General features: G+C 35.6%; 3 protein-coding genes across 5 annotated transcripts; 1 reads left to right on the plus strand and 2 right to left on the minus strand.

Annotated features, from left to right (window-relative positions):
* Positions 1-1,024: 1,024 nt before the first annotated feature.
* On the plus strand, positions 1,025-43,608 carry LOC107838906 (endoribonuclease YBEY, chloroplastic). 3 transcript variants are annotated; one of them, XM_016682163.2, is made up of 12 exons: positions 1,025-1,618; positions 2,652-2,903; positions 2,974-3,069; positions 3,503-3,677; positions 4,062-4,130; positions 4,223-4,323; positions 4,471-4,563; positions 5,985-6,056; positions 32,087-32,206; positions 32,300-32,350; positions 34,077-34,265; positions 43,069-43,608. In XM_016682163.2, exons 1-12 carry the CDS (start codon positions 1,226-1,228, stop codon positions 43,234-43,236), a joined length of 1,779 nt encoding a protein of 592 aa, XP_016537649.1. In that variant the 5' UTR covers positions 1,025-1,225; the 3' UTR covers positions 43,237-43,608. The 3 variants fall into 3 exon arrangements, with proteins under 3 accessions (XP_016537649.1, XP_047251702.1, XP_016537650.1); XM_047395746.1 differs by lacking the exon at positions 34,077-34,265; XM_016682164.2 differs by lacking the exons at positions 32,087-32,206; positions 32,300-32,350.
* Positions 43,609-46,556: 2,948 nt separating this feature from the next.
* LOC107879638 (early nodulin-93-like) lies at positions 46,557-52,533 on the minus strand. The gene is made up of 4 exons (XM_016726635.2): positions 52,193-52,533; positions 52,002-52,063; positions 46,984-47,059; positions 46,557-46,858 (listed from the first exon to the last, which is right to left on the minus strand). Exons 1-4 carry the CDS (start codon positions 52,233-52,235, stop codon positions 46,782-46,784), a joined length of 258 nt encoding a protein of 85 aa, XP_016582121.1. The 5' UTR covers positions 52,236-52,533; the 3' UTR covers positions 46,557-46,781.
* Positions 52,534-60,984: 8,451 nt separating this feature from the next.
* Positions 60,985-61,609, minus strand: LOC107879073. Its single transcript, XM_016726197.1, has 2 exons — positions 61,319-61,609; positions 60,985-61,137 (listed from the first exon to the last, which is right to left on the minus strand). Exons 1-2 carry the CDS (start codon positions 61,607-61,609, stop codon positions 60,985-60,987), a joined length of 444 nt encoding a protein of 147 aa, XP_016581683.1.
* Positions 61,610-72,089: the final 10,480 nt, after the last annotated feature.

A 72,089-nucleotide genomic window follows, 5' to 3' on the forward strand; every position in this document is an offset into this window, starting at 1 on the left:
ACAAGAGATATAAATACCCTTATCAATATGAAACAAAAACAAATTAATTTTTTACAATTGGAACTAATGAGTATTAATATTTTTGATACTTTAAAATCAGTAAAAGTCCAAGAAAAAATAAAAATGATTTCTAATCAATTGATTCTTGATATCTGTGCAGATCATCCAAATGCTTTCTGGAACCGAAAGAAGCATATTATTTCTCTTCCTTATGAAAATGACTTTAGTGAAGAAAAGATTCCTACAAAATCTCGACCCTGTCAAATGAATATAGAGTTAGTGGAATTCTGTAAGACAGAAATTGATAATCTTTTACAAAAGGGTCTTATAAAACCCTCAAAATCTCCTTGGTCTTGTACCGCTTTTTATGTCAATAATGCTGCTGAAAAGGAACGAGGAATACCTCAACTAGTTATAAACTATAAACCTCTGAATAAAGTTTTAAAATGGATTCGATACCCTATACCGAATAAAAAGGACTTACTTTCCAGATTATATGATGCTAATATATTTTCTAAATTTGATTTAAAATCTGGATATTGACAAATTCAAATTGATAAAAATCATACTTATAGAACTGCTTTTAATGTCCCTTTTGGACAGTATGAATGGAATGTCATGTTTAATTATATATAATTTAATTATATTTAACATAATATATAACGTAATATATTCTCACATACACATAAATTATGTTTAATTAACGTATAATATATTCATAAATAAATAAATTTTAAACTTTTTACCGTTCAAAATGGTTGTAAAATATATAAATTATGTTTATTTATATATCTTAATTTCTCTAGAAAATAATAAAAAAATTTAAGAATGAATATTTAAAGTTTAAAAAGAAATATATATATATAAAAAGTTAAATAAGATGGAGGGTATTTTGATAATCAATTAATTTATTTTTAGAAATTATATAATATATGTTACTTTAAATATAACAAACCAAACACCCAATAAAAAATAATTTCAATATAAATAATACCATTATAACTAATTCAGTATAACTTGTTTTCAAATCGAACTGCCTTAGGAATAAGCTTGCAAAGTACACTAGTTGATTATAAAAGTCCAAGCTCATTATCGCGCCGCCGTCTAACCCTCAGTCCATCGCCAACAGATCACTCTCAATCCAATAACAACCACTCAATCTAGCGTTACGCTTAAAGAAAAAAATACATAAATAAATACGAGCACTAACAAATTTCCCACCTGAATGCTTTCTCGTCTTAGCCGGACTCCTCCTAACCCACTCGCCATGGCGGCGCGTGCTCTTCCACGCGCGTTCCATTCCACCGTCGCGTCCGGCGCCATGACTGTCTCCACGAACTCGCGTTTCATTCTTCCTCCGTCACCGTCACCGTCACCTACGGTGTCTCATATTTCCTCTTCGTTAATTATTGGTAGGAAGCTCCATTACGGATTGAATTGCAAAGAGGACAGGAAATGGAGTGTTGCTGGCGGATGGTGTGGCAAAGCGTTTGCTTCTCAGAGAGAGTACAGGAAGTCTCGGAAACTGCAGTTGAAGAAGAGACACAAAGCGAAAGAGTTGGAACTTAGTGTAAAGATTTGCATTGAAGAGCAAATGCCTGATGATCCTGAAATTGTGGTAATATACCTTAGTTTACTTTCAGAAATACGTAAGTTTTGACTTGTGTAACATATCCTTTGCAATGTGTAAAGTTTAAATCTATAGCTGGTTAGAATTATACATGTATTAGTAATAATACTGCAAGTATTAGTTATGCGGGTATTAGTTATGTAGGTATTAGTTATTCCATCTTCTACTTGGCATAAGACAATACACCAATTTCCTTGTGTCTTATACATGTATTACTATACATGAGTAACTTACTAAATAGCTTCCAAACATTCTATAACTTGTTCAAAAATTAATACACGAATAACTTGTTTCCTTACTAGCTACGAAACGACCCCTGTTCAAGTGCAAATGGCAACATGAAGAGCATATGCACCCCAGATGTATGCACAACTATGGGCACTTATTGACCATTTTATGTTCCTCATGCTTATGAACTAGGCATTTCTATGGATAAGTAATTATCACAAAGTTAGTGAAATGAAGGTCGCATTCTAAAACAAAGTGTTGCCACAGAAATGAACTGAATATTATGTCCGTGTGCAGTATTTGAATTTCTTCGGTCTGAAGTCTGAACAATGATGTCTCAGTTATTTTTCTCTGGGAAGAATTTCTTCTTATTGTTTAGAATGTTAGGACTCAAATGGAAAATAATAAGGCTTTGCAAACTGAATTATATAATTCCCATGATTTCATTTGAAAACTAGGATTTTTAAGAGAAGAAAAATAAAAATATAGAGAAGAAAATGCAATGTGAATATGGTCAAAACGAGTTTCACGAGCCAGGGAACAGATATGACCAACAAATAAGTCCTTAGAGGATACTAGCTATTTATTTTACAAAATCTTCAGTATCAAAAATGCCAAAAATCAGTATAATAGGCATATATGCATTTTAAGTACACTAAACCACCTCCTTTTGTGCTAGCTGAAATTTCCAAATAAATATTTCTATCAAGACAAGAAAGTTTTACTTTGCAGCAACTCTGATTTGTAAATTCATTTCGTTCTATTTTATTCATTCCCACTTCTGGCACGGCAGGATATTGCTGAAATGCTTCGTCTTAATGTTCCAATGGCTATGAAGTTTGCATTTGATACTTTGAAAGATTCAGACTATCACACGAGGGATAGAGCAATTAATGACGTTGGGTGCTTTGAAAGTATTGAATTATCAGTATTGCTTTGCAATGATGAGTTCATCCGTGAACTTAATAAGGATTGGAGAGATGAGGATAGCCCTACTGATGTCCTTTCAATGTCTCAACATATACCTGAACTTGAGCTTCCAATTGTAAGAAAATGCTTCCATATGTGCATGTCACTCCTCATGTAACATAGCTGACTAGGTCCTTGTTCAACAGTTAATGTTGGGAGACATTGTGATTTCGGTGGAGACAGCATCAAGACAAGCTGAGGAAAGGGGTCATAGTTTACTGGATGAGATACGCATCTTACTGGTAGGTTTCACATACTTCTGAACAATCTCTGTATGCTGCCTTAAATCCAAGTTGTCTTAGAGTTGATGACCCATTCTTGTGCCTAATTTATGGTGCAATCTGCGGTCATGTCTGAATATCGTCTCCCTGAAAGAAAGGCTGATCCTCACTCTTGGATGTCAATATATCTTCCACGACAAGTACCCTTGATTTTATACTAAGTAATCCATCCATTGGTGTTCATTAAATATGGACATGCGTGGTTTCTTTCACTCTTTTATTTGGTTGTTTGTTTGATATGGAGTTGCTTTCAGGTGGTCATGTGGTTATAGATTTAAAGCCTTTTGGGTTGTCACTGTCCCGAAGTAGGAAGGACGCCAGTAGTTTGAACCAACTGCACTAAAATTTGATGTTATCTTACAAATGAGACAGTTGTTGTTCGTCTCCCCTGCAGGTTCATGGTTTGCTACATCTTTTGGGGTTCGATCATGAGATTAGTGATGAAGCTGAAGCTGAAATGGAGAAAGAAGAGGAGCTCCTTCTAAAAAGTCTTGGGTGGAAGGGAAAAGGATTAATTCAGAGCACATATGATACTGAGGCTGCAGGAAGTCCTCCTTTGGAGAACATTGGTAATGTACCTATTAAGAACTAAAAGATTGTGGCCTTCTATATTTTTTTTTTTGAGAATTGGTAATTTGTATTCTTCGGCATTAAGGAAATGCTGGCCTCCTTCAAAAAGGAATTACAGTCATATGAAAACAGACTACAAGCTTCCTGTTAGCTCTATAATTTGATCTACATCTTCTATACAAAGTTGTTTACACCAGTAAAGATACTAAGCAATTCTATTTTACTTTATGAGTGGAATTGGTTCTATCTTCATAACACCTCCCATTTCTTTCTCTCCATACAGGCCACTAGATACTTGAGGGTATCTATACTAAATTACTCTCTTCTAGTTATGTTATTATTTTTTAATGGGATTGAAGAGTTAATCTTATAACTGTGTAAAGACAGGAAGAAAGAAGGGAGTCTTCGATTTTATAAACCAAAGTTTAGCTACATCTTCTGTGATATGGATGGTAAGGAAACAAGTTTGATGCTTATAATTGGTTCATTTATTCTGTTTCATCTGTTTATTATCTTGTTGTTTTCTTTCCATTGTTGATGTAAGGTACCCTACTGAACAGCAAAAGTCAGATTAGTTCAACAACTGCTGATGCTCTAAGAGAGGCCACTTCGAGGGGTGTAAAAGTGGTCATAGCTACTGGAAAAGTGAGGACAAGCTATTTTCTTTTCCCATATCCTGCAGAGTTTCTCTGATTTCCTTTAGATATATGGTATCCCTTGATGCAATATACTATGTATTTCTCCTGTTTCTTTTCAACTATTATAAGCTTTGTATTATGACTTGGCGAACAGACTCGTCCTGCTGTCATTACTCTGTTCAAGAGTGTAGGTTTAGCTGGAAAAGACGGTATTGTTTCAGAGGTTTCTCCAGGAGTATTTGTGCAGGTTTAACTTATTCCATTTCTATCCCTAGTTAATAGCATTTTTTGTATAATCTTTTGAGCCATTCAGTCTTTACAATTGGATATGGATAATCGTGATCACTTACCAAAGTACATAGAGATTCATTTAAGATCTTCACAACGTCTTGTCTTCCTCCCAAAATTAGGGATTTTTGTTGATTGCAGTTATCCTTCCTTCTCGTATCCTTGTCACATTTGATTTTGACACAATTTAAGTGAAATAGAAGGTTTTTACATGTTATCCAAATTAATAACTATGGGAAGTAAAGTTTTTCTTATCTCTCTCCCCCCCTCCCCCCAAAAAAACCAAAACCAGAAGTGAAAAATCTTCATGTGTTGTAAATAAGCTTGTATGTTGAAGGATAGTTCGGAACAAATGTAACCATTTTGGGACTACAGAAAGGGAAAGTGAAGCAATAAAGGATAGAGGAGTAGCCCATTTGTGAACCATATCTGATGATGTTATTTAGGACAACATAAGTTTAGGAAACAACTGCTTGACAAATTCTTTTCTACAACCCGATATATTCAGTTTATTTCAGCAGCTGTATCACCACACGTTGACATCAAATGGTTTGATGTTAGTGTTGTGAGTAAAATTGGGGAGAGTTGAATGATAATTGATGATTTGGTGATTTCCTTTATAAGAAGTTTATGAAGTTGATTTACATAATCTTATAATCTTTTTCATCTTTCTTCAGAAGACTCTGAAATTTCTTACAACAACATACCCAGTGTATTCCCACATAGTGGGGAAGACTCTGAAATTTCTTAAACAATGTAAATGATTTTTTTAGACGTGTGTGTGTGTGTGATGAACGCCCGAAAGGAATGGAGTGGGAAACACATGGAGGGCGAAATGAGATTTGGTAAACATATTCTCTTTAGCAAAGCTTATTGGAGTTTGGACAGCTCTATGTTATTGAATATCCTTAGGAGATTCTTATGTTTGGTTGTTTTCTTTTAGACAAAAGTGAAATAAACAAGTGTGAAGTAAACAAATACTCCTATCTTGATTAGTTAACTGTATTAATTAGACCTTTGGACTTTATTATATTTAAACATATGGTGGTTTAGAATGGAGATGAAATTCAATTTTTTGAAGAATGTTTGCATTTTAAGTTAAAAGTTGTCCCCATTTAGAATTTTTCGGTTATAAGATATTGAGTTAGTACTGATAAATGAGGAGAAAAGGTACCCTTTTCGGGAAAAAAAATCAGAGAAAAAAAGGAAGGTTCTCAGGAAAAAGAACACATTTTGGAACATCCCAAAATATAAAGTTGGTCATTAGTTTGGGCTAAAAGGAATAATAATTTCATTTGATATAAAATTTAATAGCTTTCAGTTTTCTAATCCCCCCGGGCTATAACTTTCTTATGTTTTCTAAATTATACACAATTTCAGGGCTTGCTCGTTTATGGCACACAAGGCCGGGAAATTTCTCGTAGAAACTTGGATCCAGTTGTGTGTAGAGAGGTATTTTCTTTTGCTTGTGGCCACCTTAGTTCCCTTTCATTGGTTTACAATTTTGTTATTCTTGTTTTTTTGGATCAGGTTTGTATGTAATGCTATTTCAGGGGAAGCAACATCTTATACAACATCTCTTTTTGTCCATTACTCACGTATCATTATTCAATCTCCTTGGTTAAAAAAATAATTGCACTACAAAATATTTTGACCTACTAGGAGTAGCGCTATCAAAATTGGTTTGACCCGTGAGGCCGACCTCACTTGGCCATCAGCCTCAGAGGCCTAACCTGCAAGCCTCATAAGCCAGCCCGCGAATTTAAAGATAATTAATTAATATATTTATTTACCAAATTAAAAATCCAAAATATTTAAACAAGGTAAAATAAAAACTAAAAGATGTGTGAAGTACATTACTAGTAGACAATAGTAATTACTCATTTACTCAATAGTCATTAATTAGTGATATAATACATGACATTAATATATTATAATTATATGATATATCATATTCGTATATACATATTCTTTGCCCTTTGATCTTTCGACTTCTCTTTGCTCATAGGTAGCCAGAAAAACTAGGGCTTTTAAAAGTCATTTCTCTTTCTTTTGTGCACAATTTTCTTAATTCCTCTGTCCAGATCGTTGTTTTAGTCAAAATCTCCCTTCGATTGAATCTCCGACCAGTTGAAGAGAAGTTGTTAAGCTCTAATTGACGCGTTAGGTAATTTTTAGCACTTTAGAATTTTAGTTTTGTAGTTTTGTAACTGGGCAAAACTTTGGTGCAGATAAGATTTGTAATTTTTTTGAATTATTATAATTCAGTCGTATAGAAGTTTGTTGGCCATCTTTTTGACTAGCTAGTTGTTTATTATTCTTTATTTTGTTGATATTAACTATTATTGTAACTCGGTCACCCGTCAATCGCCTCTGAGCGTCAATAGTGCCTTATCCTTATCCAAATGGCTAAATTCAACTCTTTACTGCAAGAGAGATTTTCAAATCTCTTGAAAGCTGCAAATACATTTTGAAATCAGCGAAGGAAGCTCAGTCATGCCTTCAAATCTCAATACTAACTTGCCTTTGGCTGAGTTTAGATGTTAAAATCAAATCCGAGGGTTATGTTTTTTGACTTGCTCCATATTCATCTTATCTTCTATCTATTCAGATAAGTGACCTCTTATTTTTTTTAAGTTCGAGAACTTAATTTTTCAAGTCGGCATAGGGAGGAATGAGAAGTTAAGAATGAAGTTGTTCATTCGAAACTCGTCAGGCGAAACTTTGACTTGGTACACTCTCCATTACCCCGTAAATGGCTTGATTGGCAAGAGATGGCTGAAGATTTCACGAGTCGCTTCAGGTTTAATACTGAAATTACCCCGGACAGGTTCTTATTGGCCAACATACAGAAAAAGCCATCAGTCATAGGTATGTGCTGCATTGTTGGGTGAATGGGAACTGTGATGTTTTGAGTAGGTAATGAAGATCAGGTGCAACCCTAACGGTGGGCGGAGGGACAGTTGGAACTTAGCATAAATGGGAGCATGTGGTGTTTGTTTCAGTGGGTTTGTTAAATTGGCGGGAGTGACAAGAGTGAGTTCAGCATTTGGAATTTGGAACAGTGTGGGGAAAGTAGCAGCCGTAAGCTTAGTCAAGTCCCATACTTGGCGTAGTTCTTCCTTAAAGATCTCGATTTCCTATGACATGTTAGCCATTTGCTCGTCGTTCTGAGTATTTAGCAGTTTTTTGGAACTCTTGGTGTCGTTTACTGGTATCGTTGCAACCTTGTTGGATTCTTCAGTCATTTTTCTTTTGGATCAGAGGTTGTATTGTGATTCAGCCAGTTTGTGAGTTGACACAAATCAACATTCTTTGGGGGGGGGGGTTAATAATGAGTAAAAGAAAAGAAAGAAAAAGGAAAACCATGTTAGTTTTGGAGATGTCGAAAGATGTAACAAATATGTAACACATATATGCCAAATTAGTGACATTCACATGAAAGCGCGTCTTGATATGGATTCTTTTTTGCAGGAGGTGGGCCTACAATGTAAGCATTAATGATTAACTGATCTCAAGTTTTCAGCACGAGATTCAAGACAAGTCTAAACTTCATTAATATCTGAAAGGGGTGGGGGAAACACGATTTACAAATGAAATTTGAATCCAAGCAAAAGTTTTGATTTTGAATTTACATAATAATTGGCCTACCAACATGGGAAACATCAACATAGGTCATGCAAGACCTTTATGGAGAACTAAAAATAGGAGGGAGAAACCTAAGGCCAGGTTGGGTGATCCTCATTGTCGTCATCTAATTCATAATAAGGCCCCACCATCCCTGGTTATCCATATCCCCTTCATTACCGAATTCTATGGGTCCGTACTCGAAGATTGCATCTGGAATGAGTTCACTTCCTTCTGGGTCCATGTGCATTACTCTCTGTCTCTAGGGTCATAGTCATTAGGATTATGTTCTGAATATTCTATCGGATCTTCCCCCATCTCTTCTTTTGGTTCATTTCAACTAAGGGTGTGAGATGGTCAATCGATCTTGGGGTCACCTGCTAGTACATAGCAGTAGATATGGGCATGAGGTGCAAGAGTTCATTCGCCCTTTGGATGTTGACAATCCTTGGAATCCTGCATACTAGGCCTAGCTAAAATTCCTCCCGCCATATACCAGTGTAGTACTCCAGGGCGCACCATGAATCGATCTCTATGCTAAGCTGAGAATGTCCATCTATCCTTCTATCAAGTCTCTGATTTTTTCCACGGGGATTCTTTCTTCATAATATCCTTCAGCTAATGCCATGTTGAACCATAAAGGGACATTCTGCCTCATCTCAAACTGTCGGAGAACCCTCAATGGTGCATAGGGTTGGATTTCTTTTAGCCCGATCAACTCAAGAAAATAACAATAATTACTTCTCAACATCGCTCGACCGTTGATCCATGGTAACCGCCATTGAATGGGATTTCCAATGAGGTTAGTTGGGAAAATTCGCTACTCTTTTTCATTGTTCGGGATATCCCACATGTTCATCCTTAGTTCATGACTTCAGATTTTGTTGCGTATAACCCCTCTGATATCATTATCCGCATTCTTTTTGTAAAAGTGCTCCAATGCCCATACTTCTAGCATCAAAATACATTCTCTGAAAAAGTTATTTCATCTAGAGAATGTGGATAATGATCAGAAGATTTCTGCTAAGACCATCGGCATAATTGTTACTTTGACTGGTTCTCTAACATTTAAAGAACCACCGGGAGCAGATTGATTTTGATACGATTTCCTCTTATTGGGAAGATCATGATCCCCAAAAAGGCTACTACAAAAGCTACTCGGTGTTTTTCCAATCAATCCTGGAAAAGAAGAAATCTTCCTGAAATTGATTATAACTTTCTCTCCATCTCTAAAAAAGATATTTCAACTCGACCCATCCTTCCTCGAAGTTTCGCAAATTTGCACCAATTCTTAATCCCTAAAGAGCGGAGAAAACCACTTCCTGATGTAGTACGCAAGGCCAAAGGTGCCCGCCCGACACCAATGGTAAGTTAGCGATTTGCCTCATTCCTCTAATGTGGGCATGATTTCAAAGTCCGAGAACCTACAAGTTGCTGTGGTTGGTTCCCAAAACTCAATTATTAGCCGAATGAATTGTTTGTTTACCCTCGGCTCTGGCAGATTGGGGAAGGATCCTAATGGGACAGGATTTCATCTCCATGAGCTATCCGAACATTTCCCACTAATGCCTTAAGAATTCGGGGAACCTCAGACATCATTTCGATGTTTGGAAGATTTTGATTTATTAGTATATGAGTTAAAGAAAAGAAAGAGTAGGCCTAATTTCCCGAATCTCTTATGGTTTTAATATTTGGATCAATCAATTATTTTTCACACAAAGAAACGTCATTTGGTTTTATAAAGAGCCTTAGACGTGAAGGTGGTTTCCTAAACGCGAGGTCAATGCCAAGGATCGACATGCCTAAGGCTACGCAACATGGCCTATTTTTCCAGAGTAAGAGTATTTTCCTAGATGGTTAAGAGTGAGACTGAATAACTACTAGAAGGTGCGTAGTAATTTGAACGCACCAACTTTGAAACTAAAGAATCCAAGGAAGTTTCGAAAGACACTCTTCTCGTGTGTGTTTGTGTACGACCAAAGACTTGAAGGAAGTGCAATGGCAGTATAAGAAAAGCAGTAACAAATAGTGATTTTCAATCAAATAGGGAATGTAAGTTTGGATTTGACTTGCGTACTTTCAAACACAGAAAAAGTGAGCCAAATTGCTGATTTTCCATTGGTCGGACGGACACCTTTGGCCTCGCGTACTACATCAAAAAGTGATTTTCTCCACTTTGTAAGGATAAAAATTAGTCCAGGTTTGCGAAAGGTCGAGGAAGGATGGGTTGGTTGAAATATCTTTTTAAGATTTTCGGCTGGAGAGAAAGTTATAATTAATTTCAGGAAAAATTCTTCTTTTCCAGGGTTGATTAGGGAAGGCATCGGGCAATCGCTTTCGTAATAGCCTTTTTGGGGATCATGATCTTCCCAATAAGAGGAAACTATATCAACATCAATCTACTCCCGATGGTTCTTTATCTAGTCAAAGTAACAATTATGCCGATAGTCTTAGCAGAAATTTTTCGATCATTATCTACGTGCTCTAGAGGATGACTTTTTCAAAGGATGTAATTTGATGCTACAAGTATGGGAGCACTTTTACAGAAGGAATGCGAATAATGGCATGGAGTTGTACACAACAAAATCCGAAATCATGAACTAAGGGTGAACATGTGGGATGTCCTGAACAATGATGAAGAATGGTACATTTTTCTAACCAACCTTAGTGGAAATCTCATTCAATGGCCGCTACCATGCGTTCGCGGTCGAGTGATGTTGAGAAGTAATTACTATTATTTTCTTGAGTTGATCATGGAGCAGTTACAGCTGACTGAGGACATGACCCTGGATAGAAAGTTATGGAGAAAAAGCATTACAGTAGAGGGCTAAGGGTGTGGAGGAGTAGTAGTCAGTAAGTAGGTGGACTTGCTGTCGTTTGTTGGCAAATTTATGTATTTAGCTATTTATTTATGGCTTTAGTTATTGATTTACATATGTATTTCTTTTTTCTTTTCTCTAATTGCGAGTGTCGTACCTATTTTATTTGTGTCATGTTCTACGATTTTGATGTTTCTGTTTCATGTCTTTTGTTTTGAGCCGGGGGTTTATCGAAAATAGCCTCTCTACCTTCCTAGAGGTAGTGGTATGGACTGCGTACATTCTACCCTCCCCAGACCCCACTATGTGGGAATATACTGGGTTTGTTGTTGTTGTTGTTGATCATGCTAGAACGAATCCAGCCCTCGCACCATTGATGGTTCTCTGACAGTTTGGGATGAGGCAGAATGTCCCTTTATGGTCCAACATGGCATTAACTGAAAGAGATAAGGATCCCTGTGGAAAGAATCAAAGACCTGATAGAAAGGATGGAAGGACATTCTCAGCCTAGGCATGGTAGATCGATTCGTGGTGCACCCCAGAGTACTACACGTGGTATATGGCGGGAGGAATTTTAGTCTGGCCTAGGGGTGTGCATCAGTTGGTTCGATTTTATGTATTATCGGTTTTTAAATATGCTAAATCAATAACCAAACTAATAAGATATTTTTTATTGATTTTCGGTTTATCGATTTTTATTCCTTAACGATTCGATTTTCGATTTAATCGATAAGAAAATATGCATAAAATAGAAATAGTAGCAACTAACAAGAAAAGAAACGAAATCTTAGTTGCAGTGAAAATCTTACATAATGTTTTTTATTTTAAAAGAACCTTCAAGCTTGAATAGGTTTTCGAAAAATTGAATAGGTTTGTAGAAAGGAAAGAGAAATATAGAGTAGGTTTTATAGGGTAGCGTGTAATTTGGAATATTCTTATTAGGTTATCGGTTTATCCAATAACCCAATAAGAAAAAATCATAACCGAATCAATAATCCAATAAAATAAATTTATAAAACCATTAAAAATTGTTAACCCAGTGACCCAATACCAACAAGCCAATAACATTTTTATCGGTTCGGTTTATAGGTCGGTTCGGTTTTTGCACACCTCTAATCTGGCCTAGTTATGCAGGATTCCAAGGATGGTCGACATCTAAAGGGCTTATCAAATCAGGAATGAACTCTTGCACCTCATGCCCATATATACTATTATGTACCAACAGGTGACCCCAAGACTCATTGACCATCTCATACCCTTACCCTTAGTTAACAATGAACCAGAAGAAGATTTAGAACGTGATCCTAATGATTATGACCCTAGGGACGAGGTAGTAATGCACATGGACCCAGAAGGAAGTGATACAATCCAAATTGGCATCAATGCCTTTGAGCATATAATTCGAGGCCGACATAAGGGATTTCAAGCCATAACCATCTCGAGGATGCTAAGACATGTTTGGAGTACCCTTGTTAAGCTCCCACGAGAACCATATCACGTGTGAATGATAGCTTGGAATTGAGAGAAGCTATATTTGAAGATGTCATCCAAAGGAGCGTTGAGCAACACCTCATTTGGATGATAGCGTGGGCCTCGAGAGAGTATGGGCGCCCTTTGCATTGTTTGGACTTTTAGGTCACTTTTGGGCCCAATAGCTTTTAGGATCACTTTTGGGCCCATTGTGTAATAAATAGCCCATGGCTATAAATAGCTAGTTTTCCTTCATTTTGTAGAGAGCTGATGAATGATGAATTGAGTTACACTTGCGAGTGTTTATGTTAAGCTTGTTGGGAGCTTATTGGTTGTTTAGAAACGTGGGTGCTCGGGAATCCGTTCCCGTTTGTGTCCTCGTAAGAGGTTGGTGTTGTCGGTGATTGATAGGAATGTCTAGGGTTAAGTATACCTTTGGTTGTTCTCTCGTTATCGACTTATGTCAATTTATCTATCTTTTACTTTATTATCTTGTTTTTCTTTGTTTGTCATTGTTTTCGTATTGTTCTTGTTTTCGTATTTTACGTCTCGTATGATTTGGTATTAGAGCTGAGCTTGACTTTGTTCCCACGAAGTCAATCTTGGGTCTCATTGTGTTGAAAAATCGAAAAACCACAAAAATATTTTACTCCCGTTTTACCCCTAGGTCAATTTTTTGAGTTTTTGATTCTTGTGTTTTCTTGTGTTTTTGGTGTTAATTCTTATTCTCTACTACTATTTGAGTCGAAATCCAAAATTGAGCTTAATCCGAGGTGATTAAGGCCTTATTTGTTTGCACTTAATGAAGGTCTGAATCTGAATGGTTCAGACTTCAGACCATTAAGTGCATTTGTTTTTTATTAAGGTTTTAGCTCTTAATAGGTCCGAATAGGTTTTAATCATTCAGATCTAGAACCAGGTCTTAATAAGTTTGAAGAGATATTCTGGTGTTGGATAATATTCACCACTCTATTCATAATTAGCAGTCATTACCACTAACCATCTCTGCCACCGCCATCATTGTCAACCCCCACCCACCACCAATAACCACCTTCGCCATCACAACCACCATTAACAACAAATATCGCTACCAACCACTATTGTCAACTGCTACCACACCTACTACATTTATTATTTTAATTATATTCACCGCCGTCAACAGCACCACAATCATCAACCACTACCGGCCAATTCCTACTACCGATCAACTTATCTATCACAACTAGCACCACCACTAACTACAACTAATACATCACAACCTCCACACATTCTTCGGCCGCCACCACCATTGTCTCTAGTAATGCCACCTCTACCACCACTTCAATCACTACCATTGCTACAATTTATCTCTACTAACAACCATCTCCACCATCACAACAAACAACATCTCCAACTAGCACCAACACATCGACAATCGTTTCGTATTCATGTCTCAGCCAACACAATCAACATCTCAAACTACTAACATCAAGCAACGTCACATCACAACCACCATCACCACGATCAATCGTTACCATCATACCAATCACTATATTACCAAACATCATAACTATCACCACCAACATTATTAATCACTAACATCAATCATTGTCACCACAACCACCGTTATAAACCATCTCCACTATCATTAACAAACAGAAATGTTTTTTCTCAATCAAATTATAATTTTGTTGTATTAAATTACATACTTTTTTAATATATAATTAATTTTTTATTTTATTATATATACAAATAAAATATTTTTGCACATTCAGATGTTGAAAAACAAATAGTCTTAATCATTCAGTTTTCAGATCTAGAGATAACATCGTAATCATTCAGATGTGCATTCAGATTCAGACGTCTGTATGTTAAAAAAAACAAATGCAACCTAAGTAACCTACCATAGTTGGAGCTTGAGTTTGAAGAAATTTTGAGGTGGGATCTTAATTTTGATTGGTTTTGTGGAGAATTTTGAGCTTAAATCATGTGGATTGTGTTCGGGAGGTTGAAGTGAGCTTGGATTTTGAATTTCATCGAATTTCGAGGTCAATTGCTTGAGGGTCAATTTTTGAATGTTCTTGGCGTTCTTCATGTTCTTCCTATATGGTTGAAGAAGAAAATTAAAAAATGTGTGTTTGATCCAAAAAGGAGGTGAGAGAAGGTGTTGTACTTGTTTATTCCAAAGAATATTTCATTCTTCCAAAGAGAAAATAATCAAAAGTCATCAAAAGGGAATATTCAAAGGAAGAAGACAAATGAGAGTACAAAGGAGGGGACCACAAGAAATTCAAAGCTTCTTGAGCTTGAAAATTCAATTGAAGAGCCCCTAACTCTTGAATTTTCGTCCATAGCAACCCCAATAACTCCAATTCAAGTTCCCAAATACATATCAACACTTCTCCAACATCAATTAAAGCTCTTAAACACATCTCAACACCTTAATTGCTCTGTTGCTCAAGGTTTGAATTTTAGTTTCATTTTCTTTGTTCTTAAACGTCATTCTTGATTCGTTCTTCTTGGTGTCTTAATTTCTTGTGTCTTTTCCTTTTTTTATCTTTTGTTTTCTTAGTTTAACTCTTGAATTCAAGTCTTTGTACGTTATATTTCTTGTTCGTTTTGTCGTTTTGATTTGTTTCTTTCTTATTTTGATTCTTGAATTCAAGTTCTTATTTCTTCGTTGAGTCGTTCATTACCATGGCCCCGGTAGTTGAGGTTTAACCTATCCTAAGCCGGGCCTAATTTGATACTCATTGGGAAGCCCTCATGGATTTGCGGCAAGATATAACAAGCATGAATGAGAAGTTGACCAAAGTGGAATGGAAAATGATGAATCTAGACGGAAGAATGGTGAGTGTGGAAGGAAACCATAATTCTTCAAATCCTACTACTCCAACCCCACGACATGTATCCCGACCACTATAATTCCACCAACAAACACCCCAAACCTTTCCCAAGCTCCCCAAAATCAAGTGTCAGACTGCCCCGAGCACCAAAGGCCACTCCTAATCCAATGTGACAAAGACAATTCAAACATTGAGCCTTTGTCATTGACTAACCTTTTGCCTAGTATCATTTCTCCTCTTGTGCAGGATCATGAAACATCTTCTTCAAAGGAGAAGACAAGGAGAGTGCCTCACAAACATATGCTTGAAGATCGCACGGAGTTCTTATCAAAGGTTTCCAAACTTGAGAAGTATGATGGAACGTCATCAAAAAATTTGGATTCGAGGTCGAATCCTCTTCAAGAAGGGGAGGATGATACAATCCGAATTAGCATCAACGTCTTTGAGCATATAATTCGAGGCCAACACAAGGGATTTCAAGCCATGACCATCTCGAGGATGCTAAGACATGTTTGGAGTACCCTTGTTAAGCTCCCACGAGAACCATATCACGTGTGGATGATAGCTTGGAATGCGGGAGAAGCTATACTTGAAGATGTCATCCAAAGGAGCGTTGAACAACACCACATTTGGATGATAGCGTGGGCCTCGAGAGAGTATGGGCGCCCTTTGCATTGTTTGGGCTCTTGAGTCACTTTTGGGCTCAATAGATTTTAGGGTCACTTTTGGGCCCATTGTGTAATAAATAGCCCATGGCTATAAATAGCTAATTTTCCTTCATTTTGTAGAGAGTTTCATTTTGTAGAGAGTTGATGAATGATGAATTGAGTTACACTTGCAAGTGTTTATGTTAAGCTTGTTGGGAGCTTATTGGTTGTTTAGAAACGTGGGTGCTCAGGAATCCGTTCCCGTTTGTGTCCTCGTAAGAGGTTGGTGTTGTCGGTGATTGATAGGAAGGTCTAGGGTCTAGTATATCTTTGGTTGTCCTCTCGTTATCGACTTGTGTCAATAGTTCCTTTTCCATCGATTGCGGAGAAGGAACCATCAGCTATCTTGATTTTATTATTCCCTGCACAAGGAGTATAAGTAGAGAAAGCACGGGAATTTCCAGTCATGTGATCAGTAGCTCCTGAATCTATGATCCAAGAATCATTTTAGTTGGAGTTGGCACTAAGAAAAGCAGATGGTACGATACCTGTTTCAGCAAAAGAATAAGAAGAAGGATTAGAAGGATTTGGTGCACTTGCACGGAACTGGGGAGATTGAAGGAGTTTGTGCAAAATCTCTAGTTGTTCCTTTGTAAATAGAGACGAATCTGGAGGAGGTTGCTGCTCTGCACAAAATGAGTTGTTTGGAGGGCTTGACCATGTTGATATTGGAAGCCGCGATTATCAACTCTCTTCTGCTTCCCGTTCGGTGTTTCCCATGAATCTTCCAACATGTTTACGGGTGTGCTAGTGTCTTTTGCAATGATCGCACCATGGCCTTTTCTTTCTGTTATCTTCATTTTTCACTGTCACAAGAGCTGAAGAGTCTATAGTTCAACATTTAAATCAAGTTTTAACATAACTTTCCTCCTAGTTTCTTCTCTCCTTACTTCAGAAAAGGTTTCACGAAGTGAGGGAAGATGATTTTTTCCTAGGATTCGTGACCTAACCTCATCAAACTCCCGATTTAATCCTGCTGAAAAAAGGTAAACTCTCTCATTTTCTTCCCCCTTTTTTTGCTTTCACACTATCCACAGAACACTCCCATTCATCATTATAACATTGGTCTAACTCCTGCCACAAAGACACCATTTCGTTATAATAAGTAGTGACTTCTTTGTCACCCTGCTTAGCCTGCCATGGTTTAATTTTCAACTCAAATATTTGAGAAGCATTTTCTACATCAGAATATGTCTCGCACGACTTTCCACACATCCTTAGCAGTAGGTAAAAAAAAAAAAAGGTTTACCTATGAGTGGTTCCATGGAATTTATTAACTAGGCAATCAAGAGTGAATTCTCTGATCTCCAGGTGGTCGTCTTTGGGTCTCTGACTTCCGGCTTTTTCGTCTCTCCGGTCAGATGTCCCAACTTTCCACGACTATCAATTGCAAGCTTTATGGACTGTGCCCATCCCAGGTAGTTCTTCCTGTTTAATCGATGAGAAGTTAACTGGAAGGACATGTGAGAAACATTGCCTCCTTGAGTCATCATATTTTCTCTAGGAACTTCTAGAGAAGAACTTTTGTCTTCTTTTGATGTTCCAGAAAGATGATCTCCTTGGAAAGCTGTTTTTTCCATGTGATACTAGGGGAAAACGTCCCGCTCTGATACCATGACAGTTAAGATACTGCAAAAGTGTATATTTTATTCATAGAATTGTACAGTATTTACAAGAGAAAAGTAAGATCATAATGAACTAATCAATCCCTGATTCTTGAGAAATTCTTGAATCAATGGATTTCCCCTAATCTATTTCCTAAAATAAAAAATAATATATTTTCCTAAGATACATGCTATCCCATATTTACATGAGCTGATTACAGTCAATCTGTTAGCTGATTTGTGGAGCAGATTTGATTAAAATCTGTCATTGTGGAGCAGATTCTGCCTGCCAGCTCATTCGACAGATGGATTCACGTATGACATTCCGATATGGGTCGAGAGGAAAACTAGAGTGGAAATCTCGCCGGAACTCACCAGGAATTCAACCGGAGAAGAAGATAATTTGAATTTTCAGACCATACTTTTGCCCAGCAGGTAAAACAACATAACCTCGGTAATCAAGGACAAAGATATGGTTGACAGAGATCACGTGGGCAGATCAAGAGGGATAGCTGGGAGGGGTGACTTGGCGAAGTCACGTGACACGCACGCTGTAAACTTCGATGCGAAGTCACGTGACGCGGATGCTGGAAGCTTTAATGAGTGTTTAGTTCGGACAAGAACAAATATCCCATGTTGGGTTTTGCTGAGGACAAACAAATTGGGCCAGACCTAGCAGCCCAAGTCATATTTAATGAAATAGGAGGTTTGGGTACGTCATATATTAACCGTGACAGGTTCTATGAAGACTTGTGTAGCCTTGATAAACAGAACACAGTGCAAACTGACATGCAAAGCGGCGATACTGTGACAATGGCAATAACAGTTGGAGAGGGTGAGGGGGGATCTAGAAAAATGATGGTGGAGATAAATAATCAAGTCTAGCAGAGAAAGACAAAGTATCTGAAGAAGGGCAAATGGAACTGGCAGTTCAAGACTCAGATGGTGCAATTGAGAATTGGGAGGTTCAAGATGCCGAACACTTAATCATCCAATCTCAATTAGCATTACAGGAGAAAGAGAAAGAAACATCTCTATGGGTACAACAAAGTATGATGAAAATTGGGAAGCTGTTGGGGCCAGATTATCAGGGGCATGAAGATGATGAAAATTGGGAAGCTGTCGGGGGCAGATTTTCAGGGGCATGAAGAAGAAGCCCCGGAACTACTACTACAGGTGGATAACAGCAGAGCAGCAAGAAGAATGGAATCTGAAGTTAGTTGTAAGAAGACAAGATGCAAAGGGTCGTAGGAGCTTAAAAGCTTGGTAGATTTTGATGTTAAATTCAAAAGTGGGGGAAACAGGGGTAATGCAGTTCAAACTAATCTCATGGAATGTTAGGGGATTAAATTGTAGAGATAAAAGAAGATTAATTAAGAGTATGGTTTTAAACTGGAATGCAGATATATATTGCTTTCAAGAAACAAAACTGGAGGGGGAAATCACAGAAATGGTAAAGCAATTATGGGGAGTTAGGTGGGTAAGATTTGCATGCTTGTTGGAGGCTTGTAGAACGGGGGGGATTCTTTTAATGTAGGACAACAGAGTGTGGAAAGGAGAGGTGCTGGAGACTGGAATGTATACAATTTCTGTCAAATGTGAAGCTCAACTTCAAAGCTTTTCATGTTACATTACTGGGGTACATGCACCCAATTGCTACATTTAAAGGAGGTTAGTGCGGGAGGAAATTGGAGCTATTAGAAATCTAATTGAAGGGCCGTGGGCTATATGTGGGGATTTCAATGTTTGCAGGTTCATCTCTGAAGAGAAATTGTACCAGAACAAAAGGGATGAAGGAATTTTCTGATTCCATTGAAGTTTTGTGTCTAATTTTTCTTCAAATGGAAGATGCAACATACACATGGTATAAAGGAGATAATCATGAAGCAGCAACCAAAATTGACAGAATCCTGATTTAAGAAGAATGGGATGAAAGTTTCAATTACTTGTAACAGATCCCATTGCAGAGAATCATTTCAGATCATATTCCTATTGCTTTACATGGAGGTACTTGGAACAGGAATAAAAATTACTTTAAATTTGAAAACTGGTGGCTTGATACTGAAGGCTTCATAGATAAAGTTAGAGAACGGTGGAACAATTTCAAATTTGAGGGGAGACCTGATTTTATTTTGGCTTGCAAAATGAAAGTTTTAAACATAAACTCAAGGAGTGGAGTAGAAGTGCACAAGGGAATCTGGGTCACAGAGAAATGTTTTGCTGGAGAAAATGATAGAATTTGAATGTCTAATGAAAGATAGGATGCTCACAGAAGATGAGCTTGCCAGAAAGGGTATACTACTTCAGTATGAAGAATTACTCAAAAGAAGTATCTTGGAAACAATGATCAAGAGCTCTTTGGCAAATGAAGGGGACAGGAACACTAAATTCTTCCACAGAGTTGCAAATGCTCACAAGAGGTATAATCACATTGACCAATTGAATATTCAGGATGAGCTTACTCAGAATGCTAGCAGAATGAGGAGATAGTGGATTATTAGTAGAAGCTATACACAGAGACATCACAGAGGAGACCTACTACCAATTTTCCTAACTGCCCTATACTCTCGCTAGAGGAGAAAGAGAGCTTACAGGGTAGATTTTAGAAAGAGAAAGTGTTGAGGTGTTTACAGTTGTGTGTAGTGGATAAAGCACTTAGGCCAGATAGTTTTACTACTGGATTCTTTGTAAAATGCTAGGAGATGGTAAAGCAAGACATCACGAAGACTTTTCAAAGTTTCTATGTTCAAGAAATGTTTGAGAAAAGCTTCACTGCAACTTGCATTACCCTGATACCAAAGAAGAGCCTCTGAGTGGAGAGATTTTAGACCAAAATCAGTCTGATTGGAAACATGTATAAAATTTCCTCCAAGGTGCTTACAGAAAGATTGAAAGGGGTAATGGAAAAGCTGGTAGACTCTCAACAAATGGCATTTCTCAAGGGTCGACAAATCATGGATGTAGTCTTAGTTGCTTATGAAGTTGTGGGATCAAGAGTCGGTCAGGAAAAAACATGGATTCTCTCTAAATTAGACATAGAAAGGGCCTATGATCATGTGAATTGGGGCTATCTTTTGGGAATTTTGGAGATGATGGGTTTTGGGCAAAAGTGGATACACTGGATAAAATACTGTATTTCAACAAGGGGATTCCCTCTCCCCTTTACTATCCTTGCTAGCAATGGAGGGTTTAAACAACATGGTTAAGACTGCTAATACAAATGGTTGGATTAGAGGATTTGATATGGCTAAAGTAGGCAGAGAAAGCCTAGAAGTGACTCATCCGCAGATGATACACTCATCTTCTGTGGGGCCGATGAAGATCAACTCAAGTATTTGAGGATGATCTTGGTTTTGTTTGAAGGGGGTTTCTGGGCTACATATTAACGGGAGAAAGAGTTTCCTATATTCGATAAATGATGTAGCTAACATGTGGAACATTTAGAGCTGCAACACTATAAGGGTATCAAGTTGTTGAGTCATACTATGAAGGTTTAGGAAAGGGTGGTAGAGTTGAGGTTGAGGAAGATCGTGACTATTTTTGAGAATCAGTTCAGTTTCATGCTAGGTCGCTCGACTATCGAGGCCATTTACCTCGTGAGGAGATTAGTGGAGCAGTATAGGGAGAGGAAGGACTTGTAAATTGTATTCATCAATCTTAAGAAACGTACGACAAAGTCCCTAGGGAGGTTTTGTGGAGGTGTTTGGAGACTATAGCTGTGGCCGTGGTGTACACTAGGTCGATTCAGGACATGTACGATAGAGCGAAGACACGTGTGAGGATGGTGGGAGGAGATTCGGAGCACTTTCCTGTTTTGATAGGATTGCACTAGGGATCGACTCTTAGTCCGTTTTTATTTACCTTGGTGATGGATGTATTGACGCGGCATATTCAAGGGAGGTGTCTTAGTATATGTTATTTGGTGAGATATAATTCTAATAACGAGACCCAGGGAGGAGTTAATGATATGTTTGGAGACAGATCCTTGAGTGCAAGTTCAATGATTTGACACATGAGTTGACGTGGTAGTAAAGCTGGATTTCAGGCCATTCGAAAGAGAGATAGTTTCAAGTATTTTGGGTCTATGATTAAGGGAAATGGAGAGATTAATGAGCATGTCACGCACCGTATTGGTGCAGAGGTGGTTGAAACAGAGGCTCGCTTCGGGAGTCTTGTGTGTTAGGAAGGTGCCTTCTAAGCATAAAGGCAAGTTCTACAGAGTGGCAGTCCGATCGGCTATGTTGTATGGAGTGGAGTGTTGGCCAGTCAAGAACTCCCACATCTAAAAGTTGAAGGTGTTGGAGAAGAGGATGCTGCGATGGATGTGTAGACTTATTAGGAGAGATAGGGTTAGAAATGAAATTATTCAAGAGAAGGTGAGAGTGACTTTTGTGGAAGGCAAGATACGTGAAGTGAGGTTGAGATGGTTTGGGCATGTGATAAGGAGGTGCACGAAGCCCAACCATGGTGGTGTGAGAGGTCGGTTATGCATGGTTTAGGCAGGGTAGAAGTACGCCGAAGAATTATTGGAAGGAAGTGATTAGACATGACGTGGAGCAGTCACAACTTACGGATGACATGACTCTTGATAGGATGGTGTAGAGGACGTGAGTTTGGGTGGAAGGTTAGTGAGTTGGAGTGCATCCTTATTATTAGGAAGGAGTGCTTTGTTTGTAGTTGTGCCTGTAGTGTAGTGTTATGAGTGTGTCTTGTGCGTGGTGTTTTAGTGATGTTTGTAATTTCGGATAGATAGTTTATAGTATTACTTTGTGGGTGTCTTGTTTTTTTTTTTTTAAATTTTCTAGTGGTGTGTTCTCCTATTTTATTGTTTGTTTTATGTTTGTTATATTGTTATTTGCCCTGAGCCGGGGATCTGTTGGAAATAACCTCTTTACTTCATCTGAGGTAGTGGTATGGAATGGACCACACTTTACCCTCCCCAGACCCTATTTTGCCACTTTGTGGAAATACTTTAGGTATGTTGTTGATGATGATATTGCTTACATGGAGGCTTTAAATACAATACTGGGTGGACAAGTGGGAACACTTCCAATCACATACTTAGGGATGCCTTTAGGAGCTAAATCCAAAGAATACAATGATTGAAAAATGTTAGAAGAAACAGTGTGCTAGATTCCAATCCAATTTACATGATGTTCCTATTTCCAACGCCTGCAAGAATTATCAATTGGACAGAGCTGGAAGGAAGTTTCTATAGAAGGGAAACAAATAAAGAAAAGGATATAATCTAGTTAAATGGAAGGAGGTGATTGTAGAAAAGAGATATTGGGGGGGGGGGGGGCTTTAGGGATAAAGAGCTTGAATAATCAGAATAAGACTCTTAGAATGAAGTGGCTTTGGAAGTATACAAATGACAAGGAACAACTGTGGGGGAAGTCATTGAAGCAAAATATTAGGAGATAAAGAGCTTGAATAATCAGAATAAGACTCTTAGAATGAAGTGGCTTTGGAAGTATACAAATGACAAGGAACAACTGTGGGGGAAGTCATTGAAGCAAAATATTTGGAGGAGGACGGGTGAATGACAAAAGAATTCTATGGAACGCGCTTAAGAGTAAGACCAAAATCAAAGTGAACAATGGGGAAAAGATAAGGTTTTGGAAAGTGGAATGGCATGAAATAGGTATCTTGGAAAACCTCTTTCCAGACTTACATAACATAGCAACACTACCACAAAGTACTATAGCAGAAATGTGACATGAAGGGTGATGAGGTATAAGAAGTTGGCAGTGGTGGTAAAGGCAGACCAAAGAATTACTAAGTAGAGGTGAAGAGGTGATTAGACATGATATATTGTGTCTTGAGCTTACCGAGGACATGACCTAAGATACGAAGGTCTAGAGGTCGCGGATTTGTGTAAAAGATTAGTTGGTAGTTTTCTCGCTCTCCTGTATGAGATAGGTGGTGGTATCAGTACTTGCTCTTTTACCAGTAGTATTAGCACTATTCTCGTAGATTCTTGCTCGTTGATAGTTGTTATCATCTGTGTTTCTATTCTTCGATTATCGCACTAGTTCGTTCTTATTGTCCTTTCTCTGTATGCTACGTATTGTTTTCCATGATGCTATATTTGGTTGTTCTTACCGCTTTCTTTTCTATTTTTTCTTTTTCAAATTGCTTGGAGATGCTTTACTTGAGGCGAGGGTATATCGGAAACAACCTATCTTTATGAGATAGGGGAAGGTCTGTGTATGCTCTACCCTCTAGACCCCACTTGTGGGGTTACACTGAATATGTTGTTGTATATAAATGTTTATTAAAATAGAAGGACTGGACACACACATTGGAACTATTTCGAGGGCACCCTTCTGGGCCTTAGTTTCTCTCTCCGGTAATCACTCCGACAGCCGAAAATTTCTCTCCTCCCTCTTCTCTCTCTTTCTTTCTGCTTTATTATAGGTGGGAGTTGTTTCTTCTTTTCAGTTGATAAGTCTTTTGAAATTAAGGATATTAGTGAAGGCTATATTAGGTGGTTCTTATTCAGTGGATGGAGCAGTTGGCGTTTTTCCAACAAAATAAAAATTGACAAAAGCAACCTGAGATGGGTATGCAATGCACTACAGCAGGCTTCTCGCTTCTCAAGGCTCTAGAAACCTGTACAGGAGATGGGGAAGAAAGGAACAGAATGATCTACATAGAGTTTATCAAAATTACAATGTTTATGGGCGTTTTCTGCGAATTGAAACTTGGAGGGGAGACACAAAAAGTGCTATTATTCCGGAGGTTGATTCTAATCTTGGCTGGTCTTAATTGCTTCAAATTCTTAGATTCTTGGGTAAGCCGTCGAATCCAGTTTTTCAAAGGTTCACTAACTCGGGGAAGACGTTTTTGGATGCTGCATGCAAACAGCGTTGGCAGGATTTGGCGCATCAAGACGAACCTGAATCCATAAATCTGCTTCTTTCCTGTTGTCTTGTGGGCACCTTCAATGGCCCTTTCAACTTAAGCCCAAAATTGGAGGTTATTCAAAAATGGTTCCTAAGCAGATGGAAGATAACGACAGGTTTGAGGTTCACTCCCATCTTTCACAACCAATTTCTATTTGAACTTCCATCAAGCCAGGAGGCGGAGAGGGTGAAAATGGGTGAATGGTTTTGGAATGGAAGAAGTCTCACTCTTGAATGGTGGTCTCTGGTGGTCGAAACTTAACTTGCAACACCAAAGTCTGCTTATCGATGGGTTCGAGCTTTCGAAATTCCTTTGAATGCTTGGTTGGAGAAAACTATGAAATTTATCGATGACTTGTGGTGGTTATGTGGACACTGACGAAGACACGAAGAAGCGGAATCACCTCTATTGGGCTCGTATTTGCATCACCGACTCTACCCAGGAGATTTCAAGAAAGATCAATCGAAAAGTGGAGGATTGGGTTTCTGAGATCTCTATAGTTGTCGATGTTGCGAAAATCCCACTCCAGGAAAGAGCTAGACGAGCAGGTTATTGACCAACAATCAAAGACCACTGAGTCAGTGTATCTCACGCCTGCCAAGCAAGGGTTTCTAAATTTTAAATCTTATAGGGTTGGACCATCCTTTATTTCAGCCCAACAGCAGAATCGGGCCCAAACCCTACTTCAGCCAAGAGTGGACCACTTATATTATTCCAGTAGAAAGAAAAGGATTAAAACTCCTTTTGTTAAGACAAGGCCATAATTACATGAGTGGAAATCCAAAGGGCCTGCCCAATCACTCGTTTAGGAAACCCCCACTTTATCCATAAAAGGGAAAGGCCCAGCTAAAAATTGCTCCACAGATCCAATAACGACGACTAGTCTACCTTCTATCGAAGCTGATCCCAATGGTTCCATGGCGGATGAAGACCATGTAGAATATATAGAATCCCTTACTTCTCACTAGAGCCATCAATATGCGCCAAGCCCGTTGGGCCGGCTCGACCCAACCTGTAATTTGATAGGGTTGGGCTACGATTTTTACAACTCGTTTAAGAACAAGGCTTTTTAGCCTGACCCGTATAAGCCTATTGGCCCGTAGGGCTTGAGCAATATGGGCTGGACTGGCCCGTGGGCCAAACAAAAAATAATTAAAAAATAGAATAGAGTACTAAGAATTATAAAAAGAGTCCAAACTCAAAGTCTATTTGGACCATCATATATATTTAAATATTAAATATGTTTATAAAGTATATAAATAATTAAAATACTAAATTTTTTAAGTAATCAAATATGTTTGATGAAGATAATGTGGCGATGTTGAACATGCTATAACTCATAAGTGCCATGACAATTTTTTTTAAGGAGGTCATTTTCACTTTTAATGGACTAAATATTGATATTTCTTTGTGTTTTATTGTGATCAATTAAAACAAAAATAGATTAATATTATTATTTAGCTAGTTATATTATTACTCATTAACAGTTTTGTTTATTTTTCAACTCTCTATTTGGTTTGAATTTGGTGTCAAAAGTCATTTAATTCCACAAATCATTTGAATTTTTTTGCAAATTGGAGACTTGATTAACAAGTAGTAACTTCATGTAATATTATATTGTACATATTTATAATTAACAATTTAAAATTTAAATTAAGATATAAAAATAATATATTTTAAAAAGTGGACTGACCCGTGGGGCCTCGTAGCCTACAGTGTGATGGGTTGGGCTTGCTATTTTCTGGCCTGTCATGTTGATAGGCCAACCCCTTTTTGGCCCGTCAAACTCCAAAGCCCATGTGAGCTAGGCCGGCCCGTATTGACAACTCTACTTCTCACTCTTCCTTCTTTATACCCTGAATCTCACTTGCCCTTTTCTTAGGGTTTCGATTTTTCCCCTGATGCTTTGCAATTAACATGGGATGGTTATAATCACGATAAGCACCAAGTTGTTCAAACTCCAACCGTAATTGAGATGTCACGGTGGACAAAAATTGCTATGTGTAAAGCATGTAAGGCTTTTGGGTTGAACTCTTTAGGTTTTGAGCATGAAATTCTCGATATGATTTTGCGTGTGGAGCAGAAAAGACAATCTTAACTACAACAACGAAAGGGAGGGAGTAAGCGCTATAGCTTGTTTCGAATACTCAGCGGCTTGATCAAACCAAGCCTCTGCAATTTCAGAATCTCCCTGTTGAATGGCCTGTTCTCCCCGGCCGGAATAGGTAGTTCAATTCCTTCCCTTAGAACCGTACTTGAGAATTTCTTACCTCATACGGCTCAGCAGTCAATTCTTTTGGTGTCCCATTTTGATCTAAGGTAGCGAGGCTAAGAAACCGCAAAAGAAGGGAGAAATAGAGGCAAAGAAAATGGTTTGTACTATTACTCATGATAGAGGTGAGGGATCCAAGAGGGGCAGGCAAGTCAAAGCCTTCTCTGAATGAAAACGAAGATCATTAGCTGGAACGTGAAGGGGTTCAATGATACGAGCAAGAGGAGCACCATCAATTCCCTTATCCAGAAGTAGAAGCCTACTTCCTGACAATTTATGTTTACAGGAAACTAAGATTGAATGATGTTCTGTGGAGATAGCGAGACAGTTGTGGGGTTCTAGATGGGTTAAATGGGTTGAACCAAAAGCCAGTGGCAATGGAGGGGGAATAATTATATTATGGGGTAAAAGAAAATGGAGTTGTATTGATGTACATCAGGGACAACATACTTTGTCGGCTATGATGGAAGGTGTTGAAATTGCTTTCAGATTCTGTTTACTGGTGTCTATGGGCCACACTCTAACTAGGAAAGAGATGGCTGCTGGAATGAATTAGCCGGTGTAAGGGGTCTTTGGAATGAAGTTGGATCATCAGAGAAGATATTAATGTCTATCGATTGAAAGTGAAAGATTCAATTGTTTGAGAAGATCCAGGGCCATGAAATGCTTCTTTGAATTCATTCAAGATGTGGGCTTAGTTGATTTACCATTGCAAGGGGCATTCTATACCTGGTTCGGGGGGAAAACTCACTTCAAGCCTCTAGAATTGATAGATTCTTGATTTCTTCATAGTGGAATGATACTTTTGGCTCTTTGAAACAATTGGCTCTCCCCAAGGTTATTTCGGATCATAAACCCATCTCTTTAGAGAGTGGCGACAGGTCAAACAAACCCTCTTATTTTAAATTTGAGAATATGTGGCTCCTACAGGATGGATTTACTGACTTGGTAAAACAGTGGTGGCAAAGCTATGTGGTTAATGGTTCTCCTGATTTCATCCCCTCAAAAGTTGAAATCTTTGAAGAGGGATTTGGTTACATGGAACAGGGAGGTTTTGCCAAAGTTTCTTCTACAACTAACAAAGCTTTGGATGAGATTTTAATTCTTGAACAGGTCACTGAAGGGAGGCTTCAGACTCAACCTGAAAAGAACAAATTATTGGAATTAAAAATAGAGATTCAACCGCTAGCTAAGGCTGAAGATACATCTTGGAGACAGAAATCAAGATGCCTGTGTTTGAAAGATGGGGACAGAAATACAAAATACTTCCAAAGGGCTGGTAACTCTCGTAGGAGATACAATTGTATTGACAAGTTGAAGGTGGAGGAGATCATTATTGATGACAATGTGCAAATAAAAAAGGTAGTACATGACTTCTACTAGAAGTTATGTACAGAAGATGAAACTTGGAGGCCTACAACAACCTTTGAGGGCTTGGGGCTTCTAAACCAAGATGATAGGGTGACTCTTGAACAACCTTTTGAAGAAGAGGAAGTGTTGCATGCTCTCAATTTATGTGCCCCTGACAAGAGCCCGGGTCAGATGGCTTCACAATGGCCTTCTACCAGAAATGTTGGGTCACTATTAAACATGATCTGATGGGGACCTTTCATCATTTTCACAACAATTGCCACATGGTTAAATCTTTCAACGCTTCTTTTATCGCCCTTATCCCTAAAAGAAAGGTGCTATAGAACTTAAAGACTTTAGACCTATCAGTCTTATCGGTAGTGTCTACAAGTTGGTGTCAAAGGTGCTAACTGAAAGATTGAAAAAAGTGATTGAGAGATTGGTTTCGGGTTATCAGAGTGCTTTTATAAGAGGCAAACAGATTATAGATGCAACCCTTATAGCAAATGAAGTATTGGATTGGAGGCAAAAAAGTGGTGTCCCGTGTCTCTTACTCGAGCTGGATATAGAGAAGGCTTTTGACAAGCTCAACTGGTAATACCTAATTTCTATTATGAGGCAAATGGGGTTTGGAGAAAAGTGGATCATTGGATCAAGTATAGCTTCTCCACAGTTAAATATTCTGTTCTAGTCAACAGAAGCCCTGCAGGATTCTTTTCCCCTTTGAGAGGGATAAGGCAAGGCGATCTACTAACTTCATTCCTTTTCATTCTGGCCATGGAGGGTCTTAGTAGGATGCTCGAAAAGACAAAGCAATTGCAATGGATTGGTGGCTTTGAAGTGGGTAACAACCCTGGTCTTATGGTCCCTGTTTCTCATCTTCTTTTTGCTGACGACACCCTTATTTTTTGTGGTGCTGAAGAGGCTCAAGTGAGGTATCTCAACCTCACCTTTATGATTTTTGAAGCTTTATCTGGGCTCCACATTAACATGTCGAAAAGCATCACCTACCTTGTCAATGTGGTTCCAGATCTTGAGATGCTGGCCAGCAGTATGTACTGTAGCACTGGCACTTTTCCCACTACCTATCTAGGACTTCCCCTGGGTGTGCTAGTCACAGATCAGCAGAGATTTGGAATGTGGTCATCGAAAAGTTTGAGAAAAGATTGGTCTCCTGGCAACAACAATATCTTTCTCTTGGTGGTAAACAATCATCAATAGTGTTCTTGATAGCATTCCGACTTATTTCACGTCTTTGTTCAGAATACCAACAAAGGTTCAAGATCAACTCGACAAGTTAAGGTGGCCTTTTCTATGGGAAGGTAATAGTGGAAGTCACAAATTTCATTTAGTCAAGTGGGCCAAAGTAACACTTCCAAAGCATCTAGGTGGTCTAGGGTTAAAGGATTTAGCAATACACGACACAAGTATGTTAATGAAATGGCATTGGAGGTTTAATCAAGATAACGCTGGCCTTTGGAAGGAGATTATCATAGCCAAATATGGTAGCACTAGCCATTGGGCTCCAACCCAGTCGTAGCTCCTTATGGGTCTGGATTGTGGACAGGTATCAGGAGATTGTGGGATGATTTCTTCCTCAGCTCCTCTTTCAAAGTGGGAAATGGAGCACATCTTCTATTCTGGGAAGACAAATGGCTCGGATCTAACATTCTTAAGGATGCGTTCCCTAGGTTGTTTCGTATAACGACTAATCCAGATTCAATCATTTTGCTCAGAACTGGGAGGACAACACATGGAAGTTGCATCTAAGGGGACACCTAAATGACTGGGAAATTGAGGACATGATAGAATTGATTGGGAGTCTGTAGAGCAGTCCAGTTCTCACTCATAGAAGTGACAGACTTAAGTGGGGAAGCAACAAGCATGGTTCTTATTCTGTCAAAGAAGGTTACCTGCTCCTGAGGTCAAACAAGGATCTGATTGACCAATAGCCTTGGAAGCTCATCTGGAAAATGAAATTACCACCAAAAGTTTCTTGTTTCTGCTGCTTCACCTTACAAGGAGCTTGTTTAACTCTAGACAATCTCATGAAAAGGAAGTTTCTTTTAGCTAATAGATGTTACTTGTGTAATTGCACCTGTTCTTACACTGTCCAGTTGCTACAGAAGTGTGGAATATGTTCCTCTCCTTTTTTGGTCTGCAATGGACTATGCCTCGCTTTGTCAGGGAACTTTTTGTCTGTTGGAGTATTTGGAAAGTTGGGAAGTCCATCAGAAGGATAATGATTCCTGCTTGCATTTTGTGGTGCTTATGGTTGGAAAGAAACCAAAGGTGTTTTGATGGTATTGCAATTGCCAGCTCCGACCTCAAGGCAAGATGCCTGACTACTCTCTTTAGCTGCGTTAATCTTACCCTTGCTTTCAACTCAGATTCTTTTTTGGATTTTATTAGCTCTCTAGTCCTTTGATGGACCTTTGGATTTGTCAGCTCTTTAGACTTATGATAGGTTTTTGTTATCTGTGTAGTGAGCTGATATCTCTTCTTTTGTAACTATGCTTCTCCTTGATGCCTCTGTGATTTATAAAACACTTTATCAAAAAAAAAAAGTGTACAGACAATGACTATATCTTAAAACTAGTTGTTCTTGTCTGGTTATATGATTTCCGTGTATTTTTTGTTCATTACTAAGTTTGCATGAATTTGAAGAGATTTAGTTTTTTGAGACAAAACTTCCCCCTGGAATTTTAAGCCTACCTGGTCCATATAATGATGTCTGTGAATTGCTTTTTCTTTTTAGTAAGTTTGCAAAATTGGACACAAACTTCTTCCCCTGTAATTTTAACACTTCGAACGAACATACTATCAATCCTATGGACCAAGGTCAACATATGACATGATTATTCCAACTTAGATGACCTTTTCTCATTTATCTTCTATTTGTATTGCTTGAACCTTTTGTTAGATGTGGTAATTTCAGGTAAAGTTATATGTGTACAAAATTGGACACAAACTTCTTCCCCTGTAATTTTAACACTTTGAACGAACATACTATCAATCCTATGGACCAAGGTCAACATATGACATGATTATTCCAACTTAGATGACCTTTTCTCATTTATCTTCTATTTGTATTGCTTGAACCTTTTGTTAGATGTGGTAATTTCAGGTAAAGTTATATGTACACATATCCATTTCAACATCATGAAACTCATCTTCTGGATATAACTCAAAACTCAACATCATTTTCATATTACGGCGCTGGTTTCACAACCGTTGTGTTTAATCCTGATATGTTAGTTAAAGGAGTTCAAATCCTTTATTCTGAAGTTAAGCATTCTCTTTGTGCTGATTTTTGTATCTAGATTCACTTTACTTATAAAAATGAAAAAGCAAGATGGGTTTATTTTAAGGTTTGAACAAATATACCTAAGAGGAATGTTTTCTTAAAAGAATTTCATTTTCTCATTGTTTTTGTGTTATTGATGGAAAGTAACTTCAACATTTCTAAAGGTTATATATTAGCTAAGTATAGCAGGTTATTAAGACCAAAAATAGTTTAAGTCTACACCGCGTAAACGGTGCCAAGTTCAGGGGTCTGAGGTATCACTCCCACTGTTCACTTTTACTTGTCTACTTCGGACTTTGCACGCCCCTTAAGAAATAGTGGTTAAAATGAGTATTTTACTATAATCCTCATATTAATTGATGTATAGTATTAAGTCTTGGGAAATGATTTGGGGAATACGTAATTAATGTTGAGGGTAAAACAAGAAAAAATGATTGTCTTTTCTTTATATGTTAAAAGTGACAAGTAAAAGTGAAAATCCATTTTTCGACTACTGGACAAGTAAAAGTGAAAAGAGGAAGTACTATTTGTAACCTATGCACCATTATATCTCACACCAACTCATGATATTAAATTACTTGTCAATTTACAGGCATGTCTCTACTCTCTTGAGCATAAAGTTCCTCTTGCTGCATTTAGTGAGAATCGGATTTTAACATTGTTTCATCACCCTCTTGTGGATTCACTTCATACCATATATAATGAGCCAAAGGTACCATACTTATTAATAGTCTATATTTTGCTACACACTATACATGCATTTGGATGTGTTGCTGAATGCTTCATATCTAATCTATTTTGCCAGGCCGAGATTATTCCTTCAGTCGAGCAACTATTGACAGGGACAGACATACAGGTAGCTAGCTGGCTGTAGCTGCTAAGCATCTGAATAGTACTTTCCAAGTATTGAAGGGTATAGAAGATTAATTGTGTAGGGTTACAATGTTTCTTGAACATATGCCATTCATTATTAAGAGGCAGTTGCACTTCGCACTAGTACTACACATTTAAGCGGAAAGGAAAAAGGCATCCAAATTTGCTTGAAGAGTCCTTATTTTTCAAGCTGGTGGCACTGCACAATTCGGTAGTTGGTTAAATTCGACAATAGACTTTTTAAATTTTGGTTTTGGGTGGGGGCGGCTTTCATCTTTCTTGTATGCACATTTCCATGTTATGGAGGTGAAGCCTCTCCTACCCTACCCAAGTTTGTCTAGGCGTCAAATTCCACTCCATAGGTTTGAAATAGTCCATTCATGGTTTTTGTTTACTAATGCAAGTTGAGCTTAGTTTTTTTCAAAAACAATCTTTTTCCTTATTGATTTTGAAGTTGATAATTAACATATTATAGTAATCACCAGTGTTGAAGGGGAGCCTTGGAGTAATTGGTAAAGTTGCCTTCATGTGACCTTTCGCACAGCGGGAGCTTTAGTGCTCCGGGCTGCCTTTTTTAGCAATCACCAGTGTTATCAAAAGTGAAAAGGGCAAAAGTGCCTAAGGTCTGATGGACCTTTAAGCACTAAGCGCTGGCTTTAACGAAAAAAGGCGCAAAGGGGGAAAAAGAACACATATATATGTTTAGTCCAACACTAATTAAACATGAATGACAAATATATGAACAAATTTTTTTCTTAAAAATACGATAAAGTTAGATATCAATAGTTTAGTGTGTCTCTTCAGAAGAGACTCATAGGCAAGGGAAAGTATGTCTTAGAGCCTTGATGACGACACTGAAGTGCACATTAAGTGAGGCGAAGCTCACAACACATTTTGAGCCTTGTTTCGGGGTTAAGCGTGCCTTTGACAACACTGATAATCACAGGAAGTAAGATAAGGTAGTGAGATAGAACTCGGGAAGATTAGAAATAAAAGACGATCTAAAGAGAGACTTAACTACTATATTGAGGGTCGCTTGGAAGTGAAGAAGCAGACATACAGTTTGCTAGTGTGTCGGATATCTAGGTTGTTATCCTTTTGACATTCTCATGTTCATGGTTATTTTGTGTCTTCAACATCCAGGCAAAAAGGGACAATTGCATCATTGTATGATCTTTTTAGTTTTCTTTTTCCTTGATGGGGTGTTGATGCCTAAGTTGCACGGACTCTTCACTTTTGATGCCTCATCCATGTCGGATTCTCCAAAAATACACCAGTTTTGAAAAATCCGACACACACACATTGACATTTTTGAAGAGTCCGAACAGTGGAGGTTGTGGGAGGGCGCGGCTTTTTTTTTTTTCTTTTTTTAGTGGTGGCGCTTTGAGTAAACACATGGTATACACTCCATCTGTAGGGAGGGGAACTGATTCCTCCCTTCGTAGGGATAGCATGCAAAGAGAAACGGAGGTCCAAGTTAAACGGCAAACAGTTCTATCGACCTTTTTTACTTTCTTTCTATTGTGTTTTTAATCTTTTTTCACATTTCTTCTGTTTATGCGTAAATTTCACTTTTGGTTTCCTCTGTGCTTTTATTTGCTTGTTTAAATTCCAAGTTTTTCATCTGCAGTTGGCAGGGGATTTTTTTTTTCATTGATCATCCAAATTCTTGGTTTGGTTGTAAGTAATACTTCATTGTCAATTTGCAGAAGGTGATCTTCTTAGATACTGTGGAGGGAGTAAGTACTACATTGAGACCGCACTGGGTGGAGGCAATTGGAGATAATGCCTCTGTTGTCCAAGCTCAATCGGACATTCTTGAAATTGTTCCTCCTGGCACTTCTAAGGGCAGTGGAGTAAAAATACTTCTTGATCATTTGGGTGTTAGTCCTAAGGAGGTGAGTCCTATTGAATCTTTTCCATAGTCTTTTATAAACATCTCATAACAGTTCAACAGAAGTTGTTAATCCAAATAAAAATTATTGTCACACGTATTATTATTTAGGAAAAGGGTCAAATTTACCCCTCTATTTTGGAAAATTGGCTAAATATACATGTTATCCTACTTTGAGGTCAAATTTACCCCTCTACTTCGGAAAATTGGCGAAATATATCCTTCGTCATATTGTGGGGGCAAATTTACCTCGATGTCAATACTTTGGGGTCAAATTTATCCTCGTTGTTAAGAAACTTTCACATGTACCCTTTATTTAGTGGAAAAGCCCAAATTAGCGTTAAATGCCCCATTTTTTAAAAATAAAATACACCCTAATCTGACTCACCGACTCGACTTGAGCCACAAAAGAGACAAACAAATATACCTCCTCAGTTCCGTTGATCAAATTTTCCCACGGGATTAAGCCACTGAATATTAATCAGTGCATAGCTTATGAAAACTGGATCTGTATCAAGTGCAAACACAAATAAATATAACCCTCCCTCAGTTCATGGATCCGTATCTGTGCAAAGCTTATGAAAATTGACAGTTAGCGGTCAACTACAACAGATTAGGCTCACTGGATATTTCTCCAGATGATTGGGTTAAGATGTCTCCTTATGTGTCAATCGTGACATCTATTCATTCTTAAGTCTTTATATACAATTTGGATTTACACAAATTTTTCATCATGTCATTTGCTCAGAAAACTTATCCACTGATTCTAGAATCTAAATGCACATAGAATTGCATACTAAATTTTGAAATTTGAACATAACTGGAACAATAACTGAGTTTGTAATATACGTTTTCTCTAGTTTCATGCTTCTGTGTTATCCCATTTCATTTTACCTATTGTTCATTTGTATACAACCTACCATCGCTGCATGTTGAAAGAGAAGTATATTTATTTATTGAAAAATTCGACCAACAAAATTGAGGGATGGGTATATTTATTTGTGTATTTTTTTGTGGATTGGATTGGGCAGGTTAAATTAGGGTGTATTTTATTTTAAAAAATGAGTCATTCAACGTTGATTTGGGCTTTTGTGTTAAAGAAAGAGTAGTGAAAAGTTTTTTAACTACGAGGATTAATTTGGTCCCAAAGTATGACATCGAGGGTAAATTTGACCCTTAAGTATGACGAAGGGTATATTTAGCCAATTTTCCAAAATAGAGGGGTAAATTTGGCCCCAAAGTATAAATTTGACCCCAAATTATGATAAAGGGTATATTTAACTAATTTTCAAAAGTAGAGGGGGTAAATTTGATGCTTTTCCCTAATATTTATCTTCCCTATTTGTGACTTCTTAGCATTTAATCATCATGGTTTAACCAAAAAAAATCATCATAGTAAACTTAAGTTGCCTTGGAATCCTTTTTTGTAAGAATTAGTACTGTTAACTTGCCTTGGGATCCTTTTCTCAGCATAAATCTTGTGTCATCGTTTTCGTTCTGAAACATATTTTCTGTGATACACATGTGCTGAAGAAGTTACCTTTAATGGGATTTTAACCCAAGAAATTTGTAACAATAGAATACCAGAAAAAAATCTACCTCACATATCTGGACAAATGGGTTGTGTGTGCTAATAACTTTCATTTAAAAAAAAAAAATAGTATTTTGAGCTTGTTAAGTTTTAGGGGGCATAGCTGTATACATGTAAGTCATATGTATATATTTTTTCTGTCTGATATAAAGTTAATATCACAACGGTTAAATGTGAGGATGGAACTCCGAAATCATAGACTTAGTAAAAAGTATCTAAGCTTAACACATTAGAACAATAACAACATTAGCATCCAGTGTATTCCCACACAGTGAGGTATGGGAGGGTAAATTGTACGAAGTCCAAACCACTACGTATAGAGGCTGTTTCCTATAGACTCTCGGCTCGGGGCAAAAAAGGTACGAAAAGACCTAATAAAAGCAAAAAACAAGATGGACGAACACACAAAGTAACGAAAATAAGACACCTACAGAGAAGGACTATAAACTATCTATCTGAAATCACAAACATCACCAAAACACCACGAACAAGAAACTACAAGTCACACGCAAAGCACTATGACTACTGGCACTGCTACAAGTAAAGCATCTCTACCGACTAGCAAGGATGCACTCTCACCTACTAACCTTCTATCATAATTTGCATCTTCCACACCTTCCGAACTAGTGTCATGTTCTCGGTAAGTTGTAGCTTCTCCATGTCATGCCTAATTACCTCCCACCACTACTTCTTCGGCCTACTTTTACCTCGCCTAAAACCATTCATAGCCAACCTCTCACACCTCCATACTGGGGCATTCATGTCGCTCCTCATCACATGTCCGAACCATCTTAACCTCACTTCTCGCATCTTGTCTTCCATCGAAGCCACTCCCATTTTCTCTCGAATAATTTCATTTATAACCATGTCTCTCCTCATAAGACCACACATCCAACACAACATCCTATCTCTGCCACGTTCAACTTTTGGATGTGGGAGTTCCTGATTGGCCAACACTCCGCTCCATACAATATTGCTAGTCGGATTGCCACTCTGTAGAACTTTCCTTTAAATTTAGGAGACACCTTATCACACAAAACTCCAGAAGCGAGTCTCCATTTCATCTACCCTACACTGATACGGTGTGTGACATCCTCATCAATCTCTCTATTCCCCTGTATCATAGACCCAGGATATTTGAAACTATCTCTTTTTTAAATGACCTGGGAGTCCAGCTTCACCACCACGTCTGCCTCATGCGTCAAGTTACTGAACTTGCACTCCAAGTATTTCGTCAGTTTGCTCAACTAAATGTGTTAAGACTCCAGGGTTTGTCTCCAAACCTCTAACTTATCATTAACTCTTTCCGGGGTCTCGTTAATCAGGACTACATCATCAACAAATAACATGCACCAAGACACCTCCCCTTGAACATGCTGCGTCAAAACATCCATCACCAAGGCGAATAAAAAGGGACTAAGAGTCGATTTTTGGTGCAACCCCTTCAAAACAGGAAAATGCTTAGAATTTACTCACACGAGTCTTCTCTTCATTTTACATGTCCTTAATCGACCTAGTGTACGCGTCACAGGGACACCTTTAGCCTTCAAGCACCTCCAAAGAACCTCTCTGAGGACTTTGTCGTACACCTTCTGTAGATCGATGAACACTATATGTAATTTCTTTTTCCTCTCTCTCTATATTGCTCCACTAATCTCCTCACGAGATGAATGGCCTTAGTAGTCAAGCGACGTGATATTGAATTCGAACTGATTCTCGGAAATAGTCACAATCCTCCTCAACCTCGACTCTACCACCTTTTCCCAAACCTTCATAGTGTGACTCAACAATTTGATACCCCTATAGTTGTTGCAACTCTGAATGTCACATTAGAATTTTTTGAAAATTTGGTGTTCCTCTGGTTTAAGCTTGTTATTTCACTGGATATAGTGCAAATCTCGCGATGATAAGCTGGCCCGGACACCACGATTACCCCCACGCGCACGTGCGCGCGCACACACACACAAAAAACTATATGGAGTGAGCAGGATATATCTATATTGTCAAACCTCTCAATATCACAGAACATTTTTTATTGGAAGGTCTGTTTATGTTTTTCTCCTAGCTTTGTGGAACACCTATGTTTTGATTGATAGTGTGGAGCAAGGACGGATCACCAATGTTAACTATGGGTTTACGTGAACCCAATATCTTCAACTCAAACCATGTATATGCATTAAGAAACTCACTAAATATCTTAAAATATGATTAGGGGTGGCAAACGGGCGGATTGGATTGGATTTGGACGGCTTAAATATGGATCGAGTAAAAATGGTTTGGATTGCAATCCGCCCATATAAATATGGGTGAATATGGGTTTGGTCAAAAATGGATTGGGTAAAAATGGTTCCAACCCACATTTTTCATTTAGACTTTCCATGATAAATGCAAATGCAATGTCATTGCTATGATGCTTCAAATAAGTAGAATTTGATGCATAATGGACACCTCATCCTGCTGCATCTGAAGACAAGCATTAACAGATGTAGACTAAAAGACAAGCATTAATTTTAATAGTAGGAAACATGTATTAGCCTGCTGCATCTGAAGGCAATCTTTAAGTTTAAAAGTGAATGAAATACCAAAACACGAATTGGATCGCATTGTAAACTAAAAGATGTAGACTGCCTTCAATTACATTCCAGGGAAAGAAAAGAGCACAAAACTACTTTGTTCAATTCTACAAACTCAAAGAATCTACATCTCAATTAATTAAAACTCTGAAATCATGATTAAGATTTTCCAAGAACCAGCAATATCCAGTATCCGCAGTGTAACTTCACCATCAGTCTAACCCGTATCATCAAGAATCACCAACTTATCATCAAAATGAATTCCGTAACATTCAGACTCACACAGAAATAAAGAAAGAAGATACACACAGTGAATGAGTTGTTTATAGCCCAATATGGCATCATAAGTTGATATCCATCAAAAGAGAAAACTTTCATCAATGCATAACTAGAAGTTTCAATCTTGATTACCAACACTTCACCAAAAAAATATAAATTGCATGCAGATTTTCCAAAAAAACAACATATACAACAACTATAATGTCACTACTCACTGCAATAACCAAACTTGTAGTGCAGTGCAGTCACTGCAAGTCTTGCACATATTTTGGCTAAATAACAAATAAACAGGATGAGAACTGCGTTATATTTTCATTAAACACCATCGTTAAACTACAAGAAAAGGTTAAATAGTTAACTCCCGTGAAAATAATTCATAACAAAAGAAAACCACGAACTTGAAATCTTACAGTAATATGAACTACTATCAACCAAAAACAACCGCCCTCCTGATTCCACCAGTAGTTTCTTCCTCCTATCACCATCGGATAATCTGGAAGCTACCATCATCTCATTAAACGAGGAATCAAATTTCAGTCTCACCATATCGATCAACAGCATAAAAATTCCCCTTATAAACACCGATATCATCAATGTAGGAACTAGCATGTTTCAACCTAATCCACTTCTCATCCCCAGACTTCAAATAACGTAACAAACCATAACGGTCAATCGCCATTAACGAAAACCTATTCCTCACTCCCTGCATTACGGTTGTTAAGAAGCAAAACTTTCCTAACATAGGCTACATCATAATCACCTAACGAAGGCCTTGAAGGATTATAGTACTGGACGTGATAAGATTTGCAAACCTGTGAAACGCGAAAATCTAGTAAATTCAACACCTTAGGCATATGATCAGGTAAATCCTTGATAAGTCTACCAGTCAATGGATTCAAAACCCTCACTTTTCCATCTGCTGTTTTTATAAACTTCACCAACCATCCTTTACAAGGCGAATCAATTGAAGCGACATCAACTGGATGAAACATATAAACAGCACTTTCGATGAGATAATAACCAGGCTTCCTCTTTGAAGGATCAGGGAGGTCTAAAGGAAAGGGGATTTCAAAGGGTGTGGTTTTGAAAGGCTGAATTGAAGACCTCCATGGTGTACAAACTGATCGAAAGCGAAGGACGTGAAGTTCCAAAAGTAAATTCCTTTCGAGGGGCAGTGAAGTTCTTGCACACCTGGTATGGATCATTCGGAGGAAACACCGACAGAAAGATCAAATATCCAGAATGTTAAATCCTTCCCTGAACAAAAAGACAGAAGAAGAGGAAGTGAAATATAATTCCTACCCAAGAAAGAGTCTAACTTCTTTCCTATTCGAACTGCCAGACCCTAAATCAAGATGATCACGTGTAATATGATGGTACTTATGCAATAAGGATGGTATTTGAATCTTTGGTCTCACTCTCTGCTAACTTACTGGAGTTTAGAAGTTTCAATCTTGAATATACAAAAAACATTCAATTTAAAAATCTTTTAACTGCATATCAGCTTCAGAAGACATTGATATCAACAAATATAAGTTCAGATCAGGGGAATTTTGAAGATCTGTAGACACTAGACAGTGTATGACTGTTATATTACTTATCCAATAAATTGACTGGTTCCATATCTTTTTTGACATATTCAGAAAAAAAAACTTACCTTCTTCGGTTTTTAAGTATTTTATAATGAGAAAATAACCGCTGATGAAACCATTTGCAATCTACGCATAAGCTGATGAAACCATTTGCAAACTTACCTTTTTAAATGATCTACCACACTTTTATTGCAACTAGCATTATCCAAAGTAAGAGTAAGAATTTTCTTTTCAATGCCCCACTCCTTAATGAATTCGATTAGTGAAGGATCCAAAATTGCGCTAGAATGTGGGGGCGGAACAGGACGTAAAATTAACACTCTTTTTTGAAGATTCCAATTCAAGTCAACATAATGAGCGGTTAAACACATGTAGTCATTTGATGCCACAGAAGTCCACATGTTTGAAGTCAGACAAACTCTACTAGGAATCATGGGAAGCTCACACTTTAAAAGTTCTTTTTCCCTATCATACAGTTTCAAAATATCAGCCTTTGCGGTATTTCTCGAAATGGTTTTGACAGTTGGATTTAAGTACAAATGAATCTTTCTGTTTTCTTGATGTTCAACAAAGCTAAAAGGATAATTATGCTTTAGAATAGCAGCAGACACCTTCTTGCGATAAACTACTTGATCAATAGACGCACAAATCAGATCTTGTCTATCATCCAAGTGCTTAGCCATGTGACGTTTCATATTTGTAGTGCCAGAATCTGCTACAAATGTTTCCTTACAAACTTGACATTTTAACCTTTCATTGTCGCTAACACGAGGCAATCTCATAAAAGTATTCCAAACAATTGAAGTGCTTCTTTTAACTCGTTTTCTTGGGATAGACGAACTAACTTCACAAGATTCCTCATTGTCCTCTTATCGAAATCTCTGTTAAAGAAACATAATTTTAAAAAGGGTACAAATTAGGAGTTTCATATGGATATTTTATGATATCCATGATCCATCTGCTGCGTTTTCTTCCTTTAATTTTTTTTTTTGTTTAAAATTAGCAATATGAGCAAACTAAAATTAAAAAAATAGTAAGAAAAAGAGAAAAATACCTTCAGTTGGATGAATAATTGAAGACAGTGTTGCGCTTGTAGTTTCCTTCTTACAGAGATTCACTAAATCACTCCGACTGTTTTGTGATTTAGGGTCTGGAAGTTTGAACTTTTGAAAGTAGAACAACAGTTTTGTTTAAAATTAGCAATATTGAGAAAGGCGTTGTTTAACTATTGATTGTTGTTGTCTATGTTTAATGGCGATTGGCGAGAAAGGATTTCAAGAATTTTTTCCCTGAACGAGAAACAATCCCCAAGTTGTGAGAAATCGACGCTATTTGGTCTGAGAATGACCCGGCAACTGGGTCTCTATATGGGGACCCATATTTTACCCAATAATTTTATGGGCTTTTAGAAAAATCTAAGTCCATATTTACCCACCTAAAATATGAGTGATCCAACTTATTATATATGGGCTAAATGTACTGATTTTTTGAATATGGACAAATTGCCAGCCCTAAATATGACTATGAACCCAATTATTGTTGTATATTAAGTTGAACGTGCAGTAGGATCCATGAACTTTGAATGCTGCCTTTGGAGTGTGGCGCTTTATGATGTTTATATAAAGTAAAACATTTTCTTGCTCTACAGCCTTAAAGTAAGGTCAAACACATCGCCAGCTCCCTAAACTTGGCGCAGACTCTCACTTTGGCACCTAAAGTGGATGCTGTTTATTTTAAGCGCCTCAACTAGTGTCTCGATGTGTCATTTTCACACTTTTTGCACCGTCAGCAAAAATATATGATGTATGTATCACTCACTAATGACGTGTAAAGTGATGAATAATATGAGGACATTTGTCCTTTTTCCCCAAAATAATTTTTGAATAATTAATTTGTGTAAAATAAAAAAATTGTCAATGAATAAATGATATATGGCGCCCCCAAAATCATCTGCTGCAACACCAACCCCACCCACCCCCCTGCACGTTTTCAATTGTAAAATATGATTATGGTTTTCTTTTTTAAATCTAAAACAGAAGGAGGAAAGCTGGAAACTCCCTCTTTTTTTTAAGCTTGAAATTCCATTTCACTAATCAAAAAAAAACAAGTTGAATTTATAGAGATTTGATATTACGAGCAAGGGATGTGATTTCATTTGTACAAAATTTAAGATCAAATTATATCTACGAAGAGATGCGTATCCAATTCTTAAATCTCTCTAAACAATTTTCACCATTAAATAAGCTTAGGATTGGGAAAAATAGTGGCTAAAAATGAGGAAGAAGATATAAATTAATGGGGGCGAGTTAATATACTGTTGTGGGCCTTGGGGGCGAGTTAATATACTGTTGTGGGCCTTGGCCAACCTGGACTCCAAATCGGCCGAAAAAGGCCTTCTACGCGCCTTCAATAAGTGAAATACACACGACTTGCCAACTGTGCAAAGGTGTCAAAATTACACACCGGGACGCGAGTTGAGGTGCTTAAAATGAACGACGTCCACTTTAGGTGCCAAAGTGAAAGTTTGTGCCAAGTTTAGGGGGCTGGCGCTGTGTTTTACCTTAAATTAATGGGGTCATGCCTTGGCGGAACGGGTTGATTTTTCCATTGTATTTTTGCCTGACTAGTTCAAGCTGGACACAGAGATATGATGAAACTATATCAATCTAATTATATCCAAACCATTTTTAGATCTATATGAGCATGCACGGTCTAAAGTTTTTTAGTCTAGTTATAGTGTTTCTCCAACTCTCTTTCCACTTTTGCTTTCAGATAATGGCCATTGGTGACGGGGAGAATGATGTGGAGATGCTTGAGTTAGCTTCCCTTGGTGTTGCTCTCAGCAATGGATCAGAGAAGGCAAAAGCGGTTGCAAATGTGATTGGTGCCAGCAATGATGATAATGGAGCAGCTGATGCAATCTACCGTTATGCCTTTTGAGGTGGTCCTCAGGAGCAGAAGAATTGGAAAACGGGAAGTGGTGGGGGTTAAACGTACACTTCCACAAAGTATTGAAAGTCAAGTTTTCTAGCTAATTCAATTCGAGAAAACTCCTCATTAGCCTGCAATTAGGCTGAAGTGGAGCAAATCACTCCCTTTTCCATTCACACCATAGGCCACTTAAAATGAATTCAGATGGAAGAAAAATCTACTTATCTGCAGAGAAAGAATGAGGGAAAGAAGCATATTCTATATCTGCAGAGAAAATCATTTTTTCCCCTGAACAGAAAGGGTATGTCAATGACATCTTATACACATTGGATGTAAGCCTGAGTTCATATATATTACCAATCGTGATTAGTTCTCTTCTAACTTCGCATGCAAGATAAATAGATAGTGCTCCAAAGATAAAATCTTACCCAATTTTTACAGCAAGCCTGTAAATAGATATTACGTGTCTTTTACATGTTTATCAATAAATCATGATTGAATGTGCATTCTCGCATCAGTGTACCAATTCATATGATGCAAAGTTGTAGATACGAGAAGGGATTAGAGCAAGGAAAACAAGCTAGCCAAGATTGGCAAGTCTAGAACAGTGTAAACAGTGGGTGTACTTCAAGTTTTCCCCAATACCTGAGCTGTTTTATCACTCCGCGTCTGAACTTGAACAATTATTTTCTCTGAAGTCCACAAAAAGTAACATTCATTCGTTGATTACTGCTTGGTGTATAATTGTTGGTGACATTTGCCATTGAAAGAGACTTACTAGCTATTTTAAGGAGTACATTTGAACAGCTTGGATTTTATTCTTTTTTGGGGGTGGGGGTGGGGGTGGGGGCTATGAAGAAAGAAAATGGGTAATTTACATAAATTCCTGAATGATTATGTATTGTATTACATTTTATCTCAACTATTTGGTTAATTACATCATATCCCGATTTTTTAAAATTGTGATACATCTGTTTTAACGTGCTATATATAAAAGTGATACATTTAAAACTGGCTAGATATTTATTTAAGGAAGTAACCAATTCTCTTTTATTCTGTGGAGCAAATCATGCACAATCAGTTACACAATGAATTAATGAGATTCACAAAATCAACAATACCCCAATCAACTTTCAAATTTAAACAAAAATTTGAATCTCCAAATTCATTTGAGGAGTGAAGGAGAAAAGCAACTAGAGAGAAAAATCATCGGAGCAATGGGAAAGATCTGAGCAACATCAAATATCCTCAATGATGGAAGCATTCACTTTGTTCGACATCGACAACGGCGGCCAAATTGCCCCATCGGAACTCGGTTAGGATTTGTTTCTGACTTTGAATTTAGAGAATAATTTAGGGTTAATGCACAGTTCTTTGCCCTTGTGCATACAAGTATGACGTCGTCGACGGAAGTGAATGAAGAAGAGGAGAAGAAGAATTATTATTTGAATACGTGATACATCTGAAATCTGAATTATTATTTGGCGGCGGATGATTACTATGTGATATATTTGAAATATGTGTGATACATTTGGTTGTATTATTTCTATGATTTTTTTTCTTCAAAATTATATATATATATATATATATATATATATATATATATATATATATATATATATATGTTACATTTAGCATGTTTGACATATAAGTTGAAGTTTTGAAATTTCCAATTCATATTTAAAGAGTGTGAGTTTGAAATTTATATGATTCATATTAAATGTTTATGAAAGTTCTGTGATTCATATTAATATTGTTTGCACTAGTTCAAAGAGATTATCTGTTATGTGATGAGAAAAAACACAATAGAAAAAATGATTCATTTATTCATATGTTAAATGTATCACCCATTTATAAATGAATTAAAACATATACTTCCTCCGTTTAAAAAAGAATGACTTACTTTGACTTGATACAAAGTTTAAGAAAATAAAGAAGACTTTTGAATCTTGTGGCCTTAAATTAAAGTAGTGTTAAATGTATCAAAATGTCTTTTAATCTTATGGTCATAAACATGTCATGTGGAAAGTTGAAATTAAAGCATTGCCAAAAAAGGAAAGGGGACATTCTTTTTTAAATGGACTAAAAAGGAAAACAAGTCATTCTTTTTGAAACGAAGGGAGTAATATAGATGGAAACATTTAGGACATATGTATCACCAATAATTTGACGGCAAATGTATCACCCATACATTGTCAATAAAATGTATCACTCATGCACTATCAACAAATGTATCACCCATATACTGATAACAAAAGTATCATTCATATAAATCACCATTATAATATGAGAGAGTTGTAATAAGTCTTGATTCGAGTCAAGCTGGTTATATTATAAAAGAGATTTTGTAGGATCAAAATTTGATTATTGAGTCATGAGGAGTTGAATACTAATATTGATAGATATTAATTTTTGTACGTAATAACTTTACTATAGAAAAGTAAAGAATTGAGCTATATAGCTATTTTTGTGAAGTTTAATTGAAGTGATAAGCCGACGATATTCACAGAGAGCATGTAAGTTACCCTAATAATTTTGAGGGGAGAAGAAGTACAACTTGGCTTGGTTGGTGGTGACAATATGTTAATATTATAATTTGGGAGAGATTTTAGGGAAGTAAATATTTGAAAAAAAAAAAACAGCTTGGAGATGGAAGATGTTTTGATTGATTATAATTTGGGAGAGATTTTAGGTAAGGAAGTCTTTTGAAAAAAAAATAAATATTGATTATAATTTGGGAGAGATTTTAGGGAAGGAAGTCTTTTGAAAAAAAAAATAGCTTGCATGAGTTAATGGTGGAGTAAAATAGGATGTGGAGTTTTGTTGATATGTGTCAAGAGTAAAGTTGAAAACCGATATTTTATGTAAATTTTTGTGTAATTTATCGAAAGAAAATACTACTGCCGTCGCAAAAAGACTGTCCAGTAAATCAAGAGAAAGATATTGCAATATTGTGTGTTAGTATATTACAAAGTTTCAAGAGGGAACATTTTGATGGAAAAGACGGTGCAAGCTTTGGTTTGCACTTTGTTATGCCGAAACCTAAATGTTAAGTCAAGAACACTTTCAAATGCCATTTTTTCTTTTTTTGCATCCGTTGTCGCATTCTTTTTCAGACGATATAGTCATAAAGGTTGTTTCAAATGCCACTTCTTTCTTTTGCGCTCGTATAAAGGTTGTTTCAAATGCCACTTCTTTCTTTTGCGTTCGTCTCACGATATAGTCATAAAGATGCACATCTTGGTGGGAAAAAGATTTTGCTCTTAAATTAGAGAATACATGGTAATTTTATGGAAATCACATTTTAAAATATCACAAAATGTCATAGATGATCTAAAGCTAACAAATATATAGCAAAAAAGAGAACTCTTCCACTAAATGAGTAGAGAACAACATTATAAGTAAATGGAAAAAGACAGCATAGGCACTTCGTTAAGCTAGAACAACATTTCCAAAATTTAAAGGGAAACACCAGCAGAATATTATCTACATAATTACTACTTACAAGATTTATTTTATTTTTCAAATAATTTCTTGATTTTATCGAGTCATGGTCACTCCCACCTATCATGACCTCGGTGCTTCTTCACCATAGACTGTTCAGCACTGAAGGCAAAAGAAGCTGCAGTCGCTGGAAAAAAAAATTGAACTTCATTGGGAAGAATACAACAATGATAGGATTCATTGGGAAGAATACAAGAATGAAATATCTAATTAATTGAAGATAAATAGATGATTTTGGATTGGATTACTTACATGCAGATATGATGAATGTTTTACCAGCGTAATTTATATTTGCCTTAGCCCATGGACAGTAACGACCAACAGCAAACTGAAAAAAGAAAGAAAAAAGATTAAGGACAGAAAGATTCACACAAGGTATTCGGATAAATTTTATATATGACCTCTGAACTTTCATTTTATTGTAATTGAAGTTGCTAAATTATTTTGAGAAAAAGACACCAAGTTTGGGCCAATGGACATAAATGTCCTGTCGGGTATATTAATGCCACATAATAGTCATTTTTATTTTTTCTCAATTTGGGTCATTTTATCCCATGTATTTAAGATACAGTTTATATATCATATTGATACAATCTATATATAATACTGATATAGTTTTCAACTTGGGCCATTCGGTCCTTTTCTAAAAATATTTTCAGTTTTTTTATGCTACAAATTTTTTAATTGAAAAATATTATGCTTTTTTTAATTGTTTAAAAATAACAATTAAATATAATTATATAAAACGGTATAATTGTTATATAGAATATGTATCTAGATAAGATATATGTATAGAAATTGTATAGTTCTATCAAATATGTATATGTATAAAATATATATAAAAAACATATAAAAAGTGTATAAAAATTATATAATTGTTGTATAAAATGTGTAAAGAAAAATGTATAGTTATTGTATAAATTGTGTATTGAAACTATATAATTTTCGTATAGAATATTTATATGTATAAGATATGTATAGAAACTGTATAGAAGGTATGTAGAAACTGTATAGAACAAGCTAACAAATTGAAATGGCTAGAAAGTGAAATTTGTTATAAATGTATTTACATTATAGTGAATGTCTATCAAGATCTATCAAGATCTATCAAGATCTAGTGATATCTATCAGGATTTGACGTATCTGTCTTTTAGTCAGAAACTAGGAGTATTTTTCCTATAAATAGAGAGGTTTTGTTCATTGTAATCTCAATCTTATAATCTCTCATACAAGAGAATCCCTCAAGAGAAATAAAGAAGTCTCTTCTTCTTCTTCTTCTTCTTTATTCTTTATTATTTCATAACACGTTATCAGCACGAGACTTTGCCAAATAAGGTGAGATTATAAATCTAAAGTAATTTCAAGGTTAGTAATTCCTTATGTTATTTGTATTTTGCTACTAATAATATAATTATTGTTGAGTTTGAGGAAAAATAATTGGTTTGGAACCATTTATGTTTTAAATTTATTCCTCAAGAATAATATATTATCAAAAGGGATGATAATGTGCTGGGTTTAAGTCCCATCGATTTATGCCTAAGACGCCTTTATATGGATAAGGCGTTGAGTTTGAATCTCAATACACCATATTGATGATATTATGATGGCTACGACAAAATAATGGGTATTTGGTGAAAAATCATGAAATATGTCCCATTAAATATGCTCCATTCCTTGAATTGAATGTGATAGCAATAAATCATATGTATTCCTCAATTTACTTTTGTAGTAGCTATCGTAATTTGATATGCTTAAAGCATGATTATATTCCATTCCTGGAAATGAGAATTTCGATTATTCTAAATCAGATCTAGACCCTAGGGGTAAATGTGACTGTATATAAATTCGAACGTGCTCGTGATTGTAAGTAAATCACAATCCACCTCCGAAAAAGGCAAAATAATTGAGAAAGATTATTTTGAAATCTAGTTCTGAAGTAGCAAATTTAAAATTTATTCATGTAATAGTAAATCTGAAATTTACTAAAGTAAACTTGGAGTTTGCTAGAATAAAAGTTCATATATTGACATGAACGATCGACATCCCAAAGATGTGCATACTGAGCATTGAACATATATTGAAGAATTCAAAAATTCATTACTTTTAATGTTGCTTGTTCTCATGATAAGTTGGTTGGACCAACTAATTTTGGGATTGAATCCTTTAAAATCTGAAAAGTATAAAAGGTGAAAAAGGACCCGTTCACCTATCATGTGATATGTTGAAATGATGCATCAATAAGATGATCACATGTACATTTATTGTCAACTTGTAGCTTGACATTCATAAAGTTTTTTGCTCAATAAAATTGAGTTAAGAGCATAACTTTCAGATTGTGTAATAAAGACAATTCATCTTGATGATGATGGTTTAACATTGAATGCCTTCGATAAATATCTAAACCATTACTAATGAGAACAAAACTTTATGTGTTGGTCTGAAATTTGATATGTTGCATACAATAGCACTTGTATGTATTAGACCACTAAATTATGATTATTTCTTTCCACTCAATTGGTTCAAGGTCAGGAACCAACTATTCCATCTAATAGTTTTAATGTTCGGTATACGATTAATGAATATATCATGATGCACAAAGATGGAGGATGTATGTTAGTTTTCCTAACATAAGGGGAAGATTATAAGCAGCTATGAAATATATTATAAATTATCATCAGATCCTTATTCAAAAGATAATTCTAGTCAAACATCGAGCGCAACTCATATTTAAGCTGCAAGTGTTCCTATTTTGTGTTCATAAAGGACAAAGTCTATGCAAACGCGAAACGTGGTAGACCAATCGGTTTCAAATAAAATAATCCTTGGAAAGAATAAAGAACAAATAATCATAATAAGAAGGCAATATGCTCTTGAAGAACCTACGACATAACATTTCATGAAACCTTATGAGAGGTTCAGGTACTTGAAAATAATGAAGTGATGAAATCTCAAAATGTTATGTCATACTGTGAATCGATACGAAATGATATATCATCAATGATATCTTTGATATAATATTGGCCCAAGATTGTAAAAGATTACGAGGATCCGAATTCTACGTTTATTTAAGCATGCTGATGTAGAAATATTTATCAAGTGACCTGAAAGGATACATTTTGGTAAGCATATAACTTATTTGATTTGCAGTCCAGACACTTGAAGATGTCACACTTGACATGTTGGATATTGTTACTTGACAAAAATCCATATGAAAATTCCTAAAGGATTCAAAATGTCTGAAGCATATAAAGTTTCTGAGAAACTTTTTATTATCCTCATAAGATATAATTTGATGATTTGAATATCATTGGAACTCTTGGAGAGTTTTCAAAAGCAATAGATTGTTTGCTGACATGAAAAATATATCGAATTGAATTGGTTATGAAGTACTATATCATAGTGCAAGTGGTGCACTGGTGTATCTTGTAAAACTATAAGGCCTGATATAGCCTTTTCAGTCAATTTGTTAAGCAAGACATATTTCTGCTCCTACTAGGATACATCAAAATGGGATAAAATACATGAGTTTATTTTATTCTAAAGATTGTAGTTCTGATTTTATTGTTCATGCTGATATTGGGTACTTATTTGACCCGCATAAATTTCAATCTCAAATATGCAATGTGTTCACATGTAGGGACACTGTCATATCTTGGAGATATACAAAGCAGTGTATCTAACCACTTCATTGAACCATGATGAGATAATAGCTATTCATGAAGCTAGCCGAGAATGTGTCTGATTGGGGTCCATGATACATCTCATTTGAGAAAAGTGTGGTTTGAAATGTGACAATGTACCCACAGTTTTATACAGAGTAATGCAGCATGAATAACACATCTTAAGGGAGGATTCATAAAAGGAGATAGAACGAAGCACACTTCATCAAAGTTTTTCTACATACATGAGCTACAAAAGAATAGTGATATTAACGTGCAACAGATTCGTTCAAGTGACAATGTGGCTGATTTATTTCCCAAATCTTCTCCAATTGCAACTTTCAAGAAGATAGTGCACAAGATCGGGATGCAAAGGTTCAAGAATGTTCTCATTAGGGGGAGTTAATACGCGCTGTGCTCTTTTTTCCTTTCAAGGTTTTGTCCCATTGGGTTTTCCTTGTAAGGTTTTTAGTGAGGCAACCGAAATGCGTATTGTTAGAGATGTGTACTCTTTTTCCTTTACTAAATTTTTTTTTCACTGGATTTTTTCTAGTAAGGTTTTAACGAGGCACATTATCTATCTAGACATTCAAGGGGGAGTGTTATAAATGTATTTACATTATAGTGAATGTCTATCAAGATCTAGTTGATATCTATTAGGATTTGAAGTATCTATATTTTAGTCTGAAACTAGGAGTATTTTCCCCTATAAATAGAGGGGTTTTGTTCATTTTAATCTCAATCTTATAATCTCTCGTACAAGAGAATCCCTCAAGAGAAATAAAGAAGTCTCTTCTCTCTCTATTTATTCTTCTTCTTTATTCTTTATTATTTCATAACAAAATTTAAATTTCATGTTCATTTTTGTGAAATTTGTTTGATCTGAAGTGACATTTATATTCTTTCTCCAATTATTTTTTTGTAATAGAAAAACCGCTCCACTTTATTTAAGTATCACAAAAACCGTTTAACTAATTTTTGTTCTTAAAATGTTAAACTTTGCCTACGTATCATTAGAATCACTAGGAGAATGATAGAGATATTTTATATGATACTTAGATAAGCTGAATTTAAATGGTGTTCTGGTTACAATAAAATTATTGAGAGGCTTATTGTGATTCTTACACAAAACTAAATGATTTTTAGGTCACAAAAATTAATGTCGGGCTTTCTGTGACGATTAACTGAAGTTAAAGTGATTTTTATGTTACAAAAAAGTAGTTTGATGAATTTGATGAAATAAAAAGTTGATAACCCTTCCTACTCGTGTTATCACGTAAACATGATTAAGTGATATATATCCGCAAATAATTTTTAATTACTCCTGCTAAAATTAATTAATTTAATTTGATATAGATATCGAGAAGGGAAATTTTGGTGTAACTTGTACTACCATGTGATTAAGAGGTCAAATATTCGAGTTTTGGAAACACTCTCTTGCAGAAATGCAGAGTGCCTATCTATAATAAACTTTTATGATTCAATCCGAGGTTAATGTACCAGACTATCCTCTTTTTTATAAATACTGACTTTGAATAAAATATTCCCCTTTTTGACTCCCTCCAAAAAAAAAAAAAAAAGCAACTTTTGGAAATGGAGAGAATAGATTACCACAACTAGAGAAGTAAGAGCACATGTAGTGGCAGCTCCTTTAAATCCATCTTGAATGATGTCTGCATAATCAAGCAAGATTATAAATTTCTTAAAAATAAATAAGAGGATTAGAAAAATAATAATTAGAAATGATAACTACCTCACTTTCTTTGTTGAGTGATTATATGAGAAAGAATTGAAGAAAATACCTTGCACGTCTTGATTTTTCTGCTCTTCGGTAATGGGTGGCATTTTGCTTATTTTGTCTCTAATTATAATGAATTATTGTCAAGAAAGAGATGGTAAAATCAAACTTTAGTTGTAAAACTTTTATTTATTTAAAAAAATGTTTCTCTGCATAAAAATCCTTATACTGGCCCTGTCTTCTCTCAAAATAAGGTCAACCTTCTCTATAGTTGTTTTAACAAGTTTGCCAAAAATTAAGGGAAGCTACTAAAATTAAATGGCCAAAATTGTGTTGTTTGATCTTTAATTTGAAAGGAGGAAAGGGAGTTTTCATTTTTCACCATTTCTCATAGATTGGTGGAGTGCGCAAAAGGCTCGATGGTGCATCATATGTAAGTGTATTTCACAATATATGTAGTCAAGCACAAAAAATAGGTGAGAATTTTATTTACTCGGGGGAAGGAGGATAATGAGGAAAAAGATCCTCATTATTATGAAACAAAATGGTGTCTTATGACCAATTATAATTTTGAATAGTATGAAAACAAGTATACATTGATCTCATGCAAGATTTTTTGTGAAAAGGGTCATACATACTTTATTCGTAATGCGATTATAAAACCGACCTTCTATATATTTATTGAAATTCAAGAAGGGGGTGAATTGAAAAATTTCTTTGAGTCGACTGATAATTCTTCACAGTCGACGCACCTACAAATCAGTATATTTAACAAAACAAATTAGATTTAAACGAATAAGCAAGTAAATAAGTAATTGAAATAAAGATACAAAAATTTATCCTGGTTCGCATCACTAATGTGGTGCCTACTTCTAGTCCCTTTGAATTTCAAAGTTTCCCTAGATTTTTTCAAAGAGAGCCGAAGTACAAGTATAGTGAACAAGTTTTGAAGCTTATTTTGATTTTCAGATCTTGTGACATAACCTCAATCGGTATGATTAAGTTGACTCAATCTTACTCTTGTGTAACTATTGTAAACTGAGAAGTACAAAGTTTTATGGAGACTAAGATTGAGACACACTAAGAATTTTCTTTGAAGTTGCGTGTATTCTTCGATCTTTAGTCTTGGCTTTTATATACTTCAACAGCTTCTTCTTCCTTTCTTCATAAGGAAACCCAAGGGATTTCTTCTCAATCAAGGATTTGAATTGATTTCTTGATTGAGGGATTTGCACCATATAAGATATGTTCATATGTGGTGCAACCTTCCTTTCTCACAACCATACATGTCCATATCAGATCTGTCCATGTAGAGGGTGTAATTTTCTTTTCTTTTGCCTTGCCGTGAGAGATCTTGTGGTGATTGATCTTCGATCATCCTTTCTTTTGCCTTGCCATGAGATATGTCCAGTAATATCTTTGATTGATGTGATTTTCATATTTAGCACAGGTTTCTTTGTGGATGGATGCTCCTTGCCTTGTGCAGTATATTCTTCATGCTTAGAGATCTTCTGTATCCTGCAAATTGTCAACTATTAGTTTGTCATTATTAAAACATATTACGTTGCTATGGGAGGCTAACATTTATAACCACAGGAACCAAAAGTAATATATTTAATAGAAGATTTTTAAACTTAAAAATATAACATTTATACTAAGTGTGGCAAAGAAATCAGGCTGGTCCGTTCCGGATCGGTTCTAACGCCGATACTGATTTCAGTAACCCGGTATAGGCCCGACCCCGGTACATCGATCGATGCGGACCTGAATGATTTTGCTGGTTGTTCAGTCCAGTCAACAACTTTTATATATATATATATAATAATTATGTTGGAAGCCAAAAGACTCTCTATTATTAATTATGCTCTAATACTCTTTAATATTTTGTGTGTTTGGCTAAATGGATGAATTTTTTTGAAGCAAGCTTCAATTGTCATCTCTCAATCTGATTTTTGGTTATATATATTTACTTTTACTCGTTCGATTCATTTGTTCAAATTTTCATCTTTATTTGTTTACTTATTATTAGTTTTTGTTATATTTGTATTATTTGTTTTTCATATTTTAATTTTTTTCACATTAAATATGTATGTTGGTAACAAAAGTAGTGGTAAGAAAATAATTTGGCAAAATAATCTTCTGGATCCTTGTACCTATCCGAGTTTATAATGTGGATACCTCTTTTTAGGTTTTTGTCATCTGAACCCCTCAACTCATCAAAGCACAATATTTTAAACTCCTTTTTTGACTTGACATCCTATGTGGCATAAAACCACACACAGGAGTGTGTGATACAAACAAAACAAGATTATGAGACCTTGTAAATAGGGCCTAGCAGTCACATTAGAGCTTATATTAGACATTTTCTTCCCCATTTGCTTCTATCATCATTGTTGGATAAATTTTAGCTTTTTTTTTCCTCTTTCTCGATCTTCTCTCTCCAACTTTTTTCTCCATTAATATTTTTTAACCTGTCGTTGTACTCTGATTTTTTTAGTGCAGTTTTCAATTTAATTATGACCCCATTTTAGTCATTGTTTTTTTTTCACCGTGATAGTTTGTGTTTGTTATTTTGGACTTTATGAAGACTTAAAATTCCAACAAAGTATAGACATGAAACAAAGTAAAACCACCAAAAAATTTCAACAAAAATAGTGTTAATTGACAAAATCTAAAAAGCAGAAAAACGACACAATAACTCAAACAAAAACCAACAAAAAAGCTAGAACAAGAAATAATTAGGACAATACGTTGATAAACTTTCATAGATAACTTCATAATCGATCAACAACAATAAGAACAGTCGAAGAATTAAGTGAAAACGAAGGAAAAAATGAAAAAGTGTAAGTACGAGTGTCTAGATGTAAAGAAGAAGAATGAGAAAATGAAAAGTTTTTTGAGGTTTTAAACTCGTTTCCATCTCATTTTTTACATGGTTTTTAGGAGTTTGATTTTTTAATTACGTGTTAGCATTTGTGCTACACGTTTAACAGCCAAGTAAAAAAAAGATTTAAAATATGATGGGTTGAGGGGTTCAAATGACAAAGGCCTTTACAAACTCGTGCAAGTACAAGAATGCAATAGATCATTTTGTCAAATAATTTTTAGCAAAGTTTCAAAATTTATGAGAATAAAAAATAAGGGTACTAGTAGTAGTAGAGGTGGGTGGGGGTAGTCCTAAATCATTACCGCCTAGATTTAGAATTAATACCAATGATTTTACTCATGTTGATGATACTTTTATTCAACGTCTCTGTATTATTAAAGTTGGTTCAGATAATTTAGTAGATCATGAGGCTTTAGATAGATGTTTTGATAGTTTTGATGTAGACTTAGCGGAAGAGGAAGATGTAGAAGAGCGGGAGTTAGAAGAGACCTTACCATTATTAATTCGATTACGAAATTTTGAGAATAAGATGAAGTAGAAAATTTACCTACGTTTACTAGATTAGGAAAGACTGAACGTCCTAAGAGATTATCCGTTTAAAAATTTCTGATCCAGAATAAGGAGAAAGTTACTGCTACTTGCAATAAATGTAAGGATGTGATGAAGTATTTGATTGGGGGATCGTAGGGTGGACAAAATGACTAACTAGACATTTGAGAGGTTTTGTTCCTGAATTTGATTGTCTAGAAGCTATCTCTAAGGCTACAAAAATGGTACATTCTTGTCCGGGACTAATCAATCTGTACGAAATTCTAATATGGTCAATTTTTTTTTAAATTTTTGTAATCCGACTGGCCCAAGCACATCACTCACATATAGTCAGTATAGAGATCATGAAAAATTAGCTAAAATAATTGTGGTTTAGTTTTGGTGAACAACCCGATTTTATTCATTATATTTAAAAAATGGATAATCCTGATTTTTGAGTTTTTTCAAGAAATACAATTAAAGCAAAAATTTTTGAATATTGACGTGAATATTATCATGTTTTTCGTTGCTTATTTTCTTATTTTGATGGTAGAGTATCTATCACTTCTGATATGAGTTGTATTCTTAATAGTAGTAATTATTTTATTGTTACTGCTCATTGAATTGATCATGACTGGAACGTACAAAAAAGAATTTTAGGCTATAAATATGTTGAGGAGAGTAAAACTGATAGTTATATAACTTGTTTGACAAGGGTGATTTTATAATATTTTGAACTCTGTGATATAACAATGGGTGTCACATTAGATAATGCTTTTAGCAATTTGAATGTTATTGATTTTTTTAAAATACAGCCTTTGTTCAATTGATAATGATTTTTTTCATGTCAAGTATAATGAGCACATTTATGATTTGATAGTGCAAGATAGTCTTGTTGTATTTAGTGATTCTTGTGTTAGAATTCGAAGTGCTTGTGCATGAATTTTTAAAGCTAAAATAAGTGCTAGAATTAGAGAATGAAAAAACTCGTGATTTATTTGAAATGTCATTTATAAAATTTTTAAAAGAAATGCCTACCAAATAAAATTCTTTATTTGAAATGCTTGTAGTTGCTTCTGATTATGATGTAGATCTACAAATGTTTTATAATAAATATAATTCAGATCGAAGATCAAGAATCACCAAAGAGGATTGGAAAGAATGACAGGAACTTGTTATTTTTGAGATTTTTGTATAGTGTTACAAATATTATATCTGGTCATTATTATCCTACTATTTTTTTGACTTTAGTAAATATTTGTGTTATTTCATCTGAATTTTTTAATTATAAATATCATGAATATTTTAACATAACTATTAAATATATGATTGAAATTTTTTTTTTTCTATTTCTCAAATTCTTTTGACTGCTACTTTGTGTTGGAACCCTTGGGGGTTGCACCACTCAGTGAGGGACCAGGTCCCTCAAAGTCAATCACAGGCAATCAAAAGACAGTGCAGGAAGAGTAAAAACACAAGATTTTTATGTGGAAATCCAGAAAGGGAAAAACCACGGGTTGCTCTCACAAGCACAAAAGAAATATACTATAATCAACCTCCTGATTACAGTCTAGATTTAGCCTACCTCTAGGATCCTTTCGCTAGTAGCAACTCTACTACAAGCTCATCTTGGTAACTCTACTAAGGACCCTCTCTACTGATTAACTCTAATCAGTCTCACACTAAGGCAACTCTACCTAAGCATTCTCTACTCAAACAGAAAAAGTCATTACTCGTATAATACGAGTAATTTGTTTACAAATCAGAACTCACTCAAGAACTATTTCTATATAATTACTCATAAATCTAAGAACTTGAGCAATGTTTAAATGTGGTTTTTGGCTGCCTCTCTTCACTCTTTGTAATTGCAAAAAACCATTTGATGAAGAGACATCTCTTTCCTTTTATAGTTGAGTAATGATTAGGACTGAAAGATCATTTGACCAACTGTCCTAATCAGTACAAAATAGCACCTGTAAGTTTGTTACACAAGATGATAAAAGTGTGCAGATAACGCGCGCCAGTTGTACTATACCTTGTACATCCAGGGACCTGGTCCGTTGCAGTTAGCTTCTCATCATCAAAACTATATATAACCCCCTTTTTGATGATGATAAACCAATCATACAGTTTTGAGAATCAATGCACATTTATCACATTTAATCAGTGTGATTACCACCTGAAGATGAATGTTCCCCCATCATCATGCTTCCTTCATCACCATCATGCAACACAGGAACCTATTCCCTTGTTGTCATTAACAGCAAAAGCCTCTAATTTCTTCCCCCTGTTATCATACACCTTCATTTAGTGCATTTGCATACTTTCCTCTGTCAACATGACTTCCTTCATTCATCTATTCAGCATATCACATACTTCTCCCTATTAGTATGCCATTAAAATCTGCAACTCAAATTACTTGATACCTGGTCCCTACTACATAAACTCAGTATTCCTCCTTTTGGCACCATTGAAAAGTGAGAACAATAAACCAAGAGTAAATTAAGCATAAATTAGTTAACTCATGGCCACCGAGGCAATACTAGCATGAAGAACAACTTTAAAATAAAGAAGACAAATGAGGCATACAAAACAAGATTCATAAAGGCAGTACCATCGCAGTAAGCTAAAATAATCAATCATAAAGAAATTGTCTTTAAAGCCCAACATAAGAATCAATACATAAAACTGTCATGGGGTTGATGAGGAAAAAGTGATAATAAGGTTCAGGTAGAGGGAGGCTTAGGGAAAGGGATTTAATTAGCATCTCTATTCTTGCACTTTCAGCAGCTTGGGCATCCAACAAGTGTTTGGTGAGGACCGTCACTTCAACATTAAGTCCTTGAATTTCACCAGTCAAATCTACTACTTTCATTTTGAGCTTTTCATTTTCTGCTTCTCTTGAGACTACTACTCATTTTTCAACCACAACTATTCTCTTCTTAGGACCAGGTCCATTAGAGTTTTTTCTTTTCTTAACAGCTATGTGTTTCTGCCTAATTCCAACATGGATAACAAACTTTTACTCAGAGGACTTGGTCCTCTCAATTACATGAACTTTCTTTCTTCTTTCCTCTGCAACCGTAACAACTCTTGAATTTATGTCCTCCCATCCTTCAACCTCCATAACTTCAATATTTTCTTTCTTCTCTACTGCAACAGTTTTCATAAGCCTTTTTCTTTTCATGGTTGAAGTCTTGTTAGCATTCATAGAATCTTTCATTATTTTCTTTTCAGAACCACTTGTAGAATAGGTTCTAGTCACTTTCACCTCAGAGTCCATCATTTTCTCCCTTTCTCTACTTTTTCTTAGTTTCTTTACAGTTTATTTCCAAGGTGTTTCATCCCCATTCTCCTCATTTGGTGGTAACAAAATATCTTTTTCGTTATTTACTTTATCTTTAACACCTACTTCCTGTTCCACTTCATCAACTAAGCTTTCTTTGGTGTCATATGCAAGAAGGAGTAGTTTTCAGCTACCTAGTTCTCATTTGAGGAAATATCAACCCTTTTCACCAGAATTTCTTTACCAAATAGCTGAGATAAAATAATGTTTGAATATGAGGGTGTAGGAGAGTCTGGTTCTTACAAATCTTTAGAAGTATCAGTCTTTTTAAGTTCTTTGAAAAACTCAAGGATCTAAGAATTTTTAGGTACTTTTGAGCCTTTTGAGGAGTGGGAAATTTTAGTTTAAGTGATTTCTTGTTTGATTGGTGACCCAAAATCTCGTTTGGAATCCTCTATCATGATTGGGTGAACACAACTTTCTAGGGTTGAGGAAGGTTCAACTAGAACTGACTCATTTAGAGGTTTCAAATTTTGTCAAGATGAATCGGTAGGTAAAGTTAACTCAGTTTCTGGTTGGAGACTCATGATGATTCTTTCTATGACTTTTGTTGTTGAAGGATCAGAGTATTAGGAATGTTCAGCTTGATTTTTTAGAGTGTTGTATACCTCAAAACTTTCAACTTGGTTAGAGAAAGTAGAATCATTATCTATTTGATTCTGAGAGTGAGAGAGATTAAATGGGAATAGTTAGGTTTGGAGAGGAAAGTTAATTTTGGACAATAAGTCATATTTGTTGAATAATGATGAGTGAAGATCTAATATTGTGGTTTAGTGAAGTGTCAGTTACTAATAAAAGAGGTCACTTTTAAAATGGCATGTCTAAACTTACTAAGTGTGACCCTTAATTTTGTTAAAAGGAAGTACACATGGCCTATTTAGACAACATTTTATGATTATTATTAGAGCATCCTATATAGGTACTAACCTGAGAGATGGGACCAGGTCTCTTTTCTTTGAGTGAATCTTTAAGTTTATGCCTGTCACATTTATCCACTTCCTAAGCTGTTCCCATCGGTGCATACCTCCAAGGGTATAGTACTGAGGTAGACTCGCATGCACCTATTTAACCAAGGATACCTGTCCTCTAAGCATATAGCCAATTTTGAGTGAAAACACTGAATCACAAAATAGGTCAGGTTGATTAGATCAATCTTACTTTAGCCTTTTGCCTCCGTACACCCTTTTTATTCCACAGTCTGTTCTTAATGTATGTCTAAGGATCAGGTCCCAAACTTGAATTTGTTCACACTGCTGACGCGTCTTTTTCTGAGATGAGTTTACTAGGGACCAGGTCCCTTGAAATCATCTATTTCAAAATGAGACACCTCTATCTTGAAGTGTATTGAGAGAGAACACAGTTGGACCTTTCACCATTGAGCTTTGAACCCTTTCAATCAATGAGCTATCCTTGACTGTAATCCCCTTTCTCATACCTAAAATCATGATCACATATTTGATTTAGGAACCCACTTGAGTTTGAGTTCCCAGTAAGAAGACAATGGTGTGATCAAAACTTTCTTGGCTATCTAGATAGAGAATTTTTCTCCATCTTATTCAAATACTTGAACCCATTTGGCTATGTATTCTCTTGTTGACCATATCTAAATTTGTTCATTTCAGCACTTATCCAGCTTTGACAATTTTCCTTAGTGTGTCTATCTTTCCCACAATGATTGTACATAGATTTGGGAGCCTTATTTCTGACATCATTGATAGTCTTTCCGTGCCACCTAGTAGGTTGGAATTTGGTATCCCAGTCCTTTGCCATCATTAACACCCTGACTAATCATATTATAAGGAATTTGTGAAGAAGCAGTCCATTTAAAAAATTTATTTAATTCTTTTTTTAAGCGGACCAGATCCCTTTCTAACTCTTTATTCCTGTGACGTGCAGACATAATATGTTTTTGAGAATCCCTCAGCCTTTCCTGAAGATCAATTTAAACCCTTGAAGCTTCTCTCTTTCTTTTTCATCTACCTCATTTACCTTCTTTATATTACTTATTAAACTCAATTTTTCAGATTTTATTTTTGTGAACACCTCTCTAGTTTTAGAAATTTTTAAAGCTAAAGCAATCAACTCATGCTCTTGATTATTTATTTTTTTCTTCCAAGGCATTCTTCTCAGCAGTCAGTTCACATATAGAGTCAATCAAGACATTAGCAAAACCTTTTATCTTCCTAGCAGTATAATTATCAAGATTCTCCTTAATATCAGAAAGAGTAACCTCCTTTTCTTTCATCCTCTGTGTTTACCATGAATGTAAATAGAGAATCATAGATAACTGGACTATCTTCCACTGCTAGCATAGAAACATCTTTAGTCTTTTCATCTTCACCTGAATCACTGGAAGAGCCTCCTCATGCTGCCAAAGCTTTCTTTATAGTATATTTAACTATTGCTTTCCTTCTTGAATTATGAGGGACCTGGTCCCTGTTCTTTTCTTTTTCACCAATAGTCTTGAGGTAATCCTGATAATCCATTTTGTGTAAGGGACAATCCTTAATGAAATGCTCAGAACTTTTACATTTATGACAAACCTCAACATTGCTTTCTCTTTTGTTGCTGCTTCCACTCCTTTGGAACTGACTACTCTTCTTCATAGCACTAACAATTCTTTTTGCCAAATAGGCAACCTCAGTGTCATCTTCATCTGGATCAATTTTGGTAGATTGTAATACTAAGGATTTTTCCCCTTTTGCTTCATTCTTCTCCATCCTTTGTTACTTCTTGAGCTTATGGTTTTTTAAATTTCCAATCAGTTCATCCATGGTGAGGGTCTTCAGGTTTCTGGATTCAGTTATGGTATCTACTTTGCTTTCCTAGGATTTAGGAAGAACACCAAGAATTTTTTTCACTTGCTTATACAATGGAATCACTGCTCCCAGGAAGCGAAGCTCATTAGTGATAGAAGTGAATCTTGTATGCATTTTTTAGATTGTTTCACCTTCTTTCATGGTAAATGTTTCATACTGAGTAGTCAACATATCTACTATAGAATCCTTCACATCAGTAATACCTTCATGTGCAGCCCTTAAGCAATCCTATATATCTTTGGCATTTTCACAGGCTAAGATCATGTCACATTCATCAGGCCCTATACCACAGACTAATAATTTCTTGGCCTTATAGTTTTTGTCAACCTTCCTTCTATCTTTGTCATGATAATCTCTCCTGCTTTTTACTACCATTCTTGTTATTTTTCCTTCTTTGACTTCTTTAGCTTGAACATAAGGACCATCAATAATTATGACCATAAGTTCACTATCTTTAGTCATAATAAAGTCAAATATCCTGGTTTTCCACCACTCATAATACTGCCCATTGAATCTTGGTGGTCTAGTGGTAGATTGCCCTTCTTCTATATTAGGTGGAGCAACTATGCTAACCAGAACACTCTAGGTGTGAACCTTTTAGAGTGACCTCGCTCTAATTCCAATTATTGGAACCTTTGGGGGTTACAATACTCAGTAAGGGATCAAGTCCTTCAAAGTCAATCACAAACAATCAAAAGATAGTGCAAGAAGAGTAAAAATACAAGATTTTTATATGGAAACCCAGGAAGGAAAAAAACATGGATTGCCCTCACAAGAACCAAAGAAATTCACTATAATCAACCTCTTGATTATAGTCTATATTTTAGTCTACCTCTAGGATCCTTTCGCTATTACCAACTTTACTACAAGCTCATTTTGGTAACTCTACCAAGGACCCTCTCTACTGATTAACTCTAATCAATCTCACACTTAGGCAACTCTTCCTAAGAACTCTATACTCAAAGAGAAAAAGTTATTACTCTAATAATACGAGTAATTCATTTACAAATCAGAACTTCTCAAGAACTATTTCTATTTAAGCACTCATAAAGCTAAGAACTTGAGCAGTGTTGAAATGAGATTTTTGCTGCCTCTTTTCACTCTTTATAATTGCAAAAAACATTTGATAAATAGAAATATCTTTTCTTTTATAGCTAAGTGATGATTAGGGCTAAAAGATTATTGGACCAACTATCCTAATAAGTACAAAATAACACCTGCAAGTTTGTTACACAAGAGAACAAAACTATGCAGACAACACGTGCCAGTTGTACTATACCTTACACATCTAGGGACCTGGTCCCTTGCAGTTAGCTGCTCATCATCAAAACTACATATAACACTTTGTTCACCTAATTTACAAAGAGCAAGGTGTGAAAAAAATGATTGAAAAGATTTCTAAAAATCTAGAAATTGCAAGTGATGCAGTTATATATGTTGAAATGTATAAGGATAACATAGTAACTGAATCTAGAAATTTGTATGACCTTTATAGAGCCAAGCTACTAAATGAAAAAAAAAACGTCTGAACCTCCATGTCATAAGGCTAGATTTAATGATTTTGATGAAATTATAGATGAAAAACTTGGTCTTGCTTCTGCTAATAATAATGATTTTGATTAATATATTAATCAGACACAAAAAAAATTAGGAATGAACTTGAAGATCCTTAACTTTTAACTTGGTGGAAGAACCGGATATAATAATTTCATATCTTTCAAGGGTGTTTCGGAATATGCTAGCTATGCAAGCATCTCTAGTAGCTTCGAAGCAAGCTTTAGGAAAAAATTGTTATTGGAGACCATGGGTATTCGTTAGCAAAAGATAGTTTGAAAATATCAGTTTCTTTAAGAGATTGAATCAATGTCGAATGAAAGAATATTGGCCAAATTTATCGCATCAAGCCAAAATAAAAATAGATGACGCACTTGGAGAAAATAATGATGATTACATGGAAGCAATGGACAAAAAAAATCAAATACAAGTTTTGGATCATGTTTTCAAGAAATTGATAGCTAAGTTTCTAAAAGCATATTTTGAAAATTAAAGATATTAGTATGATATTCGAGACCTAGTTCAATAGAACCCTTCCTATAAGGTGGCTATGTAGATTAGGTGTGCTTCTAATAATTGTAATACTTTATTTATTTGAATAAAATTATAGGCTACCTTGATTTTCTTTTTAAAAGTGTCTTTTATTTAAACTTTAAAGAAACCCCCAAAAACTTAAACTTTAAAAATTTAAATTTAGAATTTAAAGTTTCAAGTTCAAAAAATTATTAAGGTTTTTAAATTTTTTTAAAAAATCAAAGTTTTACATCTTTAACTTCAAGATTCAACAGAAAAAAAAAAATTTTAACTTTAAAGTTGAAAATTTTAATTTAAACTTTCAACTTTAAAGTTTTAAAAATATTAAAGTTAAAAAAAATTAAAGTTTTCAAGATTCAAAAGAATTTTAAAAAATGCTTTAAGTTGAAAATTTAATCAAAACTTTAAAGTTCAAAGTTGAAAATTTAAATTTAAACTCTAAAAATAATCAAAGTTTTCAAATTTGAAAATTTAAAATTAAACTTTATATTTGTAATTCAAGGTTTTTAAAAGTGTTCAAACAGATGTTTTAAAACTTTTAAAATTGAAAAATTACACAAAGAAAACACATAAGTATAAAACTGATTTTATTTGTAAAAAATAATTTTAAAAACTCTTTTTTGATTTCAAATTATAATACAAAATAACAAAAGTAAAAAAAATAGTTTCAGTGGTAGTTCAGTTTGCGGTTTGGTTCGGCCCGTCAATGGACCGGTGCGGATAATGACAATTTTTTCGAGCGGTCCAGTCTGGTAGGTTCGATTTTCGAATGAACTTCGATCACCGACCACTGGTACTGATGTAGAAATCTTGGCCTTCGTTCTGAAGGGCTCGGACCAATTTCAATGCTAGCCTTAATTTATTGTATGAAAATTACATGTCTAATCATATATGTACTACTAACAGTACAACACAAGTAAAATAACATGTTCAATAGGGATATCCCAAGAAAATATTACAGAACTTAAAATATTGTGTACAATTGTTATTACTCAATATCAAATTTAAACAAAACATATTATAGATAAATGTAGAATTATTTTATCTCACATCACAAAATTAACTTTTTCATAATGTGTAACACCCACAAACTCTTAACTAAAGTTTGAACTATTTTTCATATTTGTATAGGCCTAAATTCAATAATTTTGAATTATATAAAAGTGTTAAGATCAAGTCTTAAGTGTGTAAAGTACTTTTGAATGTGAATTAAGGTCCAAACTCAATTAAGGCTTGGCATCCTAATGCAATTTTGTGTGTGGCAAAATAGCGAAGCAAGGCCAAAAAGTATAGGTGAGCGCGTGCGTCTGCATGCACGGGCAAGGTAGCGTAGGCTGCTGGGCACGCAAAGCATCCTCGATGGTGTACGAACCCTACAACCTTTTTAAGTGTGTTTTTTAAAAAATTTTGGCCATTCTCTAGATTTCAAAAATCCTAGCACAACTTTTCTCCAATTTATCCAACACCAAGGTAAGCCTCTTCATGAAATTCTAAGCATTTTAAAGTATTTCTAACATCAAATTATGAATTCTACACCAAAATTATAGGGTTTTCAAGAAAGGTTAAATCAAGATTTCATGAACTGAATTCTTGGAGTTTCTTTCTCAAGTTAGAGTTCCTTCTTCATTCCTTAGGAAGAAATTAAGATATGTAGAACTTCAATGATAATTTTCTTTCATCCTAATATCCAAAACTATGTTAATTTCATGAATTTAACATTATAGCTAGGGTCTACAAACCCACTTTCAGTTCCCACTTTATTCGAGCAAAGTTCTTGATTTTTCTTGAAGTGGTTATTTGTGATTATGATTTTTATAAATGTTGCATTGATTTCTACGTCTAGTAAGGTTTTACTTATCATCCTTCTTCATTCTTGGCATGAATTTGTATATGTTTCTTGAATCTTATATTTGAAAATATGAATTTACAACTCTTATATTACCACGAATATTCAGATAGATTCAATCCATAGAAGGGTGAAACTATGATTGTTTCAAAATATGAATTTTTATAAAAGTTCAAGCTTTATGTATGAATAGATATGATTTATGTATGATCTGAGCGTATGATATGAACTTTTTTGGGAGTATTATTTAGCACTACAAGAATAAGGATTCAATTCACGTCAAGTCATAATCACGCGCCACCATAGGTTTTATGTCAATTTTTGGAGAGATAAGACAAATTCAATCGGATTGCTTATCATATGATGGGTAACATCACTGCAATATGAGTCGTATAGTATTTTCTTATTGTATAGAAGATTCTAGTTTGGAATCTTCCATTCAAGAGGCATGATTTCAGGATCCTTATGTATATGATTCTAACTTTGACCGGTTAAAAAAATCTTTTTTAGTAGGGGTGTATGCTATTGATCCATTATGTTCACATAATTTATATTGGTTATAAAATACTCCCATATAATAGACTTAAATTTTTTATTATTATTTATATGATATAATCCTTATATGATTTCAGATGATATAATTTTATAATATGCATTGTTGCAAAAAAAGGTCCTTATTTTTGGTCTTTGAACTGTTTTTCCCTCAACTGACACAAATCTTTATGAAATCTATAGTTTTTAATGCTCTTTAAAATCATGCTAAGGTATACTATTTGTTATTTTGTTTGATCCCTACATACTTGGTATATTTAGATGTACTGATTACATATTTCTTTTGTCGATATTTTTCATGTGATGTAGATACGAGTGATCGCTCTCAGACACATTGCTAGTTTGATCAGTTTAGATTTTAGCAGTGGTGTGTCCTTATTATTTGGAGACATAATTTAGTCTTTCTTTCACTTTATTTAGTCCAAAGAGTGTTTTATGGCTAGGTTAGGGCCTTCTCCCGAAAAATTACATTATTTAATTTTTAAGGCTTTCAAAAATTAGCTTTGTCGTTTTTGTTAGCCCTTTGAGCTTTCCATATTTCAAACATTTTGATTTCAATATATGTCTAGAACTTGCCTGTATGGTCCCTATTATAGTTCTTGCTTCAATTTCATATGATATGCTTAGTTATGTTATGACAAGGGTTAGCTTGGGTCCAATTGTGGTTCTTAACATCATGTCTTTTCTAGGGTGCAGACTTGGGTCATGACAAACTTGATATCCGAGCACTTGGCTCAAGTATCCTAAAATATGTAAGAAGTCGCATGCAGTAGAGTTCCTTTTATGGGTGTAAAATGTACCACACTTATAAAGAGAAAGCTACAGAGCATTTAGAAAGTATTTTACCTTTTTCATGCTTTAATTTTGTGCTATAGAGTTTAACTCTATAAATACTTCATAACTCTTACTTTGTATGTATTTCAAATTATACCTCCATGCAGAGCAGTCGGATGTCCACAACGTGCTAGGAATAAAAACCCTTAAGTGCTGCTAGTGCCACATTAGGCTGATGTTACTAATAAAGAATTCAAAAATTCTATTCAGATGCTTGCCCAGGGTATGACATCCAAAGGTTATCATCAGGGAGTAGTACTTACGGATCCTCAGGGTGCTCCAACACTACTAGGATCTGTGAGTTTCTTAGGATGAGCCCACCTAAGTTCTTTTGGTCAAAGTTTGTAGATGACCCATGGAATTTTAGTGATAAGGTTCAAAGGATTTTTCATGTGATGCAGGTGAATAAAGTTGAAAGTGTTGATCTTTCTATGTATCAACTTAAGGGTATTTCTAGGACTTTGTTTGGCTAATGAAAGAAGAACAAAGGTGAGGGTGTTGCACCTCTACATTTGGCTATGTTTGTTGAAGCTTTCTTAGGACGTTTCTTTACCCGAGAGTTGCGAGAGTCAAAGACCCGAGAGTTTCTCAACATAGAGCAGGCTTTATGAGTGTAGCTAAGTACAACCTCAAGTTCACTTAACTGTCTTATTACACTTCAGATATGGTACCTGATATGAGAAAAAGGATGAGTTTGTTTGTTTCTGGACTTTTCCACCATACTATGAAGGAGGGTAGAGTAATGATGTTGATTGGAGACATGGATATTGATAGACTTATAGTCTATTTGGAGTAGGTTGAGGTAGATAAGTTAAAAGAGAGAGAAGCGTATCATAATAAAAAAGGGCCATATATCCAATCATGAGTTTACTTAGTTGAGGATCGACAATGAGAATTGGTCTTTCTTTTAGAAGAGGCCATCCGGGAAAACACTGTCTTTGTCACCCATGCTTATGCTTAGGTTTGATCAATCGGTTAAGATACAAGGTCTTATTCTCAAGATAGTGTTGCAAAGGGGTTCAGAACTTACCTTACTTGTAAAACTTATGGAAAAAATCATTGCCGTAAGTTCTTGTTTGGAAGGAATAGTTGCTTTGGGTGTTGTTAGGTAGGTCATAATCTTAGGGATTATCCCCAGGATACTTTATCACCAACTCTCGTTGCTTAAAATTTTCAAAATGTGCTATTTTAGGTGCAAGCGATCGTCAAAACCACTTCTATGCCTTGTCTTCCTATGAGGATCATGAGAATTTCCCCGATGTTGTTACTAGCATGTTATAAGTATTCTATCTTGATGTTTATGTCTTATTATATCCTAAAGCTACTTCATCCTATGTACCTTATGTAGCCGTAAATTCTAGAGTTGGTCTTGAATAACTCTTTGACCCCTTTTTTGTTTCTACTCCAGTTGGAGAATCTATTTTATCCAGAAGAATTTATCAATGTTTTCCTATTTTTGTCCATTATAAGAGTACTACAGCTGATTTAGCAGAATTATATATGATAGACTTCGATGTTGATTTTGTATGTACTGGTTATAATCTTGTTATCTTCAGTTGATTGTAGAACTTGAGTTGTTAAATTCTATTTTCCTAATGAACCTGTCTTAAAAGGGAAATGTAGTCCTACAATACCTAAGGGTCATGTCATTTCATATCTCAAAGTTAGAAAAATGATCTCAAAGGGATATATCTATCACATAGTGAAAGTTAAGAATTCCACTTCTGAAACCCCAACTCTTTAGTGAATTCCTTTAGTCAATGAATTTTCAAAAGTTTTTTTCAAAGATCTTCTCAGAGTTCCTACTAACAGAGAGATAGACGTTGGGATAAATATTCTTCTTGTTATGCAACCTATCACTGTCCCACTATATAGAATGGACCAAGTCAAGTTAGAAGAATTAAAAGAGAAATCAAATGATCTTTTATATAAGAGTTTTATTAGGCCTAATATTTCCCTGTGGAGTGATCCAATCCTCTTTGTGCATAAGAAAGATGGTATCTTTATTACGTGCATTGATTACAACCAGTTGAACAAGGTCACAATCATTAATAAGTATCATAGTTTTAGGATTAATGGCTTGTTCAACTAGTTTTAGGGTGCCACTTACTTCTTTAAGATTGATATCAGGTTAGGTTAACATCAGTTGAAAGATAAAGAATATGACATTCCAAAGATAGTTTTATGAACTCAAAATGGTCATTATGAATTTCTACTTATTCCATTGGGACTAACTAATGCTCCTGCAGCTGTTTTGGACCTCATGAATAGGATGTTCAAACGGTATCTTGACACTAATTATTGTGTTCATAAATTACGTCCTGATTTACTCCCGTAGTGAGGGTAGGTATGTTGACCATCTTAGAATTATTCTTCAAACCTTCAGAGATAGACAAATGTTCCTAGAGTTTCTAAGTGTAAATTTTTGTTGAGGTTTGTTGTTTTCATTAGTCATATTATTTTTAGTGAGGGGATACAAGTTGACTTTCAAAAGATTGAGGTAGTTAAAGCTGTCCTAGACCAACAACTCTATCAGATATTAGGAGTTTCATAGGTTTAACTGGTTACTATAGGAGATTTATTGATGGTTTTTCAAATATTTCAGTCCCATTGACTAGGAAGGTAAATTTTGGTGGCCAGAGGTTTGTGAAAAGAGATTTCAGGATTTGAAGCCTTGGCTTACTTTTGCTCCAGTTTTATCCTTGAAAAAGGGTAAAAATGGTTTTGTGGTGTACTATGATGCTTCTATAGTTGGCTTTAGTTGTGCTTTGATGCAGAATGGTGAGGTGATTATGTATGCTTTTGGGCAGTTCAAAGTTCATGAGAAGAACTACCCAACTCATAATCTTGAGTTAGCAGTTGTAATTTTTTATTCAAAGATTTGGCATCATTACTTGTATGGTTTGTATGTTGTTGTATTTATAAATTATAAGAGCCTGTAGTATGTCTTCACCCAGAAGGATTTCAATATTCGATAAAAGAGATGGCTTAAGTTTTTCAAGAATTATGACATGAGTGTGTTATACCATCTGGGTAAGGCTAACTGGTTGTTAATGCTCTTAGAAGGTTGTCTATAGGGAATGTGTCTCATTTAGAAGAAGGTAAGAAAGAAATTGCGTGAGATGTGCATATACTCATATGTTTTGAAGTCCATCTTGCGGATTCCGATAGTAGTGATATGATAGTGAAAAATGCTTCTGAGTCTTCATTAGTGATGGAAGTGAAAAAGAAGCAAAATAGTGACCCTGTATTGTTTTAGTTGTAAAATGTAGTCCATAGGCAGAAAGTTGAAGTCTTCTAGGGGAAATTGGTATTCGTTGGTGCCATGGTAAGTTTTGTTTGCCCAATGTGGGTAGGTTGAGGGAATAAGAATTTTGTCTAAGACCAACAGTTTTAGATATTCGATTCATCCAGGATCTACAAAGATGTATCATGACTTAAGGAGAGTCTTTTGGTGGAGTGGTATAGAAAAGAATATTGTAGACTATGTAGCAAAGTGTCCTAATTGTCAACAAGTAAAGGTAGAACATCAAAGGACTAGTGGTATGCCCAAGGTATTAGTATTCCTAAGTAAAAATAAGAGATGATTACTATGAATTTCATCACAGGCTTAACTTGTGCGGTCCTAAGCATGATTCAATTTGGATGGTAGTCGACAGGATGATTAAGTCAGCTTACTTCTTGCCTATCATGACTATAGATTTAACAGGGGATTTCACCAAGTTGTACATTCAAGAACTAGTCAGGATTCACGAAGTTCCCTTTTCTATTGTTTTAGATAGGTATACTCAATTTACACCTCAATTTTAGAAGTCATTTTAGAAAGTTTTAGGCACTAAGTAAACCTCAATACAACATTCCATCCACAAACCACTAGGCAGGCATAACGCACCATTCAGACCCTTGAGTATATATTGAAGGTGTACTTATAGACTTAAAAGGAAATTTAGATGACCACTTACCTCTTATTGAACTTGCTTATAATAATAGTTATTATTCTAGCATTCTGATGACTCCATTTAAGGCACTTTATGAGCACAGATGTAGGCCTCTTATTGTTTGGTTTGAGGTAAGTAAGGTTGCTTCAATAGGGCAAGAATTAATCCATCACACCATGAAAAAGGTGATGTTGATTAGAGAACAATTGAAGATCGCTCAAATCAGGCAGAAGTAATATTCTGAGCTGATATATACGGACTTGAAATTTTAGGTTGATGATTGGATTTTCTTAAAATTTTCACCCATGAAGAGGGTGATGCAATTTGGTAAGAAAGGAAGCTTAGGCTTTGTTATATAAGTCTCTACTAGGTTTTGAGTAAGATTGGAAAGGTATCTTATGAGTTGGAGTTGCCTATCAAATTAACAGCAATACATCCTATGTTTCATGTATCTATGCTTAAAAAAGTGTATTAGGCCCTATCACTTATAATTATGTCACGACCCGATTTCTCAAGTTGTGATGGCGCCTACCTTACCCCCCAGTAGGCCAGCCAAGCCATAGCCCGGTACTATAGTTAACGGGATAATAGGCAGAAATAAGAAAAGATAACATATAATATAGCAATAGTAATAACAAGTAACAAACAAAAAGGAAACATATATCATATACTAAAACGAGGTAAGGAAAAGGACCAAATACACAAACGAATCCCTTATAATACCTGGTAAGGTCGGTGCTAGAGTCACTACTAAAATATACCAAGAGTACTAGACAAAATCCAAAATATACCCAATATATACAAGTAGTCTCGAGTACAAATGACTAAACTAGAGTAGATAGAGGAGGATCAGCCTCGGACTACAGTAAGCTTACCCTGCTCTGAATCAGTACTTGAAGGTAGGAATCACGTCAGTGTCTGCTGCTACTACTCAGATCTGCATTAGGAAAGGATGTAGAAGTGTAGTTTATCAACCGAAGCAATGAGTACTCAGTAGGCATCATCGACTGACTGATCTCAATACAAAAAAGGTATAACTATAATGCGAGGGCGTAATTGGGGTGTAAATAGGGATGGAAAGATAAACAACTACCAAGCTACGCAAACACTGTAAAGGAATAAA

Source organism: Capsicum annuum, chromosome 8 (genome assembly GCF_002878395.1).
Source record: "Capsicum annuum cultivar UCD-10X-F1 chromosome 8, UCD10Xv1.1, whole genome shotgun sequence".
NCBI classification, from domain to species: Eukaryota; Viridiplantae; Streptophyta; class Magnoliopsida; order Solanales; family Solanaceae; genus Capsicum; species Capsicum annuum.

What these genes read in the sequence shown, in the direction of transcription:
- LOC107838906 (XM_016682163.2), top strand. Translation starts at nt 1,226, where the DNA reads ATGCTTTCTCGTCTTAGCCGGACTCCTCCTAACCCACTCGCCATGGCG. An exon ending in CTGATGATCCTGAAATTGTG is followed by an intron (nt 1,619 to 2,651) that starts GTAATATACCTT and finishes CTGGCACGGCAG; the next exon opens with GATATTGCTGAAATGCTTCG. An exon ending in TGACAGGGACAGACATACAG is followed by an intron (nt 32,351 to 34,076) that starts GTAGCTAGCTGG and finishes GTCAATTTGCAG; the next exon opens with AAGGTGATCTTCTTAGATAC.
- LOC107879638 (XM_016726635.2), bottom strand. Translation starts at nt 52,235, where the DNA reads ATGCCACCCATTACCGAAGAGCAGAAAAATCAAGACGTGCAAG. An exon ending in CTCTTACTTCTCTAGTTGTG is followed by an intron (nt 47,060 to 52,001) that starts GTAATCTATTCT and finishes TTCTTTTTTCAG; the next exon opens with TTTGCTGTTGGTCGTTACTG. An exon ending in AACATTCATCATATCTGCAT is followed by an intron (nt 46,859 to 46,983) that starts GTAAGTAATCCA and finishes TTTTTTTTCCAG; the next exon opens with CGACTGCAGCTTCTTTTGCC.
- LOC107879073 (XM_016726197.1), bottom strand. Translation starts at nt 61,609, where the DNA reads ATGGAGAAGAATGAAGCAAAAGGGGAAAAATCCTTAGTATTACAATCT. An exon ending in AAGAAAAGAACAGGGACCAG is followed by an intron (nt 61,138 to 61,318) that starts GTCCCTCATAAT and finishes TGGTAAACACAG; the next exon opens with AGGATGAAAGAAAAGGAGGT.